This window comes from Lycium barbarum, chromosome 10 (genome assembly GCF_019175385.1).
Source record: "Lycium barbarum isolate Lr01 chromosome 10, ASM1917538v2, whole genome shotgun sequence".
In the NCBI taxonomy this organism is placed as follows: Eukaryota; Viridiplantae; Streptophyta; class Magnoliopsida; order Solanales; family Solanaceae; genus Lycium; species Lycium barbarum.
In genome coordinates this window covers 99,125,942-99,198,030 of record NC_083346.1, presented here as the reverse complement: position 1 = coordinate 99,198,030, position 72,089 = coordinate 99,125,942, and the positions used below count along the sequence as shown (strand labels likewise).

At 40.8% G+C, this 72,089-nt stretch overlaps 1 protein-coding gene across 1 annotated transcript; it reads right to left on the bottom strand.

Annotated features, from left to right (window-relative positions):
- Positions 1-37,977: 37,977 nt before the first annotated feature.
- Positions 37,978-39,539, bottom strand: LOC132613180 (uncharacterized). The gene is made up of 4 exons (XM_060327227.1): positions 39,292-39,539; positions 39,037-39,196; positions 38,509-38,995; positions 37,978-38,255 (listed from the first exon to the last, which is right to left on the bottom strand). The coding sequence occupies exons 1-4, from the start codon at positions 39,537-39,539 to the stop codon at positions 37,978-37,980; spliced, it is 1,173 nt and encodes a 390-aa protein (XP_060183210.1).
- Between the last annotated feature and the right edge of the window lie 32,550 nt (positions 39,540-72,089).

Here is a 72,089-nt window from a genome sequence, read left to right as displayed (position 1 = left end):
CTATCATTATGGTGCAACTTTCCTGATTGTCTTATTATGTGTTTATGTCGATTGCTTATCTGTCCTATCTATTAATTTTTGTCTATGTGTATGCGTGGACTAATTATTGTCGACCTATGATGCCTACGAGTATGTGTGGTTATACTCATACGACACTTGTTGCACTTTTGTTGAGTGTAGAATTTGCTATTGGCTCCAGTTTCTGTCCTCGTGAGTGATCCAGAGGCTTCTTGATCTAGACTCCTGGATGAGCCATGCTCCTGATCCTTAGGTTGTAGTATTTCCTTACTTCTATAGTTAAGTTATATATATATATATATATATATATATATATTGTGACTCAGTTATTTCAGATTTACTTTTGTATTTTTGATTTAATGATAGGTTATGTAGAAGGGTTTGCCCACAAAGGGGGTTAGTGTAGGTGGCTTCGTGATTCACGAGTTAGATTATGACAAATTTGTAGCAAAGCCCTAGGTTACTGATCTCACATGTACAAGAGCAATGTCTGGTAGAGTCTTGCAGATCGGTTCGATGGCCTCCGTAATTATCTGTGAGAGGCTATAAGACATTTAGGAAACTTTCCTTTTTTCATTCCATTCGTGCTACTTTATTCAAATTGGTATCTAGATGATTTAAATTGGTATCTAACTCTATTCCTATTCTCTCACAGATGGTGAGGACACACGCGATGGTTGTGAGAGATGAGTTACCAACAGTGGCCGCTAAAGGTCGAGGCTGTGGCTGACCTAGAGGCCACGGTAGAGGTAGAGGACACGGGACAGAGTGCCGTAGCTAGCCCGGCCCGAGCCAGATCTTTGTCGCCTGAGCTAGAGTTAGAGCATGAGCACGAGCACGAGCCCATGGACGAGGAGGAGCTGAGACTCACCCAGGCTCAACCCGAGGTTATTGTTACTCCCATACTATAGACTGTCATGGTTCGTATCTTGAGCCTTCTTGAAGAGTTGATCCAGAAGGATGGCTTTCCATCTAATCCAGATAGTTCTCAGACCAGAGCTAGGGGACAAATCCCAGAGCAGTATCAGACCCATAAAGCGCAGCCTGCCGCTGCTATAACACTCACATTAATAGATTCTGCCACCTATTTTTGCTCCTAGGCCTGTTGCTGGCGGCCATGGCGTATGAGGAGCAGGATCTATTAGTGATGCTTAACAAGATGAACCCCTAGGAGTTTTTAGTACCCCTTGAGAGGAAGCTTATGAGTTTCTTGTGGATATTTATGAGAGGTTGCATAAGTTAGGACGGTTGAGTCACACGGGGTTGATTATGTCTCCTTCTAGTTGCATGGGAATGCAAAGTTATGGTGGAGGTATTGTATTGAGTAACGACCAGCTGGGTCACCTTCGTTGACTTGGACTCAGTTTTATCAGGTCTTGCTAGAGAAGTACGACCTTCAGACTTTGAGGGACAGGAAGAGAGGTGAATTCAATGACTTGGAGCAGAGAGGGATATCTATAGTCGAGTATGAGTCCAGATTTCTCTCTTTGGCTTGTTATTCAGTTCAGTTACTTCCCATCGAGGCTGAAAGGGTGAGAAGATTCATCAAGAGGTTAGCGCTTCCGTTGAAGCTGGCCGCCTTACAGTTAGTGGCTTATCTATCTTTCTTCCAGTCTATGGTTGATCATGTTGTTGAGGTCGAGTCTGCGAGACTTAGGGCTCATGGTGGGAATGATGATAAGAGGATTCGGTAGTTCAAAAAATTCAGTGGTTCTACTTCTAGGGGTGGGGGCTATGTGACCAGGAGTCATCAGTACCCCTCTTGCTGCCCCATTCAATCAGGGCTTAAGATTTCAGCCAGTGGCTCTTCTAGGCCTAGTGGATTCAGTGTCGGATAGACTTCTCGAGGTCCTTGCACTCGACCTGCAGATCGCATCGGGTTTTTTGGGTCTTTTATATCAGTGACTCAGCCTCAGAAGCCAAAGGTTGTTATTCATGTGGTGACCTAGGGCATTTTGCGAGAGAGTGTCCCAAGTCTAGGTAGAGTAGAGCCCAGCAAAGATCTCGGTTCCAGACTGCCAAAACCCCCGCACCTTCGGTTAGTAAAGGTGGTTCTTCAGGTAGGGGTGGTACATAGCCTAGCAGAGGCGGTTATCAGCCCGGAAGAGGTGGTCACCAATCCAGTAGGGGCAGTTCTCAGGTAGCGATAGGCAGATCTCAATCGAGTTAGGGTAGCCGTGGAGGTGCACAGTCCGAGAGCGGACGAGTACATTGTTATGATTTCCCTAGCAGGACAGAGGTAGAGGCTTCAAATGCGATTATCACAGGTACTTTTCATAATGTCACCGGGCAGTGTCAGTGTTGTTTGATCTGGGTTCTACTTTCTCTTGTGTGTCCACATATTCTCTATGGGTTTGGATATGATTTGTGATCTACTTGACGTGCTTATTCATGTTTCTACTCCAGTCGAAAACTTTGTGGTGGTAGATTGAGTCTATCAGTCTTGTACAATTACCTTTATAAGTTATGGTACATGGTAGACTTGGTGATCCTTGATATGGTAGATTTTGATGTTATTTTGGATATGAGTTTGTTGTGTCCTTATCACGCGATTCTGGACTGTCACGCTAGCCATGCCCGACATTTCGAGATTGTAGTAGAAGGGTGCTGCTAGCCTTGCTCCTAAGATGATTATATCATGCCTTCGGAAGAAGAAGTTAGTGGATAAGAGGTGTCTGGTGAATTTAGCTCATATTCAAAATAAGAGTGCAAATACTTCTTCCCTATAGTTAGTTCCAGTAGTTAGCGAGTTTGCAGAGGTCTTTCCCATAGACTTGCTTGGTATGCCGTCTGATCGTGATATTGAGTTTTTTATCGACTTTGGGCGAGGCACTTGGTCTATTACTATTCCACCTTACCGTATGTGTTATATCCCGCATTTTTGCGCATTTGGAAAAATTTGGAATAATCTTGCTTGTGGGAAATAAGACCATGTTTTTATTTTATTTAACATATGTGTGGTATTCATGAAAAATATTGATGCGGAAATACAGAGGAAGGCCAAGGGCAAAATTGGAATTTTAGAAATTAGTTCCGCGAATTACAAAATGAGATTCATAATAAATTGGGCTAAAAAAAAATAAAAAAAATAAAAGAGAAATTAAGGCCCAAAGCATAGAGGTGACCGGCCATAGCCCATGAAAAATAACCCCAAGCCCATGGAAAAATTAATTCTTCCATGTGACAAATATTTAAGAGGGTTCATTATATAATTTTCTTACTAGAACATTCAAGACAAAAAATAAAACAAGTTGAGAGCAAAACAAGGGCCTTCGGCCGAAGCTAGAGAAAAAGAAAAAAAAAATTCTAGCCCTTCAATCTTGATCCAAAAAAATCTCTTTCTTTTCGAATTCTTATTAAGCTCAAGGCGCTCTTCGATGTGGTATAATTAGTTTAGCGAGGGCACTACGTTTGCGGCAAGTAGAAATTTGAAGAAAAAGGTAAGAATTCTATTCTTTTATGTTATGAAAGAATTGTATATGTTATAATGATTGGAATTAGATGAGAATTATGGAATTGTGGTGTGTGGGTGCATGGCGTGTGTGTGTGTGGAGTGTGTGCATGGCCGTGAGCCATGGTGGTGAAGGGGAGAGGTGAATTAAATTTCATTTAGTTTGTTAGTTATGTCGTTGTGACCTTTGTGACGTAAATAAAGGTTTAACGATTCGAGTCGGCATTGAAATTGGTTGTAGATTGTTATGGGAAATTATGTGTTTTTAATATAATTTTTAGGTAATTATGGAAGTAGAATTCTGAAGTGTGAATTATTGTTGTCATTAATGAACTCAGAAGAAAACAATGCGACTTTGTTGTTTCATTGCATTTGTAGAGGTTTCGGACGGAATATGGAATCGGCGGGATTGCTTGAATCCTTGAATATTGATTGAAATACTATTGAATCATGTTTGAATAATGTTGAATTAGTTGATGAATATGGAAATATTAATATTAGTTTGAAAGTGTGAAGTTGGAATGGAAGTTGTTGCATTATGTAGAAAAGAAGAATAATTATGCTAGAATGTGTTTTATTGTGATTGTTGATGTTGTTGGTATTGTTCTGGGTGTTGTTGTTGATATTATGACCAAGTTAACTCTCGGGAATGTTGAATTTATAGGGGAAATGCTGCCGAAATTTTGGTAGACAAATATGGATTAAATTAGAATTCTTAAAAGCTTGTGATTCACATTTGGTAATTATGACCAATCGTAGATTTTGGAGGAAACGGGAGTTGAGTTTGGACGGGCGTACGACGCGAATAAGGTATGTAAAACCCTACCTTTCCTTCTTTTGGCATGTCCTAGGCGTACTAGACTCGGATTAGAGCCTCGGAGGATATTCTGTTCATCGAAATCCGAGTTTACTTTTTGTACTATTTCATTCAGTAAAATTGAATTAGAACCTTTACATTTGTTGAAAGGAATGTCCAAACATTCGCAATTTGCACAAACGTAACCGAATCGCCTTAAGACTTTCATTGATTACTCCATAAGGTCTAATGTTGTAAATTACGTACGCCACCTCGACTTGACCCGAGGTGGGCCCACTAACTCCGAAACTCCTTCGTTTGCCGTAATTGACTTATCTTTGTATGATATCAGAAATAGGCTTTTGCTTATGATTTTAGCTACTAAAGAATAATGTCTTGATTGCTCCATTATGTTCGGATTTACATTTTGAACTATAAATACGATTTCAGAAGTATTTTTGTGAGATAGACTCCATATTGATTAGTTGTTCAAACTAGTTTACCTAACTTGTTGTCATATGATTATATCAAGTTTTCACAAATGTTTTGATATGTAAATTGCATTAGTTTCTCATTACTCCGCTCGTGCATATTATTATGATATCATTCGCCAGATCCTTGGCCGGTTTTGTGATCGTGCGTATTATGACATATTCGGCAGTATGATGTGTTACGGTTCCTGAGACCTCGCCATAGGGCCGGGTACCGTTTATGGAGTTATGCTGTGATATGGCTTATGATATGTTTTGATGATATGATATGTTGTGATGATATGTTATGTTCGGGGTTTGTATGGAGATTTGAAACCTTCTGGAGTATGCTGTGTTGTGGCACCAGCGTCGGAGTGGTGACTACGTTCCTGAGCCTTATGCATGATTTTTATTTGCATTATATATATATATGTTTTCAGCACGGACTTTGATGTACTGGTTCGGTATTTACTTCCTGTACCCTTTTATGTCAGCTATGGTTTGGATTTCTGTACTCTATGCTTTACATACTCAGTACATCTTTCGTACTGACCCCCTTTCTTCGGGGGCTGCGTTTCATGCCCGCAGGTATAGAGACTCGTGATCCGCCAGAGTAGGCCACACCTTCTACCAGTACAGAGTGCTCCTTTTGATTCGTAGCCCATATTTTGGTATATATCTTTGTCATGTATATGTTTCTGTATATTTGACTAATTGGGGTACGGCAGGGCCCTGTCCCGTCATATGTTTCCGTTTTGGTTTGTAGAGGCTTGTAGTCATATATGTGGGTAATGGGTCGTGTGTGTGTTCGTTCTGTTCATGATTTGCGTCTTAATGCGGTCCTGTCTGCTATAGCGGCCATGGTGGCCCACATGTCTGTATATGTGCATATATTCGGCGATGTGTATTCCGCCGCCTCTTCTGGCTTTGATATGATATTTTTGCACGTGCGACCGCTTAAGATAATATTTGCTTCCACTTCTGTCTAAAATGATTAATATGAAATCTGAGTTAAATCAAAATATGACGAGTTAGTATGTAAGTTTGTTCGGGGTGTCCAAATAGGGCACTAGTCGCGGCCCACGGAGCTGGGTCGTGACAAAAGTGGTATCAGAGCGGTTTTTTCTGAGAATGTCTACAGGCCGTGTCTCGTAGAGTCTTGTTTATCGGTGTGTTGTGCACCACATCTATAAACAGGAGGCTACAAGACATTTAGGGTGTTACCTTTCTTTGAATCTTAGATCGTGCGATAGAGCTGTGCTATTAGGATGATTCTTTTCTGATCGGTTGTTGTGTTTTTCAGTGATGCCTCCGAAAAAGGTGAAGGCTTCCCAGAAGGGCAAGGCAGGGGGAGGGGAGACCAGTCAGGTGCAGAGAGTTACCCGGGCTCGTGTTTAGATTATGCCCGATGTTGTGCCTCAGTCAGAGGGCTCAGCTACACCACCACCGGCGGAGCCTGGAGCAGGTCCATCATTAGCTCCAGAGGCTCCAGCGCCCGAGCCTCCAGCCCCTCAGTCTGGGGCGGAGGATAGGGCCATGAGGGAGGCCGTACATTTGCTGACGACGTTGGTGGCAGGCCAGGCTCGCAGACGCGGGCTGAGAGGTGATGATGATGACAGGCGTGATAGCCTGAGGGTCCGTGATTTTCTGACATGTAATCCCCCAGAGTTTTTCGGGTCTAAGCCCGAGGAGGACCCCCAGGACATTATTCGGCAGATGCAGCGTTCATTGAGATTGGTCAGGGCTTCAGAGACAAAGTCTGTCGAGTTGGCCTCACACAGGTTACGGGATGTCGCGATTAATTGGTACGAGTCTTGGGAGTTGTCCAGAGGTGAGGGTGCTCCTCCAGCTGTGTGGGACGAGTTCGTAGCCGCCTTTCTCAACCACTTTTTCCCCCAGAGTTGCGGCGGGCCAGAGTTGATAGATTTTTACAGCTGCGGCAGAGAGGTCGGAGTGTTCGCGAGTACAGCTTGGAGTTTGATTCATTGGCTAGATATGCACCTGCCATAGTAGCTGAGATGCCTGATCGGATGCACCGGTATGTGATAGGGCTGGATCGCTACTTGATTGACAGTTGTATGGCGGTGGCATCACAGACGGGTATGGATATCGCCCGATTACAGGCTTACGCGCAGGGTATGGAGGACCGGCATAGAGAGGATCGGTCGGGTAGAGATCGTGATAGGAGGCCACCCAAGCGGGCTAGATCAGCCGGGTATTCTGGAGATTTCCGAGGCGGACAGCCTCAGCAGCATCAGTTTAGCAGATATCCTCTTTTATCAGGTCGGGGTACACAGTCTGCAGGTAGACGATTTGATGGTGCAGGACCGTCTGGGGCCGGCCAGAGTTCCAGAGCATTAGGTTCGCAGATGACCAGGGGTTCCAGCCAGTCCAGACCACCCAGGCCCCGTTGTTCTTATTGTGGGAGGTCGCACCCAGTGGAGTGCTACCGAGCTATAGGAGCCTGTTTTTCTTGCGGCCGTCACGGTCATGTTATGCGTGATTGTCCGTTGGCGAGTGGTTCTAGTGGGACAGTTCAGCCGACGGGATCAGCCGCTGGTTCATCCTCTACTCCTTCAGCTATACGCCCTGTGGGGCGAGGTATGCCGGCACCGGCGGGCCGCGGTTGAGGCCGTGGTAGTGTTTCAGATTCTAGCGGTCCTTCGAACCGCATATATGCATTATCTAGCCGCCAGGACAAGGAGGCGTCGCCAAATGTTGTTACAGGTACATTACTGGTTTTCTCCCGATCTGTATATGCATTGATTGATCCTGGTTCTACTTTATCCTATATCTCCCCGCTCGTTGCTAGTAAAATTGGAATAACACCCGAACCTATAGAACCATTCGAAGTGGCTACACCGGTTGGGGATTTTATTATAGCGAGGCAGGTATATAAAGATTGTTCTGTGATTATATGTAATCGTTGCACTAAAGCTGATTTGGTAGAATTAGATATGATGGAATTTGATGTTATTATGGGCATGGACTGGTTATCTTCCTGTTATGCTAATGTTGATTGCCAGAAAAAGGTAGTTCGTTTCCAGTTTCCAGGGGAACAAGTCATAGAGTGGTCAGGGAGTACAACATCGCCGAGGGGTAAGTTTATTTCATACCTCAAGACTAAGAAGATGATTCAGAAAGGTTATATCTATCATTTGGTCTGTGTGCACGATACTAAGGCCGAGACACCTATGCTCCAGTCAGTTCCAGTTGTCAATGAATTTACAGATGTATTCCCAGATGAGCTTCCAGGTCTTCCCCCTGAACGGGAGATAGAATTTACGATAGATTTGTTGCCAGATACGAAGCCTATATCTATTCCTCCGTACAGAATGGCACCGGCAGAACTGAAAGAATTGAAGGAACAGCTGAAAGATCTATTGGATAAAGGCTTCATCAGACCCAGTACATCACCCTGGGGAGCGCCGGTATTATTTGTAAGAAAGAAAGACGGGTCACTGCGGATGTGTATTGACTACAGACAACTAAATAAGGTGACTATAAAGAATAAATATCCCCTCCCCCGGATTGACGATTTGTTTGATCAGTTGCAGGGTGCCAAATATTTTTCGAAGATAGATTTGCGTTCAAGTTACCATCAGGTACGGGTACGAGAGGTCGATATTCCAAAGACTGCTTTCAGGACTCGGTACGGGCATTATGAATTTAGAGTGATGTCTTTTGGGCTGACTAATGCCCCAGCGGTATTCATGGATTTGATGAATCGGGTATTCCGGTTGTTTCTTGATATGTTCGTAATTGTATTTATTGATGATATTTTGGTTTATTCACGATCAGCAGAGGAGCATTCAGATCATTTGAGAACAGTACTTGGCACACTTCGGCAACAAAAATTATATGCTAAATTCTCCAAATGTGAATTTTGGTTGACCTCAGTGGCATTCTTGGGGCATATTGTCGGAGCAGATGGCATTCGGGTCGATACACAGAAGATTGAAGCTGTACAGAATTGGCCTAGGCCTACCACACCGACAGAGGTACGTAGTTTTCTGGGGTTGGCCGGATATTATAGAAGATTTGTGTAGAATTTTGCTTCTATTGCGGCACCATTGACAAAGCTAACTCAGAAGGAAGCAAAATTTCAGTGGACTGATGCCTGTGAGCGCAGTTTCTAGACGCTGAAGGAAAAATTAATTACAGCTCCAGTCTTAGCTCTTCCAGAGGGGTCAGACGGGTACGTCATTTATTGTGATGCCTCCGGTATTGGAATTGGCTGTGTGTTAATGTAGCACGGTCGAGTCATAGCCTATGCTTCCCGGCAGCTCAGACCGCATGAAAGAAATTATCCCACTCATGATCTGGAATTGGCCGCGGTGATTCATGCTTTGAACATATGGCGGCATTATTTATATGGGGTCCACATTGATATTTATACGGACCATAAGAGCCTCCAGTATATTTTTAAACAGAAGGAGTTGAATTTGCGGCAGAGAAGATGGCTTGAATTATTGAAGGATTATGACGTCGATATTTTGTATCATCCTGGGAAAGCTAATGTGGTAGCTGATGCACTGAGCCGCAAGTCCATGGGCAGTTTGATGGATGCGCATCTTGATAAGAAAGAATTAATTCGCGAGATTCGTCAGTTAGCTAGCCTTGGAGTCCGTTTGGCAGATTCTGGAGATGCTGGGGTTTCTGTTCGAGAGGTTGCTGAATCATCCATTATAGAAGAGGTAAAGCAGTGTTAGTTCGAAGATCCTGTTTTGGCACAGTATAGAAATGTGGCCCTTAATAAAGAAAAGACTCAGTTCGAAATTTCGCCTGAAGGGGTATTATTATATGGAAGCAGGTTATGCGTACCTGATGTTGCAGGGTCGCGGCGGCAAATCATGGGTGAAGCACATAATGCTTGGTATTCTGTTCATCCTGGTTCCACTAAAATGTACCATGATCTTAAATGTTTATATTGGTGGGACGGTATGAAAAGGAACATTGCAGAGTTCGTTGGCCAATGCTCAAATTGTCAGCAAGTCAAGATCGAGCATCAAAAGCCCGGCGGATTACTACAGGAAATTGAAATTCCAGCCTGGAAATGGGAAATGACTAATATGGATTTCATTATAGGATTACCGCGCACTCCACGCAGGTATGATTCTATTTGGGTTATTGTTGACAGATTGACGAAATCAGCCCATTTTCTCCCGGTCAGGACTACTTATTCGGCTGAGGATTATACCAGATTATATATTAAAGAGATAGTAAGACTTCACGGGGTTCCTGTATCTATTATCACTGACAGAGGTGCCCAGTTCACAGCGAATTTTTGGAGATCATTCCAGGAAGGATTGGGAACTCAGGTGAGTCTTAGCACAGCGTTTCATCCTCAGTCCGACGGACGGGCCGAGCGCACTATTCAGACACTGGAAGATATGTTGCGGGCCTGTGTTATTGATTTCAGAGGTAGCTGGGATGACCATTTGCCGCTTATTGAATTTTCTTATAATAATAGTTATCATTCCAGCATTAAGATGGCACCGTACGAAGCCCTATATGGTAGAAAATGCAGATCTCCGATTGGTTGGTTCGACGTGGGCGAAACTAAATTAATTGGGTCAGATGTGATTCAGCAAGCAGTTGATAAAGTGAAACTTATTCGGGAGCGGTTATTGGCTGCCCAAAGTCGACAGAAATCATATGCGGATAAACGACGTCGACCATTAGAGTTCCAGATTGGCGACTGGGTATTTCTGAAGGTGTCACCTATGAAGGGTGTAATGAGATTCGGTAAAAAGGGTAAGCTTAGTCCGCGGTATATCGGGCCGTATCAGATTATTCGGAAGATAGGCGAAGTCGCCTATGAGCTAGACTTACCATCTGATCTGGAGGCAGTACACCCGGTATTTCATGTATCCATGCTCCATAAATGTGTTGGTGATCCTTCCAGAATATTCCCAGTAGATGATATTCAGGTGACGGAGGACCTATTTTATGAAGAGCAACCTGTAGCTATTCTGGATCGTCAGGTGAGGAGGCTACGTACTAAGGACATACCCTCTGTTAAGGTCTTATGGCGGAACAATAATAGAGAAGAAATGACCTGGGAAGCAGAGGATGAAATGAAGAAGAAGTATCCTCACTTGTTCTCTACACCTACAGGTAATCTAAATTTCTAAGTTTGTTACATTGATGGGTAAGTAATTTATACTTGTTACTCATAAAAAGAAACTCCCCCGAAATGCCTGTAGGGCCCTATAAGGCTAATCTAACATTCGAGGACGAATGTTCTAAAGGGGGGGAGAATGTTATATCCCGCATTTTTGCGCATTTGGAAAAATTTGGAATAATCTTGCTTGTGGGAAATAAGACCATGTTTTTATTTTATTTAACATATGTGTGGTATTCATGAAAAATATTGATGCGGAAATACAGAGGAAGGCCAAGGGCAAAATTGGAATTTTAGAAATTAGTTCCGCGAATTACAAAATGAGATTCATAATAAATTGGGCTAAAAAAAAAAAAAAAAAAAATAGAAATTAAGGCCCAAAGCATAGAGGTGACCGGCCATGGCCCATGAAAAATAACCCCAAGCCCATGGAAAAATTAATTCTTCCATGTGACAAATATTTAAGAGGGTTCATTATATAATTTTCTTACTAGAACATTCAAGACAAAAAATAAAACAAGTTGAGAGCAAAACAAGGGCCTTCGGCCGAAGCTAGAGAAAAAGAAAAAAAAAATTCTAGCCCTTCAATCTTGATCCAAAAAAATCTCTTTCTTTTCGAATTCGTATTAAGCTCAAGGCGCTCTTCGACGTGGTATAATTAGTTTAGCGAGGGGACTACGTTTGCGGCAAGTAGAAATTTGAAGAAAAAGGTAAGAATTCTATTCTTTTAAGTTATGAAAGAATTGTATATGTTATAATGATTGGAATTAGATGAGAATTATGGAATTGTGGTGTGTGGGTGCATGGCGTGTGTGTGTGTGGAGTGTGTGCATGGCCGTGAGCCATGGTGGTGAATGGGAGAGGTGAATTAAATTTCATTTAGTTTGTTAGTTATGTCGTTGTGACCTTTGTGACGTAAATAAAGGTTTAACGATTCGAGTCGGCATTGAAATTGGTTGTAGATTGTTATGGGAAATTATGTGTTTTTAATATAATTTTTAGGTAATTATGGAAGTAGAATTCTAAAGTGTGAATTATTGTTGTCATTAATGAACTCGGAAGAAAACAATGCGACTTTGTTGTTTCGTTGCATTTGTAGAGGTTTCAGACGGAATATGGAATCGGCGGGATTGCTTGAATCCTTGAATATTGATTGAAATAATATTTAATCATGTTTGAATAATCTTGAATTAGTTGATGAATATGGAAATATTGATATTAGTTTGAAAGTGTGAAGTTGGAATGGAAGTTGTTGCATTATGTAGAAGAGAAGAATAATTATGCTAGAATGTGTTTTATTGTGATTGTTGATGTTGTTGGTATTGTTCTGGGTGTTGTTGTTGATATTATGGCCGAGTTAACTCTCGGGGATGTTGAATTTATAGGGGAAATGCTGTCGAAATTTCGGTAGACAAATATGGATTAAATTAGAATTCTTAAAAGCTTGTGATTCACATTTGATAATTATGACCAATTGTAGATTTTGGAGGAAACGGGAGTTGAGTTTGGATGGGCGGAAGACGCGAATAAGGTATGTAAAGCCCTACCTTTCCTTCTTTTGGCATGTCCTAGGCGTACTAGACTCGGATTAGAGCCTCGGAGGATATTCTGTTCATCGAAATCTGAGTTTACTTTTAGTACTATCTCATTCAGTAAAATTGAATTAGAACCTTTACATTTGTTGAAAGGAACGTCCAAACATTCGCAATTTGCACAAACGTAACCGAATCGCCTTAAGACTTTCATTGATGACTCCATAAGGTCTAATGTTGTAAATTACGTACGCCACCTCGACCTGACCTGAGGTGGGCCCACTAACTCCGAAACTCCTTCGTTTGCCCTAATTGGCTTATCTTTGTATGATATCAGAAAAAGGCTTTTGCTTATGATTTTAGCTACTAAAGAATAATGTCTTGATTGCTCCATTATGTTCGGATTTATATTTTGAACTATAAATACGATTTCAGAAGTATTTTTGTGAGATAGACTCCATATTGATCAGTTGTATAAACTAGGTTACCTAACTTGTTGTCATATGATTATATCAAGTTTTCACAAATGTTTTGATATGTAAATTGCATTAGTTTTTCACTACTCCGCTCGTGCATATTATTATGATATCATTCGCCTGGCCGGTTTTGTGATCGTGCGTATTATGACATATTCGGCAGTATGATCCTGTAGTCATATATGTGGGTAATGGGTCGTGTGTGTGTTCGTTCTGTTCATAATTTGCATCTTAATGCGGTCCTGTCTGCTATAGCGGCCATGGTGGCCCACATGTCTGTATATGTGCATATATTCGGCGATGTGTATTCCGCCGCCTCTTCTGGCTTTGATATGACATTTTTGCACGTGCGACCGCTTAAGATAATATTTGCTTCCACTTCTGTCTAAAATGATTAATATGAAATCTGAGTTAAATCAAAATATGACGAGTTAGTATGTATGTTTGTTTGAGGTGTCCAAATAGGGCACCAGTCGCGGCCCTCGGAGCTGGGTCGTGACAGTATGGCTCCTGCAGAGTTGAGGGAGTTGAAGGAGCAATTGCAAGATTTGTTGAGTATGGGGTTCATCTGACCTAGTGTTTCCCCTTAGGGTGCTCCTGTGTTGTTCGTGAAAAAAAAATGGTTCTATGCGGATGTGTATCGACTACGGTAGTTCAACAAAGTTACCATTCAAAACAAGTATCTGATACCCTGCATTGATGACTTGTTCGACCAACTTCAGGATGTGTCATTCTTTTCTAAGATCGGGCTACCACTAGTTAGAGATTAGAGTCGATGATATTCCAAAGACAGCTTTTAGGACCCACTATAGTCATTATGAGTTCTTGATGATGTCTTTTAGGCTTACCAATGGCCCTGCATCATTCATGGATTTGATGAATGTGAATTTCAAGCCCTACTCGAATTCATTCGTGATTGTGTTCATTTATGACATTCTAGTGTACTCTACTAGTAAGGAAGATCATGGGAAGCATTTTAGGATAGTTGTTGGGTTGTTGAAAGAGAAGAAGTTGTTTACTAAATTTTCTAAGTGTGAGTTTTAGCTCAGTTTCGTGGCATTTTTGGGACATGTTGTGTCTATGGATGGAATTATGCTTGACGCTAAGAAGATCGACGCAGTTACGGATTGGACTAGGCCTACTTTAGTGATCGAGATTTGAAGTTTTATGGGCTTAGCGAGTTACTATCGTCGATTCGTGAAGGGGTCTCAGCTACTGCTTCTCATTTGACTCGGTTGACTTTGAAGAATGTGCTTTTTCAGTGGTCCGATAAGCGCGAGAAAGCTTTCGAAAGCTCAAGACCTTATTTACTTCAGCTCCGATTTTGGCTTTACATGTGGAGAGAAAGGATTTTACCATTTATTGTGATGCTTCTCGGATTGGTTTGGGTTGTGTGTTGATGAAAAAGGATAAGATGATTACGTATGCTTCAAGACAGTTGAAGGTTCACGAGAAGAACTACCCCACTCATGACTTAAGTTGGCAGCGATAGTATTTGCCTTGAAGGTTTGGAGACATTACTTGTATGGGATTCATTGTGAGGTCTTCACGGATCATCTCAATCTTAAGCACATGTTCAATCAACACGATCTAAATTCGAGGTAGCATAGTTAGATGAAGTTTCTTAAGGATTATGATATCACCATTCTTTATCATCCGGGAAAGGAAAATATGGTGGCTGATGCATTAAGTCAAAAGGCAGTGAGTATGGGTAGCTTGGCACATTTGATTGTTGGAGAGTATCCCTCAGCTATGGAAGTCCAGTCGTTTGGTATTAATATGGTGAGACTCGATATTTTAAAACCTGGCAAGGTTCTAGCTTGTGTTGAGGTGAGGTCGTCTCTTTTAGAGCAGATTAAGACCCAACAGTTTAAGGATGTTAAATTGTGCATGATTCGGGATAAAGTACTAAGTGGAGAAGCCAAGGAGGCTATTCTTGATAATGAGGGTTTTATGAGGACTAAGGGGCGCATTTGTGTTTCTAGGGTTGGTGGTTTGATTAAGTTAATCATGGAGGAGGCTCACAGTTCTAGATACTCTAATGGTGCTATGAACATTAATCGTGACTTAAGACAGCATTAATGGTGGGGTAGTATAAAGAGGGACATAGTGGACTTCATTTCCTAATGTTTGAATTGCCAGCATGTTAAGTATGAGCACCAGAGACCGGGTGGTATGACATAGAAGATGCCCATTCCTGAGTGGAAGTGGGAGAGGATAGCGATGGATTTATTTTTTGGTCTACCGAAGACTTTAGGCATGTTTAATGCCATTTGGGGTTATTTTTGATAGGTTGACTAAGTCTGTGCACTTCATTCCAGTTCAGACTACCTACAACGCGGAGAAATTGGCTAGGATCTACGTCAGAAAGATTGTCAGATTGCATGAGGTGCCTATTTCCATCATTTCAGACCAAGGCACTCAGTTCACTTCCCATTTATGGAGGACATTGCAGAAGGAATTGGGGACTCAGTTGGACCTTAGTACCACTTTGCACCCACAAAACTAGGGTCAGTCTGAGAGGACTATTCAGGTGTTAGAGGACATGTTGCGGGCTTGTGTGATTGACTTGTTGGTGATTGGGACCAGTTCTTACCTTTTGCAGAGTTCACGTACAACAATTATCACTTGAGTATCAATATGGCTCTATTAGAGGCTTTGTATATAGGAGATGTTCTTCTTCGATTGGTTGGTTCGATGCATTTGAGGTGAGACAGTGGGATACAAACTTATTGAGGGAGTCATTGGATAAGGTGAAACTGATTCAGGAGAAGCTTCTTGCGGCTTAGAGTAGGAAAAAAGAGTATGCGGACCAGGAGGTCTAAGATTTGGAGTTCATGGTGAGTGATCAAGCTCTATTTAAGGTCTTACCTATGAAGGGTGTGATGAGATTTGGGAAGAACGTCAAGTTAAGCCAAGGTTCATTGGCCCTTTTGAGATTCTTTGAGGTGTTGGTGGGGTGGCTTATGAGTTGGCGCCACAACCAGGCCTGGTGGGTGTTCACCCGATGTTTCATGTTGAAGAAGTATCATTTTGATGTGTCTTATATCATCTAGTGGGAGTCGGTGTTGTTTGATCAGAATTTGCCCTTCGAAGAGGAGCTTGTAGCAATTTTGAATATGCAAGTGCGAAAGTTGAGGTCAAAAGAGATAGCTTCAGTCAAGGTACAATGGAAGCACCGTCCAGTTGAGAAGGCTACATGGGAGACCGAGGCTGACATACGTAGTAGATATCATCAACTTTTTGCTGATTCAGGTACTTCCCCCTCCGTTTCCTTTTTCCATTCGAGGACGAATGGTTGTTTAATTAATATCTGATATAACGACTTGTTTGGTCGTTCAGTCATTTTTACCCTGTTTTCCCTTGTTGAACTTTCCCTAAGCTTCGTTAGAGTGCTTTTGACTCGTGAGGATGGTAGCATGGTTTTCGAGGTGATCGCGATGGGTTTTGAGGAATTTAGAAGCTTTTAAGTTAATAGTGAAAAAGGGTTGACCAATAGTTGAGTTTTAGGTAATTGTCTCTTTTTAAGATTTCCGTCAGTTTCATTAGGTCCGGATGATCGATTATGACTTAGTAGAATGTTTGGTTCGGTTCTCGAGGCACTCGGGGGCATTTTGGTCATTGAGTTGGAAACTTTGGTTTTGAGGTTTCAGGGGTTGATGGGGGTCAAGATTACCTCATTTGGGAAATTCGATGGCGCGGAAGCGTTCGTATAGTGTTTTTATAATGGGTTGTATGTTTGGTTTGTAGCCGGGAGGTCTCAGATGAGAGTCGGCTTTCGGGATGAACTTGGTGAAAACCAGAATTTTCTGATTTGCTGTTGTACCGCCCATGCGGATAGGGGTCCGCAGATGTGAAGTGTTACGGTGTTTAATAAGTCTGCATCTGTGGACATTTCTCCGTAGATGTGAAGCCGCATCTGGGGGAAATGGTTCTGTAGATGCGAGATCGTTGTTTCAGAAACATAAATTTCCCAAATTAGACCATTTCTTCCCATTCACAAAATTGGAGATTAAAGTGGTTCTAAAGGACGATTTCCCTAATCTTGTTGAAGATTCTTCTATTGGATAAGTATCCTACCTTCTTTAATTGGTTATGTTACCATTAAAGTGGGGAACTCATGTTAGAAAACCATGTTAAAGTTGGGGGTTTTGGGAGGATAAACCCTACGTTAATTTTGGACTATCTTTTACTCTAAATCTTGTTTTATTAGGAGATTTTCTTGATCCTAGTTATTCAACCACTAGGTAACTAATTGCTAGGCTTGAATTTCTCTTTTACTTAGGTTTGTGATTATGGGGCAATAAGTGTTTCCTTATAAATTGAGGGTTTGATGAAATAATGAAATTGATGCATATTTGAGACTAGATTATGATAATTATGGGTTATCTGATTTTCTAAACCTTGGGTAGCCTGAATTTCTTATAAAATTCCTCTTTTACCCTTATGGGCTCGGGCTTCCCTTTTCCTAAAGGTATTTTTGATTTCGAATGGTTTGTGGAAATATAGGTGTCATTGTCTCTTAATCTAATGCAGAATTATAATTTTCTAGACTTTGATCATTCAAAAGCTCTTCAAAAGGGAAAGGTTCTAGCGGACTAGTTTGTAGCACCTGCTCGGCTTTGAGGTAGGTTATGGTTTACTCATGTCTAGACTTCAATTAGCAAATCATATATGTATAGTAGTGATTGACCAATAAAGCATGATAGGCCTTCGAGCATGGTGCGGAGTTGTATTCCAACTAGGTTGGTCTTGTCAACTGTTTATGTGGGCTTGTCGCCATACTTGCGTTTTCCCTTGAATTGAAGTGGGCTTGTCGCCATATTTGTGATTTCCATGTATTTGTGTGACTCTCTTTAGTTCTTGATATCTCACTTATCTCATTGGTATTATGAAATGTGAAGGGTGATACTATTAACTTAGATTATGATATGCATTCATGGCATTTATTATGGCTTCTATACTTGTGTTATTGATCAGGTTGAATTATGCATGGCATACATTTCATATTTCATGTGTTATTGACCTACCATGATTGCATTTGAAATGATGATAATTGAGAGAGTCGATCCGCCGAGGTCTTTTCCGTAAATCATAAAAGAGAGAGAGAGTTCCCGTGATCCGATATAACATACCGGAGCGGAAGAGAATGCCCGTGGTCCGAGGTGCCATACCTGAGTGGAAGAGAGTGCTCGTGATTCGAGGTACATACTGGAGCGAGTGTGGTACATGGACTTCACTGTCCCCCATAGGTCATGGCTATTGTGACATTAGCCTTAGCAAGTGTGCACGATACGGAGAGGAGGCCTGCGGGGAATTGCATTGCATGTTATTGCATGCATTCCATGTCGTCACATGGTTCATTATTCATTGATTTGAGGTTGTTAGCATACTGAGCTATTGTTGTTGATGAGGGCTTATTAATGATGTGATGAACTGTGGATTAGAGGCTTCACCTAGGCTTATGTCATGTCCTAAATCGGGCAACGTATGGGCACTTACCATTTCCCATCTCGGTAGGGAAACCCTTTCCCAAATTATTTATTCAACCACAATAAAATAATAAAGCCAACCAAATTATAAGTCTCAAACGTAAATAAGGATAAGTGGATAAGTGCAGAAAATAATACAACAATCCCAAGCAATCTGGTTTAAGGCCGTACAAGAGCCACTACTACAGATACTATAAGTCTGAAGATGAATACAAGTCTAAAAATGGAATACCATCTCAGAATATCAAAATAAGACAAGTAACAAAGAAGAGGCATCCGTGCTGCGGATCAATCCATGTTCTCACCCTGGATGCTCGATCAATAATTCCTTGGGAAATCAGCCGTGAGGAGAGGAAGTCGACCCTGTTACGTACTCTGTACTCATAAAAGAATGCAGCAAGGTAGTATCAGTAGAAACATTATGTACTGGTAGGTATCATAGGCCGACAACAATTAGCTAACATATATAAAGAAAGAAATTAAAAGATAATCATGCTCACCACCAAGTATCAATCAACACAGTCTAAAATAGTATCACAAGTCCAGAAATATCAACAACCGGATCATAGCCTATGGTGAAGCCTCTAAACACAAGTCTGCCAAGTTTCCCACAAATTCCTCGAGTAATCACAACCACAAGTAGAATCCACGAATCCGATCAATAAGTGCAAATTAGATGATAATGATGAATGCATATACAATGCAATGATACACACATGCTCCGGGCTGAATACCTCCACACCTCGATAGTTATATCCATAGGGGACCCGCGAAGTTCATGTACCTGCTGCGGCACACAACCCAATCCTATATGTGTGTGTGTGTTGCAGCGCGTAACCCGATCCAAAATAGGTTTAATATATGTTGCGGCACGCAACTCGATCCAGTATATGTATAAAATATGTTGTAGCGCGCAACTCGATCCAAATGTTAGTATAATATATATGTTGCGGCGCGCAACCTGATCCAAATGTATGAGTATGAATGCATGAATGATATTAACGCCAAGAGAATCTATCAATATCAACGGTTGCCACACATGGACACATATCACGAGAAACTATCAATATCAATGGTGCCACATATGGACACTTATCACAAGAATCTATCAATATCAACGGTGCCACATATAGAATCTTATCACAAGAATCGATCAATATCAACGGTGCCACCCATGGACACATATCACAAGAATATATCAATAACAAGGGTGTCACACATGGACACTTATCACAAGAATCTATCTATATCAACGGTGCCACACATGGACACATATCACAAGAATTTATCAATATTAATTTTACTATCACAAACGTGGCAACAAGCCAATAGATCACAACAAGGAAACAATCCAATAGATCACAACAAGGCAACAAGCCATAGTCAAACAATAGTACCAACCTAAGTAATTCATCCTAACTTCATACACGAAGGCGTAACATGCTTTCTCCAATAATCCCTAGCTCTACATATGCTTTGCTAACCGAAGCCTAACCATAAGGTAAGCCGTAACCTAACTGGTAGCTGAGCAAGAGACACGAATAATCAGACCTTTGCTTTGCCCTTTCGTAGCGCCTCCAAGTACCCAAAGTCTAATCATAATCGAGTTCTACCTAAAAAATGCTTTGCAAGTAATAAATAAGTGATAGAGAGTGAAGGGTTTTATCCTAGCATTTAATAGATTCTGGAACCCATCGCCTCACTGCAACAGTCATGAGTCCGCTACAGTGGGCTCGCTATCGCGCATCCGCCACTGCGGATTCCCGTTTGCTATGGCGTCCCTCTCGAAAGTCATTATCCCACTATAGCGATCAAGACCATACTATAGCGGGATCGCTATGGCGGATCTGGTGCCACTACATCGGACATCAGACACCAGAAATTTTTGGTTTTTCACCAGCACAATCCTGAAATTCGATAATCACTCGAAACTTCCCAGATACAAACCAGACAAGCATTCACATATAAAAACACGCTATGCTCACTCACGGTCTCGAAATTCCCAACGGAGGTCTGTTTAACCGGGTCAACACCCAATGGCCATATACTATCTTTCCAACCCAATAACCCAAAACGCTCACAAGTGCCTTGGGAACCAAACCGAACAACCCACCATGTCACAAACGACCCTTCAAACCTCTCGGAGTCGATGAATTTTCGAACCAAGCCTGTTTATTCGAAAGTCAACTATTGGTCAAATATTTTTCACTTTATGGCTCAATTACACAATAGTCATCATACAGCTCCCTTGATCACCTCGGGAACCGTACCGCACATTCCCATGGGCCAAAACTGTACTAATAGGGCTCAGAAAAAGGTCACCGAGGGTAAATGGGTCAAAAGTGCTATAACGACCAAATGGGTTGTTACAGCTTATGACTTGAGTTGTTGTGCGACTTTCCTGATTGTCTTGTTATGTGTTTATGTCAATTGCTTATCTATCCTATTTATTAATTACTGTCTATGTGCATGTGTGAACTAATCGTTGTCGGCCTATGATACCTACAAGTACGTGTGGTAGTACTCATACTACACTTGTTTCACTTCTTCTTGAGTGAAGAGTTTGTTGTTGGCTCCAGTTCTCGTCCTCATGAGTGATCCTGACGATTCTTCATCGAGACTCTAGGGTGAGCCATGTTCCTGATACGCAGCCCAGAGACTCCTGTTGATTATTAGTCTTTTTTCGACTCCTCTTGATTATTTGTCTTTTTTCCTTACTCTTGGGTCGTGACAACACTCCAATCGAAGTCTAAAGGAGTAGACCGTAACCTATCTCGAAAGTCGAGTCGGTCCCACAAACACTCAAACCTGACCTTTCCTCTTCAGAAGTGACTCCGAATGAGCAAAGTCTATCAAACACATGATTCTAAGGGTACCCATATTGCCATAAAAAGGATCCTAGTTCAAAAAGCCCTGTCCCAAACTCCGAAGGTCAAATTAGTTACTTTAACATGAAATCGAGTTTAACACGGTGAAAATTACTCTATGAGGTCACACAGATACAACAATACTGATATTGCTATACTTTAGTCCGGAACATAAAAGTAAACCCAAAAAGTTAACCCCGAGCTCCCAAAGGAAAAACTAAAATTCAAGCACAAATTTGTCTTATCCATGGTCTAGATGTCCATAACCTAAAAATCATGAAGTTCTAACCACAAATGGATCCTTAATTTCATAAATCTGAACAAAAACTCATTTCTATGGAAACCGTTTATTTTACTATTTAAATCATGAATATAATCATAAATTAATAGAAGAAATCATAATAATTACTTAGATTTGGATTAGGAACTTACCCCAAAGAAGATACTTGAAATTAACACTTGAATTCACCCAAAACCGAGCTCTAGAACTTGAATTATGTGAATATGGGCTTAATCTCAATGTTGGGAAATAAACCACTGCTACTGCATGTTCCTTTTTTGCGAACGTGATACAAGGCTTGCAATGGCGACCCTGACCTGGCCCAACCATTGCAAACGCGGCCTGAGCTTGACCTTACCTCAACCCCTTTCCCCTTCACGAGCACGACAGTAGGCCTGGGATTGCGTTGACCACCCTGGTGAACTCTTGCAATTGAGGCTCCTTCTTCATGTCCCCTCCTTCGCGGACGCGAAGAAGGAAACAAGCAACTGAACACTAAAAAATCTGGTGTTTTCCAGATTTGGTTTTGACACCAGAAATTCACCCGGAAGCCCCAGACAAAAACCAAATGTACAATTCAATAACAAATACGCTATGAACTAGATCGCACACTCAGAATTTCCAAAAGAGGTCGTCTTTACCTGGGGTTGATCAAGGTCAGATCCCAAACTAGAAATTCTCATAATCCCAACCAACGTCCAAAACACCCTGAACGCCTCAAGATCCAAACCAACTACTTTAATAAGTCTAAAATCACGTTCCAGACTTAAAAGAACTATCAAAATTCGATTCTGGACCCATTTATCCAAAATTCAAATATTGGTCAAAGCTTTTCCCAAAACTAAACTTGAAACTCAAAACTGGTATTTCCTTCTCCGACACTAATCTGATTGCTTCGATAATCGCGCCACCTATCTTCACTGGCCAAATAAGCCAAACTAAGTCTAAGGAAAGGGTCATTGTGGCAAAAATTATATTATACTAAAACTGGGAAGCCTCGTAGTTGAAAGTTAGTTTACGAAAATACCCTTTAGAAATTTAGTGACTTTTACCCTTGATTAAAAAAATAAACCTCATAATAAATGAGTAACAATCATACAGAAAAAGAAAAAAACAGCTTGAATGGTTAATACGCTTAATTATAAGGAGGCTCATCTACCCAACTTAATTAACTATTACACATTATCTAATACTTATTGTCTTGTCTTCTCAGCTCCCATCGGTTAGTTAACTTTTCAATGGATTGCCAGATCTATAAATTAAATATCATCTTTTTTCTATCTCATTTTTTGTTGTAACATTCAAAAGAAATCATACTCTCTCCTTCCATGTATCACAAGAGACAGAACAACGATGACATCTGCTCAAATCATACTTCTAATGCATATTGTTGAAGAGAAAAAATCAAGAACCCGTGCCAAGGACTGCTCCCATATTTTTTACTTCAAATTATTTAACAAGTAAGTATTTGGAATCTTTTTCCCTATGGTACATGCACACAATATTTGTTAGCAAGATCAATTTAAATGTTATGCTTTATTATTTTGTAAGGTGTCGGATTGATCTTTATTAAGGCTTGATCTGGTGTTACGCTCTTTATAATTGGTTGCTTGGGTTATGTATCACGAAATTAGTGAGAATTATGCATTTTGTAGTAAGATTATTTATTAAACTAATATTCTTTTACCAAATCACAAATGAAAATTATCAAGAATATGCAAATTTTGTAGATAAACAACAAGCATCATCACTAATTCTATTTAGCGATGGATTTTCACCAAATTCTATTAGCTATAAACAATTTAGCGACAGATTAATTAACGAGGAAATTCGTAGCTAACGTTTTTCTTAATAGTGAATTCACATACATCAATTAAATTTTTTAATAGCATTAACTGTTATGTATCTCTTTCTCAAGAGATCACTATTACTTCCTTGCAGGTGTATACAATGAAATTCACAAAAATTCACTAGACATCCTAAGGAAGATCTATATCGATCGAATTTCTAGGCACGAGCTTCTACAAAATGATATTTTCATTCGACAACAACTTCTTGATATCTATGCCGCTATAAAAGCAAAGAAGCTATAGTTTCTTAAAGAAAAAAGGCAAAAGCTTCTACACGTGACATATTTACAAAGATAACTGACGTTGGTCATATTTAAATTTAAATCATGTCTTGTGAAATATTTAAGAAAAATAAGAAAATTGGCAAACTAAACATCTGATATATTGGAAATACAAAATTAAAGTTGTTCGAACATTATTTTGTTGCAACACATTTTATCATCAAATAAAGGATATTATCTCACATTTATCAAAAGCAATTGCGATGACAATAAATATAACTCGAATTCATTCATCAATTTAAATTTGCATTTTCCCTTCAAATATTATTTTAACTCATCGCTTACACGTTCTACTATTATTTTTGCTACTTTAAAATATTTGTACTAATTAGTATGGAACACACACGTGCAACACACGTCTTTGATGACTAGTAGGTAAAATAATAATCAAAAGGACCTAACTGGTTGTTACAACTAATGCCTATATCCATTGGGATAAGTACCGCGTTTTTCTCTTTGTTCTATCTGCAACATCTACCAAAATTTAATTAGCCAGATCTTTTTTGATTGTCCATGTGCCCATAAATTTTGGGACAAGACCACCCAAACACACACTAATGACACTTGTAAGCAGGAACTCTTATTTAATTATACTAACTGGGCTAACATATGGACTAACATTAGTCAACAACAGTATAATGAGTTCCTAAATGGGGAAGTTATCCTTCCCTTATGTTTTTGGCACATATGGCTTAACATAAATTATAATGTGTGCAATTATAAGAAAGACAATGTTAATACCAGTAATGTTATTACCAAAGCCTTTGAATCTATCATGTTCTAGGTATGAACACCATTTACAAACCTACCGTCACTTTCAATGTCAAATGGGAGCCCTCAACATGGAACTCCTGTAAACTTCATATGGTTGATCAGTTTTAGTAAATACAGGTATTGGAGGAGCCTTTTTTTTCTTTTTTTTTGTTTTAAGAAATTGCAGAAGAGACTAGGTTATAGGCTTCATGGGTGGCACACCTCATGCCACCAATACTTTAACTAAACTAACAGCTTTAATGTAGGGTTTAAACATGGCAGCTGACATAAACCTCACTCCCCTAGAAATTGTCACTGACTCAACATAGGTAATCAACATGATTAACAACGGTAATGATCTTTATGACTCTTATCATCTTCGAATGCTGACAATTGATGTAAAGACTCAACACTTCGAGGGTTCAACACTACTTTAGAGAGCAGAACAAAGTTGGAGACTTGCTTACCAAGGAGGGGCCAAAGGAAGATTTTTGGAAGAATTCACATGTTGATAGTTCCTCCGGTGTTTCTGAATGAAGCTTTTTGGGCTGAAATCCTAGGAACTATATATACTAGACAATCTTTAGTCTGTTATATTAATAATGAAGTAGCTCGATCTCCTATTTTTGTTGGGAGGAACATGGCCTCCCAAACCCTTTTCTCAAGCAAGGTAAATAATATATATATATATATATATATATATATATATATATATATATTATTACTACTAATATAGAAGCGACTAAGTTAAGGAGCTTAGGGTCAACATGTCAGCTTGAGCTGTATGCTTAAGCTAGTGTTCTTTATTCTACTTTAGAGTTGGGGCGCAAACCCCTGAGCAGAGACCTACTCGGGTAGCACACCCCACTGCTGCTATGGCTCCCCTTATTGATGCAGTGCCAGCCTCGGGTGATAATCTTAGGCCTGTGGAAGGCGCTGTTTTGACCGTGTTTGATCATGATCTTGTTGGGAGGTTTAGGAAGTTGGAGCCGTCGAGTTTTTGGGTACTTCTACAGAGGATGCTTATGAGTTCATCTTAGATATGCATGAGTTGCTACATAGGATGGGGATCATAGAGACCCATGGAGTTGACTATGTGTCCTACCAGTTTCGCAGAGACGTCAAGAGTTGGTGGAGGTATTTTGTTGCTTGCAGACCTAAGGGTTCTCCTGCCTTGACTTGGACTCAGTTTTATCGGGCTTTCCTTGAGAAGTATGTGCCCCGGTCTTTGAGAGAGACGCGTAAGGACTATTTTCTACATCTTCAGCAGAGGGGTATATCTGTGGAGGCCTATGTGACCCACTATCTATATCTGGCCCGTTATACCACTCTCCTGATCTCTACTGAGCCTGACAAGATTAGGCATTTTATTGGTGGGCTAGACGATTCTCTTAAGATTCCTTGCCTTCAGATGGAGGCTATGGGGGCTTCCTTCCAGTCCATCGTTGAGCATGCTTCTTTGGTTGAGGCCGCTAAGTCTCGTGCATTTGGAAGTAGTAGCGATAAGAGGCAGCGTCAGATTGGGAGTTATGTTGGTTCTAGTTTGAGGGACGCCGGTAAGTCTTCTAGGCCGTATCAGCCATATTTCGGCTGCCCTGTGCATTCGGCTTTGCAGGCTTCCTCCAGTGAGCCACCCAAGCAGAGAGCTCCTGAGAGTTCATTTTCTCGACTGGTAGACAGGGTTGTTTCATCCGGGTACTCAGCTTCAATTTATCAGTTTTCGCCCTCTCCAACCTGTGTTGCATATGGAGAGATTGGGCATATTTCTAGGAGATGTCCTTGACCCAGCTGGGATTATCAGCCACCGAGGTTGTGCTTCTCAAAGGGGCGGTGCTCAGTCAGGCTGCGGTAGTTCTCAAGGTTCTAGAGGTGGATCCAAAGCAATTAGAAGTGGGTCCCAGAGTACGAAAGGGGGATCTCAGACTGGACGTAGTGGGGCCCATTGTTACTTATTTTTGAGTAGGCCTGATGCAGAGGCCTCAGATGCTGTTATTTCAGGTACCATTTCTGCCCTTCATAAAGTAGCATCTGTGTTATTTGATCCTGGATCCACTTATTCGTATGTGTATGCATATCATGCCGTTATTGGGATTTGGCTTGTGATAGCATAGCTATACCTGTTCATGTGTCTACTCCGATTGGATATTCTGTGGTCGTTGATCGAGTTTATCGGTCCTCTTTGGTTACTTTTATGGGGTATGACACTTGGGTAGATTTGATGATTGTTGAAATGGTGGACTTTGATATTATCTTGGGTATGTCCTGGATTTCTCCTTATCATGTGATCTTGGACTGCCACACCAAGACAGTCACTTTAGCCATGCCGGGCATCCCCCGCTCTGAAGAAGATCATTTCCTTCCTTCAGGTGAAGAAGTTAGTCAACAAGGAGTGTTTAGCTTATCTAGCTCACGTACCCCTTTGAGTCCATTCCTATTGTGAGCGAGTTTGCAGAGGTATTCCAGTCTGATATACCGGGTATGCCACCTATCACGACATTAACTTCTGTATTGACCTAGATCCGGGCACTCACTAATTTCTATTCCGCCATATCGAATGGTACTTGCTGAATTGAGAGAGCTTATAGAGCAGTTATAGGATTTATTGAGCAAGGGGTTCATTAGACTGAGCGTCTCCCCTTGGGGTGCTCCTGTGTTGTTTATGAAGAAGAAAAAGAAGGATGGATCCATGAGGATGTGCATTGACTATCGCCAGATGAACATGGTTACTATTTACAACAAGTGTCCTATGCCTCGTATTTGTCACGACCCAACCCCGTAGGCCGTGACTAGTGCCCGAGCTGGTCACCCATACACACTTACTTACCAAATCGACATATCTGTAACTTATCCATATCCAACATATATTAATTATTACAGATATTAAGGGCAGATGTTATCTTAAGCGGTCGCACATATCAAACACATCATATAAGAGCCGCCCAGGGCTGTCCTAGAACATATCGTCCAAAGCATATACATAAGTATATATAAATACAAGCCGTTAAGGCTGTTATAGCAAATAGGACCGCTTAGACGCAAATCACAGGCTTTACCGAACAATAGCGACCCATGACCCACATATATGTCTACAGGCCTCTAACAAACATAACAAAACCATATGACGGGACAGGGCCTCGCCGTACCCCTGAATATACATATACATATATATAACGGAAGAGGCTGTACCAAAATATGGGCTCCAGAACAAGGGAGCACTCCAAGGTAGCAGAACAGATGGCCTAAGCTGTCGGGTCACTCACACGAACGTCTGTACCTGCGGGCATGAAACGCAGCCCCCGAAGAAGAGGGGGGGGGTCAGTATGGAATATGTACTGAGTATGTAAGGCATGAAATACAACTGAAAAGATCATAATTGAAATAGAGATTCCAGGAGTCAGGTATCATAATCAAGAAACCACTGTACCTGTGTAGTACGGAACAGAATCAAACATTTTCATACCACATGCCATACCCGGCCCATTTTGGGACTCGGTGAATGAAATCATATCATTATGTCATCATGAATACATGTATACATATACCGTACCTGGCCCTCTAGTGAGGGACTCGGTAAATAGAGTCATGCATATCAACATCATATATCACATATATACCGTACCCGACCCTCTAATGAGGGGCTCGGTGAGTGAAGTCATATCATCATATCAATATGCCATCATGTCATCATGCATATACATATATACATACCGTACCCGGCCCTCTAGTGAGGGACTCGGTGAACAATGCAGAGGAGTGCGCATGATAACATACCCGGCCCGGGACTCGGTGAATAGACATATTGAGGCATGCACGAGCAGAGTAGTGAGAAACTATATGCATATAAATCAATAATCGATAGATAAGTATACTTACCGACACTTGAAGGCTCAGAAACAAGTTTCGGGTCAATCCGATTTAGTATAAGAAAGTTATGAGCATTTGAAGTACAGAACCTTCTACGAACGTTTCAGAAGCCGTTTTTGGAAAATCAAAGCAACAATCATATCAAGTACCTTTCGGATATCGTTATGGACCAAATCAAATATAGCTTTTGGAACCATATGTACATATCAAAATATATCAAAGACTCAATGGAATAATCGAACGTGCTAGCATTTGAAGATCAAAACTTTAGTCATATTAATCATCTTTCGGATGCCATTCGGAAACATATCAAACAGAACTTCGGACATCATAGATATGCATCAAAACCATATGAAACAACTTATGGAATTCAAGAATATTAGCCATCCTAGTGGCTCTAAGAATAGGAATTTCTTTGAAATCATACATATACGTCTTTTGCTCGTTTCATAAAGATCATGCCAAAAGAAAGAAAGGTGAGCCTTACATACCTTGCCCGCTTCCTACGCTAATCCGAACTTAAGTCTTTGGCTTCGCAAGATCTACAACAATATTAACATGTACCAACATTAGCCATAACACTTAGGAGTCCAATTCTAAGCTGACACTTAGTCTACCGAAATTTCGACAGCATTTCCCCTGTAAATGCAACATCCCTGAGAATTCAACTCGGCCAAACATACAACAACAAATCCGAGAATTTAACTCGGCCAAAATATCGACAACAATACCAACAATTATTCTCACAATACCCACAATCAATTCAAAACGCATTCTAACATTAACAACTTCTTTCTACAAACTTTGACGACTTTCCATTTACGTTCAATTCATAGTGGCTTGCATATTCAAGTTCAAATCCGCAACCATTCAAACAATATTCAAGAATACTTCAAACAATCCGTACAATATTCAAATAATCCTACCCATATGCTATGCCACCCGAAATCTTCCAAATGGAATAAGAACAATAACAACACATTTTCTTCCTTCAATTTCATAAACTTCACCAACAATTCACACACTAACAACATTGATTTCCATAATTACAAGAAGACTATATACAATTCACATTAACTTCTAAAACAACTTTCCAACCCTCACAACTTCACTAGAATCATTAGGCATCCATTTTCATCATAGATTCCATTACAACAACAACCAAAATGCAAAGTAAAATTTGTCCCTTATTCCTACACACATCCACGGCCACACACATACATATACACGGCTACACATAACATCCATATTAAATCTTACCTTTTTCCTTCAACTTCTCACTTGGCTAGGGTGGTGAACTTGCAACAATAAGAGGGATTCTTGCTTCCACAATTATACCACGTTAAAGAGGACCCTTGAATCAGTAAGAATACTAGAAGAAAATATTTTTTTGGATCAAATTCTTGGTCTCTTGGCCGAATAGGCTATCCCTTTGTTTTCTCTCAAAGTTTCTTGAACTTTCTCTATGTTGAAGATAAATTTGTCATCTTTCTTTACTTATTTTAAACTCCAACATGGGCCTTGGCCCATCAAGGTGGACGGCCAAATGGCCCCTTAATTTTCCAAGCCCCCTCTTTTTTTTTTTTGGTCTTGCAATTCATGAAAAATAATTTTTCAAATTCCAAATTTGCCCTTAGCCTTCCTCCGTATTTCTATGAGTCGTCTTGCGAATTTCCCTTTTTACCCCTAACCTTTCTTAACATTTCCACATCCATAACTCCCATAAACAACTTGTGTGCTAAACAAATTTAAAAATATAGCTTGGCTCTTAACTTCCCGCAATTATCTTGAATTATCCGAACGTACAAAATGCGGGATATAACAGTATTGATGACTTATTTAACCAGCTTTAGAGTGCTTTAGTGTTTTCGAAGATTGACTTGCATTCAGGCTACCACCAGTTGAGGATCAAGGCTGAGAATATTTGGAAGACAGCTTTTCGGACGAGATATGGACACTATGAGTTTCTGTTGATGTCATTTGGGTTTACCAATGCCCTAACTACATTTATGAGTTTGATGAATGGCATCTTTAGGGAATTTATGGACTCCTTGGTGATTGCGTTTATTGATGATATCTTGGTATATTGTAAGAGTAGAGAGGAGCATGAAAACCATCTTCGTACTGTTCTTGGGCTGTTAAAGAAGCATAACTTATTTGCTAAGTTTTCAAAATATGAGTTTTTGTTGGAATATGTGGCATTCTTGGGCCATGTTGTGTCTAAGGATGGGATTATGGTTGACCCATAGAAGATTGAGGCTGTGAGGGGTTGGGCGAGGCCCATTACTGTTACCGAGGTTCTTAGTTTTCTGGGGTTGGCTAGCTTTTACCGTCGCTTTGTGAAGGGTTTTGTTGCTATTGCTTTGTCCTTGACCAGATTGACTCAGAAGGATATTCCCTTCCAGTGGTCCGATGATTGTGAGGAGAGCTTCTAAAGGCTCAAGACCCTTCTGACTTCAGCCCCGATTTTAGCATTACTCATGAAGGGTAAGGATTTCATTGTCTATTATGATACATCCCGTATAGGTTTGGGTGCTGTGTTGATGCAGGAAGGTAGAGTGATAGCTTATGCTTCCCGTCAGTTGAAGATCCATGAGAAGAATTACCCTACCCATTATTTGGAGTTGTTGTCCGTGGTCTTTGCTTTGATGATTTGGAGGCATTATTTGTACGGTGTCCATTTTCAGGTTTTCACCGATCATCGAAGCCTTCAACATTTGTTTACTCAGAAATATTTTAATTCCAGGCAGCGCCAATGGATAGAGCTCCTGAAGGACTATGACATCTCTATAATTTATCATCATGGAAAAGCTTATGTTATCGTTGATGCCTTGATTAGCAAGGCAGTGAGTATGGGGAGTTTAGCTCGCTTGATTGTTTTTTAGCGTTCATTGGACATGGAGGTTCAGACTCTAGCCAACAATATCGTTCGCCTTGATATTTCAGCCCTAGGCAGAGGGGTTTGGCTTGTGTGGAGGCGAGGCCATCTTATTAGATCAGATCAGGACTAATCAGTTTGAGGATGCTCAGTTGAATAAGATTCGAGATAGAGTTTTGAGAGGTGAGGCCAAAGAGGTCGTGATTGATTTAGAGGGCATTTTAAGATTAAGGGATGTGTGTACGTTCCTCGTGTTGGTGATTTCATTCAGTTGATCTTGACTGAGGCTCATATCTCTCGATATATATTGCTCACAGCATTGCTCACTATGCAATGATCACTAAACGTCTCCCAAAACATGCATTTATATACATAGGCCCATAAGGCTACAAAAAATGATGTACAAGGTATAAACTGGAGAAGTCACATAATATCTATTACCCACACAAAAGTATCTACGAGCCCCTAACTGGAACATTGTTATCATATGGACGGGACAGGACCCCGCCATGCCCAATATGTACACAAAAGAATGTACCAAGAAGTGGCAACTCCGGAGTAGTGGAGTGCTCCTATATATCTGCTGATAAGCTCCTAGGAATCCGGACCATCTCCCTGTCTACCTGTGGGCATGAACACAACGTCTATAAAGAAAAAAATGTCAGTACGAACAATGTAATGAGTATGTAAGGCATATATAATAGCATAATAAAGAAATAAGAGAACATGAGATAAAGAGATAACCTGTAACTGATTGCCTCTTAAGGCGGAATCGTGCATGCTACCTTTTACAATAACAACATCATATCATATATACATATATATAAGCTGCCCGACCACATAGGTATGGTGTGATCATCATTAGTCCGCATCCGGGCCTCCCGCGTCCGGGGTAACCATCCCATGCCGCCCGCTAGTGGTGTTTTCCCGGCCAACTAGGCACGGTGTAATCATCATAGCCACCCACTACACCCGGTGTAGTGGTGTCTGCCCGGCCAACTAGGCCTGGTGTAATCATACATATACATAATATAAAGCATGCATGAGAGCCTAAATGAAAGCTACAACTCTATCGGAGTGACGTAAAGTCGGTAGCCTCTGTTTACACTATGGAATCAGCATCGTCACTATGTCTCACCTTGGAGGAACTAATGTCACGAGGCGAGACAACAACAAGAAATGACATCAATGAAATCATGAAAATGGGGTTATCAAGCTCGAAATAGCATCATCTCATAGTCTTCGAAATCTCTAACATAGCATTATTATCATCATCATATCATAAAACATATCTCATCTCTAGCTCATAAGAAGCTCTTAAGAATCATGAACTTTCAACCTTTGGTATGTAAGAAGGTCATGGAAGATAGAATATAAGAGTCATTCCTTATGAAAGAAAGGGACTAGCCTTACATACCTTGCGTAAAAGGGACTAGCCTTACATACCTTGCGTCTCTTTAACGACTAAGCGCTCTCCTTCAAAGCTCACAACTCTACATTCCGGAGAATTCGTACTAAATTAGATCATTAAAGACATGCTTAATGCTAAACTAAAGTGACTAAAAAGCTAACTAAAATTGGGCAGCATTTTCTATGTTTCGACAACTTTCTCCACATAATAAAACAACTCCCAAATAGCAATAGCAACATCCACAATATCATAATCAATATATTCCTCAAGTTAAACATTGTTCACTTCTCAAATTCACTTTCAAAGTCATCCGTAACCATGACTACAATACAACACCATATTCATTCTTCACATAATACTTCCTCCATGTCATTAGCGTTATTTATAACAAGATTATACTCATATCATACTAAGAATCATGACTCAAATCAACTTACTACTCAAAATACCATTATTTCCATATTTGAGCTTATATTCTACATTCTTCTTTAATCCAAGTCTTTCAACCACTCAATACTTTTTATAACATGAAATGGATGTAAAACTTACCTTTTATTATGTAGGAATGGTCTTTTGTTGAAGACACTCCACTTAAGAAAACCTCAAATTCAATACAAAAGGAATTCTTGATTTCTACAAACCCTAGTGATCATCCACACACTTGATTCCACCAATTCTTGGTGTTTAATCTTTGATTTCTCTTTGGATTGGTGTTGATATGGTATGGAGAAGGTTCTAGAGCTCTCTTGAGGTGTGGAGAACGAGGGAAAAGAAAAATTAGAACTTGGGTCCTCTTCTTATAAAAATTTAAAAGCTGCCTGTCGGGATTTATACCGACACTTATACGGTCCGTATGACTTATACAGTCCATATAAGTGACCGTATAATACTTCCAGTGAGTGACCCTTCTCTGGACAAGTTATACGGACCGTATAAGTTATACGGACTATATAAGTGGTCATATAACTCACCTTTTCCGAAATTATGCTTGTTGATTCGTTTGTCTTCCAATCCTTGTGGAACCTTCTTGGTACTTATATAATACTTCATTAACCATCTAGGAAGACTTATAGCTCCTTCTCAAGATGTTACTAAATCAACATTAGCTCAGTTGTTAAGAAATCTTCCGAAACAGAACTTATACTTCACTTCCTTTGACGAACTTAGTTTCCCTGAGTCATATGACTTCAAAATCTTGTCGTATACACTTTGAAGCTATCAAGTAATCTCCTTAAGGCCATATGGACTCCATGTTCCCCTTAAGCTTGCATTAGTCTATTCAAAGTTCAACGTACGAAATGTCCGAGGTGTAACATTCTCCCCCTCTTAAGAACATTCGTCCTCGAATGTTAAGTTCTCGGGGATTCTGTAGAAATTTTGCCAAAGTTTCCCCCGTAATATGGCCTTCTGGAAGCGTCCTGTATGGCCTTATGGAAGCGTCAGGACTGGGGCTGAAGTTAAGCTATCCTTTAATTCTTAGAAACTATGCTCGCAAGCATCAGTCCGCTGAAATTTTGCTGATTTCTGAGTTAGCTTCGCCAATGGTGCTGAAATAGAGGGAAATCCTTCCACAAATCTTCTGTAATAGCCTGCTAATCCCAAGAAGCTACGGACCTCTATAGGCGTTGTAGGCCTTGGCCAAGTCTTCACAACCTCAATCTTCTGAGTATCTACTCGAATACCGTTTGCTGAGATAATATAGCCCAGAAAAGTCATAGAATTTAACCAGAACTCATATTTTGAAAACTTGGCATACAATTCACGAGTCTGAAGAATTCCAAGGATAATACGCAAATGATCTGTATGCTCTGTTTCTGACCGAGAACTTACCAGAATTTCATCAATGAACACAATTACAAATAGGTCTAGGAAAGGCCTGAACACATTATTCATCAAATTCATGAACACTGCCGGGGCGTTAGTCAAGCCGAACGACATAACCCTAAATTAGTAGTGACCATATCTGGTTCTGAAGGCCTTCTTCGGAATATCTCTTTTTCTAACTCTCACTTGATGATATCCCGACCTCAGATCAATCTTTGAAAACCACTTAGTGCCCTGCAATTGATCAAACAAATCATCAATTCTCGGAAGTGGATATTTATTCTTTATTGTCACCTTGTTCAACTGTCTATAGTCAATGCACATTCGTAGGGAACCATCTTTCTTTCTCACGAACAAGATAAACACTCCCTATGGCGATGAACTGGGCCTAATGAGCCCTTTCTCGAGCAAATCCTTCAGTTATGCCTTTTGCTCTTTCAATTATGCAAGAGCCATTCTATAAGAAGGAATAGATATAGGTTCAGTGTCTGGAAGCACATCAATAGTGAAGTCAATCTCCCATTTTAGCAGAAGACCTGAAAGCTCATCTGGAAATACATCTGGGAACCCAGTTACCACCGAAACAGATTGAAGAGTCAGCAATTTTGCTTTGGTGTCATGAACTTAAACTAAATCGTAAATATAGACTTTAGCGATCATCTTCTTTGCCTTGAGATAGGAAATAAACCTACCTCTTGGAGATGCTGCGCTACCCTTCCATTCAAGCACTGGTTCTCCTAGAAATTGGAATCAAACCACTTTTGTTCTACAATCCACATTAGCATAACAAGAAGCCAACAAATCCATGCTTATAATGACATTAAAGTCCAACATTTCTAGCTTAATCAAATCAGCTATAGTACGATGATCACATACCATAATCATACAATTTCTATACACTCGTCTTGCTATTACCGGGTCGCCAACAGGAGTAGATACTTCGAAAGGTTTGATTGGCTCGGGTTTCACCCCAATACGACTAGCAATACAAAGAGTGATATACGATAAGGTAGATCCCGGATCAATCAATGCATAAACATCATAAGAGAATATGGATAGTATACCTGTGAACATGTCAGGGGAGGACTCAAGATCCTGTCGTCCGGCTAAAACATAAATACAGGGATGAGAGCCACCTGAACTAGATGCTCCCCTTCTGCCCCTGCCACGGCCTACTGATGTCTGGGGAGTCTGCCCTACAGGGCGTAGGGACGAAGAAGAAATGGCTGCTGATCCTGTGGGCTGGACCCCAACTCTACAACCCATTGATAGACAATCGCATACCATATGCCCAACCTGACTACAGGCATAGCAAGCATCTGAGCCTCGACGACACAGACTTGAATGTAATCTACCATACTGGATGCATCGTGGTAACGGTGGTCTCCTCTGACTGATGTCACTTCCAAACTAGGAACCCGAAACTCTCAAGCTCTGACCCGGACCAGAATAGACGGGGTGATCAAATCTTCTACCCGCAAATCGAGAAGGTACACTAGCTGCAGACTGGCCTGAATATCTAGAATATTGTTACCTCTGACCCTCTCTATACTCACTACTAGTACCGGTAGATCTGGCCCTTTTACTATGCCCTCTATCAATATCTCGCTCACCACTGTGCTGCTGCTGCTGCTCTTCTAGATTCTGGACATGGGCTTGAATACGTGAGATGTCCATCCCTTCCTGAAGTGAAGCTATCAAGCAATCTTTGATCAAATGTGGCCCTAAGCCAATCACAAACAAATGCACCCGATCTCCCATATCGGCTACCATGGTCGGAGCATACCTAGCCAATGAGTTAAAGCGGAGACTATATTCCCGAGCACTCATATTTCCTTACTTGAGATTCAAAAACCTGTTAGCTCAGGCCTGATGGACCTCGGGTGGCAAATAATGGCGGATAAAAGCATCTACAAACTCCTGCCAAATCAGGGGAGGTGCATTTTCCCCTCTCGAAAGTATCCAATTATTATACCAAAGAACCGCTACATCTCGCAACCAATAGGACGCCAACTCCACTGACTCCGTATCAGAAGCATGAATTATCCTCAACGTCCTCAACATTTCATCTATAAAACCCTACGGATCTTCATCCGGCTTTGACCTGAAAAATTTCGGAGGATTTAAACTCATAAAATCACGGGCTCTAGCACTAGTCACTCTATCAACGGGACTCGCACTCTGCCGCCAAGCCTGAGCGGCAACTAACTGGGTCAGTAAGTAAATAGCCTCGGTCATCTGTTGACCCAAAGCACCCGGTGGAGGAACTGGAGGCATTGGAGCTAGAGCTGAGGTTCCTTCATGCTCCTCCAAAATAGGTGGGGTGTGGGAAGTACGAGATGGAGCCTCATTGTGTGACTCACCCTCCTCTTTATGTTCAGGAGACTCCCGTTTAGTCCGCCTTCCTACCGCTGTCTTGCCCTTTAGGGTATCTATCGCTTTCTTCTTCACCGGCATAGTTGAAATCATAGCGCATAATTAGAGAGAAAGAGGAATCTTACATTATAGCTCTATCGCACGATCTATGAAGAAGAAGGACGATCATTATTCCTAAAAGTCCTGCAGCCTCTTGTTTATAAGTGTGGTGCGCTTCACACCCACAAACAAGACTCTAATAGACGCCGCCATGCCCCAATATGTACACAAAAGAATATACCAAGAAGTGGAAACTCTGGAGTAGTGGAGTGCTCCTGTATATCTGCTGATAAGCTCCTAGAATCCGGACCGTCTCCCTGTCTACCTGTGGGCATGAACAGAGGGTCCATAAAGAAAAGGATGTCAGTACGAACAATATACTGAGTATGTAGGACATATATAACAGCATAATAAAGAAATAAGAGAACATGAGATGAAGAAATAACCTGTAACTAATTGCCTCTTAAGGCGGAATCGTGCATGCTGCCTTTTATAATAACAACATCATATATATATATATATATAAGCTGCCCGACCATATAGGTACGGTGTGATCATCATTAGCTCGCGTTCGGGCCTCGCACGTCCGGGGTTACCATCTCATGCTGCCCACTGGTTGTGTCTGCTCGGCCAACTACGCACGGTGTAATCATCATAGCCGCCCACTACACCCAGTGTAGTAGTGTCTGCCCGACCAACTAGGCCCAGTGTAATCATACATATACATAATATAAAGCATGCATGAGAGCCCAAATGAAAGCTACAACTCTATCGGAGTGACGTACAGTCGGTAGCCTCTGGTTACACTGTGGAATCATCATCATCGCTATGTCGCACCGTGGAGGAACTAATGTCATGAGGCGAGACAAAAATAAGAAATGACATCAATGAAATCATGAAAATAGGGTTATCAAGCTCATAATAGCATCACTTCATAGTCGTCTTTGGAATCTCTGACATAGCATCATTTTTTTTTTGGTCAAATGAAAATATTTTATTCAACCAGTAGCAAATATTTACAACTAGCTTTGGACTCAGTTAGGATTCTCCACACTAACCAATAAGAACAATATCAAAACTCTATAATGACCAACCTACTATATGTTCAGGTGTGGTCTTACACTCTTGGAAATCTATTTAATCCATGCAAACAAGGTGCCCATCTAACATGTTTTTGCCTCACAATGTGTAGTTAAAGAGCAATATCTCTGATGAGAGACTCGGATTTCTTCTTCTGCTTGTTAAACCTGCGATTGTTTCTCTCCATCCAAATTTGATAAATCGTTGCTGCAAAGAGGAAACCAAGTATAGCATTCCATGGTCTTTTGCTCCTTACCTTCTTGCCCAACCATTCTACTTCACTGTGCCAATGGCCAATGTGTTTGTTCATTCCCACCCACTGTAAGATAGCTGCCCATATATGTTGAGAATATCCACAATCAAAGAATAGGTGTTCATGAGATTCAATAACTGCAGTTCCACATAAAACACAGTCTGTTTGCACTTATATGCCCCATTTGCTCAATCTATCAGCTGTTGAGAGTCTTTGGTGCAATGCTAACCATATAATAAATTGGTGCCTAGGTATAGGGCCTTGAACTAGCACCAAGGATTTCTAGTTCACCTTTGGGTATTGAGGAAGCATCATCCCGTAAGCAATTTTAATATTGTACCTTCCCCTCTTTTATGTGCTATTGTAGTGCAGGTATAACAAAGACTGCACCTGTAGAGAACCATTCTCTAGCAGCAATTATCTTCCTGACTATCCAACTGGATTGTTTTGGAATAACCATGTCCTCCAATCTTCTACCCTTAATGTAGTAACTATGTATGCAACGAACCCAAAGCTGATTTTTGTTCATGGATACTGCCCAAAGTAACTTACTAATAACAGCTTTGTTCCAGGTGTAAAAGTCAAGTATGTTTAACCCTCCAGCTGATTTGGGCTTACACAATGTTTCCCAAGAAACTAAAGCTTTCCTGGAGTTTTCTTTAGAACCAGACCGTAGATAATTTCTACATATGCTAGTGACCAGTGTATGAACCTTCTTAGGTATGAGGAACACTTGTGCCCAATATGTTTGCATTTCAAAGAGGACACTCTTTATGAGCTGCAATCTGCCCCTATATGAGAGAAATCTGGATGTCCAACACTTGACTCTAGCAGCAATCTTTTCTACTAATGGCATACATTGACTAATAGTCAAATTCTAGAAGATAATGGTACACCCAAGTATTTGAAAGGTATCACCCCCACAGTGAAGTGAAACTCAACTGTCAAATCAGAAATAAAGTCAGGTGTAACTCCAGCAATATACAGACAACTTTTTTCCATATTTGCTTTGAGTCCTGAGACATCTGAAAAATGCTCAAAGCAGTGTAACATCATTTGTATATAATGTCTATCAGCTCTACAACATAACAATAAATCATCAGCAAAGCATATATGTATTTGGTCTAGTTTTTCACATCTGGATAGAAGTTGAAGTCAGGCTGCATCTTCAACCTCTTAAGTGACCTATTCAAGTATTCCATAGCCAAGAAAAAAAGGTAAAAGGACATAGGATCCCCTTGCCTCAGCCCCTTCTTAGCTTGGAAACTAGGTGTAAGTCCTTCATTCAGTAGCAGTGAGTAATTGACAGTGCTCACACAACCCATTATCAGCTCAACCAACTTATATGGAATCCCAAACTCCAACAAAACCATTTTTAAGAAAGGCCACTCAACAGAATCGTATTCTTTTCTGATATCCATCTTAATTATGCACCTAACAGACACTTCCTTTTATGATATCTGATAACGTCCAAATCCACCCTATTAATTAGAATGGGCACGGTCGTATGCAAATATAATTTACCCAACTATGAGTCGGGGTCGAATCCCACAGAGAACAATATGTAGGTGATTTAAGCAGATTAGGAATTATCACTAACAATAGCTATGCCCGAACGCATCAATGGTGGTTTTTTATAAGGTTTTTATAAAATATGGAAATATAAATTCTAATCTACAAAGCAAGTAAATTGATCAATGGCAACAAGAATGGAAGAAGGGAAACTACTTCTCAAGTAACGATCCAATCTATTTCACGAATTGTAAATAATAGCAAGTTTATGTTATTTAGCCTCGGATAATGACTCTAAATTAACTTCTTCCGAAGATTAACTAGACTACCCAATTGAAGATCCCTCAAGCAATTAGGAGCATTAAGAACACCCGAATATGGCTACAAGTGGTATTGCCTATTCCTAGGTCAACTTCCATTAGATGAGGGTTAACGCCCCAAATTCATGTTAATTATTCTATCCCAACTCCGTTCTTCCTCTTCCGAGTTTCAAACAAAGTAAATCGGCGAGTTCAAAGGTTAGCTAATCCAATGAAAACATTCAAGAACAAGAATAATTAAAATAGTAAACACTTACTTGATTAAGAACAATGCAAATGAATAAATAAGCACAACAAGAGTATCAATCTTAATTATCACCAAGAGATTTCCATCAACAAGGATTAAAAAGAAGAGAGAACATTTTTGTAGGAACCCTAGCCTCCAACTTGTGGGAGCTGCCAAAGATAATCTGATATTTTGCCCTAGTTTTCTATTTATATGAACTGGGATGGAAGGCATCGTCAAAATCCGAGTTCTGGTTGAAAATTGCCGAAAATCCTTCATCGCGATCGCGCCATATGTATGCGCGATCGCGTGGATGACGTCAGCTTCCCCTGCTCCCTTAATCGCGATCGCGTGTAGATCCTGCGCGACCGCGTGGAATTAACAACGCGCGTAGGCGCGATCGCGTTACATTCCAGCGCGATCGCGTGGAGTACAATTCCCGTGTGGGCGCGATCGCGTGGGTACTCTGCGCGATCGCGTAGAGTATTTTTCCACGGCTCTTTTCCAGAACTTCCAGTTGATTCCAGTTTTGCAACTTTTTTGCTTGTTTTCCACACTTAGGCTCTAGGGACCTCGTATTACCTGAAACATGACAAAAACTACGTAAAATGACATAGACTTGCTTAAAAACAAGTAAAACTTATAGTTAAAAAGCATCGATTGTGGTGTAAAATCACGCCACATCAACACCCCCAACTTAAAGTATTTGCTTGTCCTCAAGCAAGCCATACAAAACCATGACTCAATCTAACACCTAGATATTATAGAATAACAATGTCTACATTGGTTTTGACTCTGAACTACCGGCATACATGTTTTCCTTTAAACGACCACCCCCAACTCTCTACTTTAAAACAATATGCATAACTCAAGAACACTACGACTAACAATGAAGCTTCAATGAATGACATTATATTATCGAACATATTATGGTGCACACAAACGCTACTTTAGGTGGTCACTTTATTTTGTTCAATTCTCATCCTTATGCCCTCACATAGACCAAAGAATGTCCCAACACACATATATACGACAAGAATGGGACGAAGACGAAAGAGAAGAGAAAGACACTCACACTCACAACGACAATTCATATTTACACATGCAAATACCATAGGCTTGCCCTTATTTTCTATGTTTTCATCCTAGGCTCGTTCGGTTGTGATCACATTAGGACTTGTTTCGGCTTGTAATGTAGGTTTAGGGACGGGTCGGATACTTTTTGGAAATTAGTGACTCACCCTCCTCGGCTTTTCTTTGCCAGAGTTCTTTTCCTGAGGAGAGTTTTATTTTGTTGAAACTGGCATGTTTAGGATGTTTACTTAGGTTGAATAGAGTAATTTTGTTTTATTTGGTACTACTTGGCAACTAATGGCATGTATTGTGTTTTGTTGAAATTTTTGGACCCCTCGAAATTTTCAAAAATGCATACTTAGAACAGTTATTGTCTGACATGATTGATTCTTTATATGACATTGTGAGTATTGGGGTGTTGTGTGTGATGAATTACTACTTAGGAAGTCACAAGTGTAAAAATTATTGTCCTTATGCCGATGTGTGTGTGAAGTATTAGTTTGATTCTGTTTATGCATGTATAATCTAGAACCTGCCCGGTTGGTCTTGTTTGAAATGCGAAAGTTAGTTTGGTTGTGAAATGATCTTAGGCTTTCTTTGTTGAAATAGTCACTTTGCCTAAATAAGCCTTACCAAAAGTGTTAAATACCCTTAGTTTCCCTTTTGAGCCTTTTTGACCTTTTTCTTGGCTAGCAAATTATGAAACCTTACCCTTTGTGGAATTAATCCATCTTCGCACCCATTCCCTCCTTGATGCTACTAGTTAGAGGAGGCAAAATGCCTAAGTTGGGGGTGAATTAAATGTGGAGTACATGTTAAAAACATAAGTTGGGGGGTGGTGGAGTTTGCTAGTGGCGATTCGATGTGGTAGTTGCGTATAAATATATATATATATATATATAATAAGAAAAAAAAAAAAAAAAGAGAAATTACTCTACGCGATCGCGCCACATCACCACGCGATCGCGCAGAGGCGCGTTTTCAGTTTTCAAAACAGAGTAAAGAAAGGCAAAACGGTAGAAACCCATCATTTCCTTCACTTTTTCTCAAATATTCTCTCAATTTTCTCTCAAATTCAACTTCAATTTTTAAGAAGAATTCTTCAACTTGCAACCACAAGGTATGTGATTCTTTCATTGTCTTGATCCTAGGGTTGTTTTTATCATCTTTCCATGTTAGAAATTGTGAAAGAAAAATTTTCTTCCACTTGTTTAAGCATGAAAATGTGATGAAATTGCTGAATTTCTTGTCATGTGAAGTGTTGTTTGTTGTGAGTAATGTGAGTTGAGAGATGGGTGTTGACATGAAGAAAAAAATGGAGCAAAATACAAGCTTAAAATCGTTGAATTGAAGGCACAAAATTGATGCCCATAACCTGTTTGTGAAAATGCTTCGCTGAATCTGAAACGATTCAGCGCGATCGCGGCCTGTACTGGCGCGATCGCGCTGAGTAAATGACCAAAACTGACGTGAACGCGTAATGTTGAACTGCGATCGCGGTTAATGAGACAATAAAAATGTCGCGATCGCGCCAGTTCATCACGCGATTGCGCTGGAGGAATACCGCAAAATACCGCGATCGCGCTGCCTTGTCACGCGATCGCGTTGAAGGAAAAGTCCCAGTTCACAGACAGAATGCTCGCACAGAGCTGTTCCAAACTTGGGTGCCCAAATGTCCTTAACCCAACTCCTCATTATACATCATTATAGGTGTTCATATGCATTGTGTTTGCTTTGTAGGTACTTAAACTCAAAAAATGGCTTCATCATCCAGTGCTGCCCAAGTACCATTGATTGAATATTATGACACCACCACCTTCCAGTCAGCAAAATGTTCAAAGCTATATGATAGACTGCTGGGAAAGAGCTTCATTGAAGAGAGGGGCTTTGTAACAGAAAGTTTGGAAGAAAAGATGCCCGAGTTCTATGGAAGGTTGGTGACAAGCGGCTGGATACGCTTTGCAGATGAACCAATCAGGGCAAATCATACCCTGGTGCGGGAATTCTACTCAAATGCTGCAGAGGCAGACATTACACATAGGGCAATTGTCAAAGTCAGAGGTGTGGATGTCCTGTGCAATGCCTCAAGAATCAATGCCTATTATAATCTGCAGGATGGTGACAACAGCGAGATGGCACAGATGTACGAAAACCTGCGGCAACAATGGTTTGTGACCCACCTTCACGGTGGGGAACAACCAAAGTGGCTAAACAAAATGCAGAAAAGGATTGACTCTGCAGAGTTCACCGCTGAAGCCAAAACTTGGCTTGATATTGTCACATCCAGGGTGCTGCCTTCAAAACATGATTCAGAGGTGCCGCTTGAGAGGGCTAAAGTAATTTGTGCTGTGATGGAAGGATTGCCTGTTGACGTGGGGAGACTCATTATGCAGGAAATCCGGGAGGTGGTGCTTGAACGGACCAAGAGCTTATTCTTCCCATCATTGATCACTTACTTGTGCTCCACTGATGGAGTACCCACGAGACCAGGCGACAGAGAAAAAGGGCCTGCTGGACCGATTTATCCGTTGAAAAAGAGAGGGCCTGGTAATGTACAGAAGAAGAGGAAGATTGATATAGCAACATCATCATTTGAGCAGTTCACATCTACTGCATCAGATTCTATTGGTGGGGCATCAGCCCCTCCCATGGCTATACCAATCTTGCCACCACTGCAAGAAGCCGCCAGGCCTTTCCAATATATCTCCACCCAGGTCCATGGGGTGGACAATCGGATCCAGCAGCTAGTAGCTAGTCTCCCTGCGGGCCCACATGGCGAAGGCACATCTATAGCTCCCTCTGTTCCTATTGGTCCGACATTAGCAGGTGTGGTGGAGGACATGAAGCATATCAAAGAAAAGCAAGGAAAAATAGAGAGGAGGCAGAAAAAGGCAAGGGAGCATGCCAAGAAGCAAAGCAAATTCCTGAACAAAATGATGAGCATTCTGAGGAGTGTATGCGGAGCACAGCACGACGAGGAGGAAAATGAGGACGATTTTGTCCTGCCAGAGCCCAGCAGCTCCAGTTCAGAGAGTGAGCAGAGATGACCATAGCACGCAGTGCTAGGAGGTATGAAAAAAAAAAAGTTTTTTCTGTGTTGATGTACTGCAGTGAGGACACTGCAAGTTTTTTGGTTAGGGGTAGGAACCTCCTCGGCTTTTCTTTGCCAGAGTTCTTTTCCTGAGGAGAGTTTTATTTTGTTGAAACTGGCATGTTTAGGATGTTTACTTAGGTTGAATAGAGTAATTTTGTTTTATTTGGTACTACTTGGCAACTAATGGCATGTATTGTGTTTTGTTGAAATTTTTGGACCCCTCGAAATTTTCAAAAATGCATACTTAGAACAGTTATTGTCTGACATGATTGATTCTTTATATGACATTGTGATTATTGGGGTGTTGTGTGTGATGAATTACTACTTAGGAAGTCACAAGTGTAAAAATTATTGTCCTTATGCCGATGTGTGTGTGAAGTATTAGTTTGATTCTGTTTATGCATGTATAATCTAGAACCTGCCCGGTTGGTCTTGTTTGAAATGCGAAAGTTAGTTTGGTTGTGAAATGATCTTAGGCTTTCTTTGTTGAAATAGTCACTTTGCCTAAATAAGCCTTACCAAAAGTGTTAAATACCCTTAGTTTCCCTTTTGAGCCTTTTTGACCTTTTTCTTGGCTAGCAAATTATGAAACCTTACCCTTTGTGGAATTAATCCATCTTCGCACCCGTTCCCTCCTTGATGCTACTAGTTAGAGGAGGCAAAATGCCTAAGTTGGGGGTGAATTAAATGTGGAGTACATGTTAAAAACATAAGTTGGGGGGTGGTGGAGTTTGCTAGTGGAGATTCGATGTGGTAGTTGCGTATAAATATATATATATATATATATATATAATAAGAAAAAAAAAATCAAAAAATTGTAACGCAAAAAGAATTGTAAGTTGGTTAGAAGTAAAACCACATCGAGGTCGAAAACTGAAAGAAAATAAAGGGGTGGAAAGAAAAGAGGCGAATTAAGGTGACAAGATGTTGTAGTGTTCAAGGAGGGTGAACACCTATAATGATGTATAATGAGGAGTTGGGTTAAGGACATTTGGGCACCCAAGTTTGGAACAGCTCTGTGCGAGCATTCTGTCTGTGAACTGGGACTTTTCCTTCAACGCGATCGCGTGACAAGGCAGCGCGATCGCGGCATTTTGCGGTATTCCTCCAGCGCGATCGCGTGATGAACTGGCGCGATCGCGACATTTTTATTGTCTCATTAACCGCGATCGCAGTTCAACATTACACGTTCGCGTCAGTTTTGGTCATTTACTCAGCTCGATCACGCCAGTACAGGCCGCGATCGCGCTGAATCGTTTCAGATTCAGCGAAGCATTTTCACAAACAGGTTATGGGCATCAATTTTGTGCCTTCAATTCAACGATTTTAAGCTTGTATTTTGCTCCATTTTTTTCTTCATGTCAACACCCATCTCTCAACTCACATTACTCACAACAAACAACACTTCACATGACAAGAAATTCAGCAATTTCATCACATTTTCATGCTTAAACAAGTGGAAGAAAATTTTTCTTTCACAATTTCTAACATGGAAAGATGATAAAAACAACCCTAGGATCAAGACAATGAAAGAATCACATACCTTGTGGTTGCAAGTTGAAGAATTCTTCTTAAAAATTGAAGTTGAATTTGAGAGAAAATTGAGAGAATATTTGAGAAAAAGTGAAGGAAATGATGGGTTTCTACCGTTTTGCCTTTCTTTACTCTGTTTTGAAAACTGAAAACGCGCCTCTGCGCGATCGCGTGGTGATGTGGCGCGATCGCGTAGAGTAATTTCTCTTCTTTTTTTTTTTTTTTTTTTTTTACCGCGATCGCGTGGGTTCTTTGCGCGATCGCGAAGAGTAAAATTCGCCCAAATGTTTCCAGATTCAGAAAATAAGTACAGAAACCAGTCTAACAAATTACAGAAACCAGCAGCTACTGATTTGTGGCTGTTCTGAAAACTCCACCTATTCAAAACAACTCCAAAAATTGTGAAATTTTGCAATCATAAACTAAACAATTCTAAAAAATCAAATTTCAAAAATGATTAAAAAATTTAAAAACGATGGGTTGCCTCCCACCAAGCGCTTAAGTTAACGTCGCGGCACGACGGATACCAACTTTACCGCTTTTCTCGCCATTTGGAGGTTATGAATTGGGCACCTAACTTGGAATCAAGTTTGTGACCACGAGCAGTGGGGGGTGGTAAATATCTGATCACGCCAAGTAAAATATTGTTCATTCTACGCTTCTTGGCTTTCAAGTGAGGAATGTCATTTTGCCTTGTTGAATTTTCAAATTGCAGAATATAAGGCTCTTGAACTTTTTGAACTATGACATCCTCTTTTTCCCCCGGATTGGGGTCAACACCAACCATATTGTTCAGAACAATGGTTGACTCCCATTCATTTTTTTCTTTGGCATTCCCAATAAACTCATCTTCATGATTTACCCTTTTATCTTGAGCATTGGGTAGTTCATAATGATTTGCCCATGGAGGATTTTCTTCTTCTTTCATCAAACCAAGTTGGAGACTAGTTTCCAAGTACTCTTCAAAAGCTTTTTGGTTTTCATTACCCTCACCTAGTAGACACTCCATCATGAATTTGAACTCACCAATTTGGCCATGCTCACAATAAAAGTCATTACTAAACAAGTTTTCATGGAAAGATGCCATTTTTTTTTTATATAAAATAAAACACAGAAAACAACAACACAAATATTTACGGGTTCGGATCAAAGCAAGTTAGCTTATTTCCTAGATTAGCCAAAAGACACCAATTGTTCCCCGGCAACGGCGCCATTTTTGATAACGTCCAAATCCACCCTATTAATTAGAATGGGCACGGTCGTATGCAAATATAATTTACCCAACTATGAGTCGGGGTCGAATCCCACAGAGAACAATATGTAGGTGATTTAAGCAGATTAGGAATTATCACTAACAATAGCTATGCCCGAACGCATCAATGGTGGTTTTTTATAAGGTTTTTATAAAATATGGAAATATAAATTCTAATCTACAAAGCAAGTAAATTGATCAATGGCAACAAGAATGGAAGAAGGGAAACTACTTCTCAAGTAACGATCCAATCTATTTCACGAATTGTAAATAATAGCAAGTTTATGTTATTTAGCCTCGGATAATGACTCTAAATTAACTTCTTCCGAAGATTAACTAGACTACCCAATTGAAGATCCCTCAAGCAATTAGGAGCATTAAGAACACCCGAATATGGCTACAAGTGGTATTGCCTATTCCTAGGTCAACTTCCATTAGATGAGGGTTAACGCCCCAAATTCATGTTAATTATTCTATCCCAACTCCGTTCTTCCTCTTCCGAGTTTCAAACAAAGTAAATGGGCGAGTTCAAAGGTTAGCTAATCCAATGAAAACATTCAAGAACAAGAATAATTAAAATAGCAAACACTTACTTGATTAAGAACAATGCAAATGAATAAATAAGCACAACAAGAGTATCAATCTTAATTATCACCAAGAGATTTCCATCAACAAGGATTAAAAAGAAGAGAGAACATTTTTGTAGGAACCCTAGCCTCCAACTTGTTGGAGCTGCCAAAGATAATCTGATATTTTGCCCTAGTTTTCTATTTATATGAACTGGGATGGAAGGCATCGTCAAAATCCGAGTTCTGGTTGAAAATTGCCGAAAATCCTTCATCGCGATCGCGCCATGTGTATGCGCGATCGCGTGGATGACGTCAGCTTCCCCTGCTCCCTTAATCGCGATCGCGTGTAGATCCTGCGCGACCGCGTGGAATTAACAACGCGCGTAGGCCCGATCGCGTTACATTCCAGCGCGATCGCGTGGAGTACAATTCCCGTGTGGGCGCGATCGCGTGGGTACTCTGCGCGATCGCGTAGAGTATTTTTCCACGACTCTTTTCCAGAACTTCCAGTTGATTCCAGTTTTGCAACTTTTTTGCTTGTTTTCCACACTTAGGCTCTAGGGACCTCGTATTACCTGAAACATGACAAAAACTACGTAAAATGACATAGACTTGCTTAAAAACAAGTAAAACTTATAGTTAAAAAGCATCGATTGTGGTGTAAAATCACGCCACATCAATATCCCTTGATCAGTTCATGAGCTACAATGACATTATCTAAAATATTTCTCCCTTCAATAAATGCAGACTCTGAAGGACCCACAATGAAGTCCACTACTGTCTTTAGCTTGGCAGTTAGAATCTTGGCAATTAATTTGTAGAGTGTGGTGCAACATGCAATTGGCCTAAAATCTTTGACATAGGCAGGGACATTTACCTTAGGCAGCAGGGTCACAGTAGTATAGTTCACAGCTTTCAAGAGTTTACCATTGTTGAAAAATTGTAATATTGCAGCAGTAACGTCAGCACCAATAGTAGCCCAGTACTCCTTGAAAAATTCTGTAGGGAAACCATCACATCCAGGAGCTTTATCATTTGGAAAATCTCTCAAAGTTTGTTTCACATCATCCTCTGTTACCTCCTTAATAAGGTCTTGTTATTGTTGCAAATTGAGGCATGGTCCATTTCTGGCAATCTCAATGTCAACACAAGGCAAAGTAGTTGTTGCTTCACCCTGCAGTTTCCATGCACATTTGAAGCTCATTATCATCATCATATCATAAAACATATCTCATCTCTAGCTCAAAAGAAGCTCTTAATAATCATGAACTTTCAACCTTTGAGATATAAGAAGGTCATGGAAAATATGAAAGATATAATATAAGAGTCACGCCTTATGAAAGAAAGGGACTAGCCTTACATACCTAGCGCCTCTTTAACGACTAAGCGCTCTCCTTCCAAGCTCACAACTCTACATTCCAGAGAATTCGTACTAAATTAGATCATTAAAGACATGCTTAAGGCTAAACTAATGCGACTAAAAATCTAACGAAAATTGGGCAGCATTTCCTTTGTTTTGACAACGTTCTCCATATAATAAAACAACTCCCAAATAGCAGTAGGAACACATACAATATCACAATCAATATATTCCTCAAGTTAAACATTGTTCACTTCTCAAATTCACTTCCAAAGTCATCCGTAACCATGACTACAATACAACACCATATTCATTCTTCACATAATACTTCCTCCAGGTCATTAGCATTATTTATAACAAGATTATACTCATATCATACTAAGAATCATGACTCAAATCAACTTACTACTCAAAATACCATTATTTCCATATTTGAGCTCATATTCTACATTCTTCTTTAATCCAAGTCTTTTAACCACTCAATACTTTTAATAACATGAAATGGATGTAAAATGCACCTTTGATTATGTATGAATGATCTTTGGATGAAGATACTTCACTTGAGAAAACCCCAACTTCAATACAAAAGGAATTCTTGATTTCTACAAACCCTAGTGAGCATCCACACACTTGATTCCACCAATTCTTGGTGTTTAATCTTTGATTTCTCTATGGATTCGTGTTGCTATGGTATGGAGAAGGTTCTAGAGCTCTCTTGAGGTGTGGAGAATAAGGGAAATAAAAAATAAGAACTAGGGTCCTCTTCTTATAAAAATTTAAAAGCTGCCCGTCAGGATTTATACGGACACTTATATGGTCTGTATAAGTGACTGTATAATACTTCCAGTGAGTGACCCTTCTCTGGACAAGTTATACAGACCCTTATACGGACTGTATAGGTTATACGGACCCTTATACGGACTGTATAAGTAGCCGTATAACTCACCTTTTCCGAAATTATGCTTGTTGATTTGTTTGCCTTACAATCCTTGTGGAACCTTCTTGGCACTTATATAATACTTTATTAACCATCTAGGGAGACTTATAGCTCCTCCTCAAGACATTACTAAATCAACATTAGCTCAGTTGTTACGAAATCTTCCCGAACACAACTTATACTTCACTTTCTTTGATGAACTTAGTTTTCCCGAGTCATATGACTTCAAAATCTTATCGTATACACTTTGAAGCTATCAAGTACTCTCCTTAAGGCCATATGGACTCCATGTTCAACTTAAGCTTGCGTTAGTCTATTCACAGCTCAAAGTACAAAATGTCTGAGGTGTAACAACTAAGATGTATCGTGATTTGAGGAAGCACTATTGGTGGCGTCAGATGAAGAGAGACATTGTTGATTTTATGGCTAAATGTGGGAATTATCAGGAACTAAAGTATGAGCATCGGCGACCTAGTGGTGTACTTCAGAGGATGCTCATTCCTGAGTGGAAGTGGGAGAGGATTACCATGAATTGTATTGTGGGTCTTCCGAAAACCCTAGGTAAGTTTGATTCTATTTGGGTGATAGTTGATCGGTTGACTAAGCCCGCTCATTTTGTTCCTGTTCAGATTTCTTATACTGCGGGAAAGGTAGCCAAGTTATACATTCGAGATATTATGAGGTTGCATGAGATTCGTATTTCTATCGTATCTGATCGGGATACTATCTTCACTTCTCGTTTATAGAGGGATTTTCATAAGGAGTTGGGTACCCAATTAGATCTCAGTATAACTTTTCATCCCCAGACCTATGGGCAGTTCGAGCGGACCATTCAAGTGCTTGAGGACATGTTGAGAACTTATGTTATTGATTTTGGCGGTCATTGGGATTAACACTGAACCTTGGCAGAGTTTGTGCACAACAATAGTTACCATTTGAGTATTGGCATGGTGCCTTTTGAGGCTTTATATGGTAGGAGATTTAGATCTCCAATTGGATGGTTTGATGGGTTGGAGGTTCGACCTTCGGGTACGGTTTTGTTGAGAGAGTCCCTTGTTAAAGTGAGAGCTATTTAGGCCAAGCTTTTGGCAACTTAGAGTCGGCAGAAGATGTATACAAGCCAGAAGGTCCGAGATCTAAAGTTTGTTGTTGGTACCCAGGTTCTATTGAATATTCCATCCATGAAGGGTGTTATGAGGTTTGTAAAGAGAGGAAAGTTGCATCCAAGGTATATTGTCCCATTTGAGATTATTGATCGTGTGGACGATGTTACTTATGAGTTAGCCTTACCGCCAGGCTTGGTGGGAGTTCATCAGTTTTTCATGTTTTTATGCTGAAGAAGTAGCATGACGACGGTACTTACATTTTTCATTTGGATTCGATATTGCTTGATGAGAATTTGACCTATGAGAAGGAACCTATCGCTATCTTGGATAGGCAGGTTCGAAAGTTGAGGTCCAAGGAGATTGCTTCTGTGAATGTGCAATGGAAGCATCGTCCTGTTGAGGAGACTACGTGGAAGACTGTGTCCGACATGCATAGCCGATATCCCTAGTTGTTTCCTGATTCAGGTACTTCCCCGCTCTTTTCCCTTCTTTGCTCGAGGACGACCGATGGTTTAATTGGTATCTGATGTAACGACCCACTTAGTTGTTATAGTCTTTTTGGCACTTTTGACCCTTTCCTGAGCTTGGTTAGCTCACTTTTGACTCAAAGGGACCGTTGATATGCTTCCCGAGGTGTTTAGTTTTGATTCAAGTGACTTTTTGTGAAATTTGGGCTTTAAGAGAAAAAAAGTTGACTCAAAGTTGACTTTTGGGTAAATGGATATTTTTTGGAAATTCATCGATTCCCAGAGGTCCCGATGGTCTTTTAGAACTTGTATGTATATCTGGTTTGGTTCCCAATGCACTCGGATACATTTTGGAACTTAGGTTGGGAATTTGGAAATGGGATATCGATGGTTTACTCGGTATGAGACCTCCATTGGGAACTCCGATGCCACAAGTGCTTTCGCAGCGTGTTTTTATGTGTATCTATGGATGTGTTTCGTGAGCAGATGAGCTCGGGTATTAGTCGGGATTTCGATTGAGATTGAGATTATTTTAAAGGAATTCTGGTACTAGGCGACACCATTACTATCCCAGCGGCACCACCATAGTGGTGGGATGAGCTGCTAGGGTGGCTACATTCTTTTGTGGCCTGAACGTCTCGACGGCCTGAGTGGACATCGGGGCGGTACCGTCGTAGAAGTCCCAATGCCGCTATATCTATATCGGGCCTATTATATTCATTAAGTGTGTATTAAAAATGCTTAGTCTATCATTTATTACTATTCCAAAATGGAGCTTTTGGGAGAAATTCTAGAGGACTCTTGGAGAAGATTCTTGGTGGTAAGTCCTTCTATTCTCCTTGCTATTTCGCTATTCCTAATCATCTTAGAATCCCTTTCATCTTGATAGTTCATTAAGTAATGGAAGCTTAAAAATGGGTTTAATGAATATTCTACCTAGCTTCTAAATCATGATTTTTTGTTGGATTAGCTTCATTAAGCATCGAATTGATGATTAGAACCCTTATTTCATAACTTCTTCCACTTTAGAGGCTAATTTGTGGATTTAGGAGTTAAGGTTTTTATTCAAACTTGAGGGTTTTGCCTAGAATCCGAATTAGAGTAAATTGTTAACTATTCTAGCTTGTTAATGATAGGAATTGATCATCTAGATTTTTAATTTCATGTTGGGACCTTTAGACCCCTAATTTCACCATTCTAGTTCATAAACCCTATTCCATAGGTTGGAGATTTGGGTTTTAATAGAGGTAGGGTTGGTTTTGATGTTCTTCTTGATTCTAATTCCATTGTTCGAATGTGCTTAGACTTTCTTGATATTGAGGCTCAGCGGAAAGGGAAGGTTAAGGAGTGATTGTTGGTGTTATTGTTTTTCAGCCTTCCAGGTAGGTTATGGCTTACCCTATGGTGAGACATAGTTTAGTGAAGCATATCTTTTAGATAATATTGTCAGAGAAAACATGTAAACCTTTAGGGATGAAGTTAGGTTGGATATTGTCTTATGTTGGACCCTATTGTGTGATTGGGGCTAGCCATCCCGTTGTGTTGTGACTTGATTTGTTCTATTGTTGTTGGCTTGATGCCACATAGTGATAGCAATTTTGGAAACTATTGATATATCTTGATCATGATATCAAAGTATCTTGCTTGTTGAAATTTGATATAAAGACAGTGTTCTATATGACTCGTGTAGTCTTTCCTAATATCGTTGGTGTACCCATGCTTGGTACTTGTGATTTTGACCTGATTATTGATGTCGACTCATACATTGCACGCATTCTCATCCTTCATGATATATTGTTGATACATTGCAGATACTTGAGGAAACACTGTGATGAGATAGGCTCAATTTAGACAAGAGTGACGTGAGGTCTGATATCCGATGGTTGTCCCGGAATCGTGGTTGTGTGATAGAGCTTGCCAAGTTTTTGGCCGGAGTCGTGAGGTATATGGACTACGCGGGTGTTTCGGAAATTTTTCGTGAGCCAACAATGAATAGACCAACGAAGGGCATTAGTGTACGATGTTTTACTAAGTAGGGAATGACTATTTATGAACTTTGGAAATAAGAAAGTTGCAGAATTTCATTTCAGCTAGTGGTCGTAAAATGGAATACGGCCCCGTAAAGTGATTTGCGGACCGTAAAGTGCCATCGTCCTTCAACATTCCAAAATTTCAACTTTCTGTCAAATGCTTCAAATGGTTAAAACGACTTGGAATACGGACCGTAAATTGAAATACGGCTCGTAAACTGAGTCGTAAACTGCCATGATCTTTAGCATGCCTTTCTGGGTGTGATATTCTTAAATACGACTCATAATATGGACCGTAAACTGAAATACGGCCCGTAAACCTCGATCGTAAACCACCATGACCTACAGCAACCCTTTCTGTTTCAGATAATCTTAAATACGGTCGTGAAGGACGGACCGTAAACCAGTATACGGCCCGTAAACTGGGTTTACGGCCAATTTGCATTTCGACCACTGTTCATAAAAATCAGATTTTTAGCTATTAAAAAGGGGGGACCCAAGTTCATTTTCTCATTTCATCTTCACGAAATTTCTCCCTAGAAATGTCTAGAACACTTCAAACACTTCAACCAAGAGAAGACCAAGGAGATTAAGGAGCAACTACATGAAACCCACGAAATCAAGTGTAAGGATCACACTAAAGTTCATCCTTCTCAAGAAAACCCCAAAAGAGGCAAAGTAGGGTTTGGGTGCTAAGGGAGTAATTTCATTCAAGGCTTGTTCAACCATCATCTAAGGTAAGTTTCATGACTTTATCATGTTGTTTAAGGTATTGGAAAGCTAAGATTTTTGAATTGTAGAACGACATGGAAAATGGGTCTTAAATGGGAGAATAGTGTCGTAATTGAATGGTAGTTGAATGGAACCATAAACGTTGATGTGCCATGATTATGAATATGTTGTAAATGATGTCTAGACCAGGAAATAAGCATTATATATGAGAAAACGCGATAACGAACTATAATCATAAATGTGGAGAAAATGGAGAGTAATGGTGGATTCTGCTCAACGTATATGAATGACAATAGTTGATACGATATTGTGAAGTGTTGTTGTAAATGTTTAGGAGTTGAAATATAACATGGGAAAAGTAGTAGAAACAAAGGAAATGCTGCCCAATTTTTCCTAAAAATAACGATACGTTCTCATAATCGATTAACTAACGTTAATGCGAACTCTCTCGTGAAGGTAGCGACGTGATATTGGAGGAGAACACGTGAACGATAGCTTAGCTAAACGACAAAGGTATGTGAGGCTAGTCCTTTCTTTCTATGGCATGAGTCCTATGACATGATTCTTCTTTCTTTTTCACGACTCTCCTATGCTCCTAAAAGCTAAGAGTGTAAGATTATGAATAATGATGCGAGTTAAGAGCAGTGTCATGAGTTCAGTAGTGATATGATGGAATTCCTTGCCTAAACTCACCTTACATACTAATTCCTTCAAGGTGAGGCAGAATGTTTATAAATGTTAATAATGAAATTGAGGGTTCACGACCTTACGTCACTCCGATAAAGTATGGTTGTCTTAGAGTCTTTATGCATATGTTATGATGAGAATATTATAATGAGAATATTATAATGAGCATATTATGATGATATTACACCGCGCCTAGTTGGCCAGGTAGTCACCGCTAAGGCGGGCAGCTTATACACTATGGCTAGTTGGCATGGGCAGACACCACTAGTGGGCGGCATGAGATGGTACCCCAGACGAGGGAGGCCTGGAAGCGGGCTAATGTTATTGATTATCACACCGCACCTATATGGTCGGGCAGTTTATATATATACATGTTATGCATACATGAGACGATGATGAGTATATAAGTAAGTCAGCATGCATTACTTCTTATATGATTCACAGTCAGTTACAGTTGCTTCATGTTTGATGCCTCCCTTATTTTCCTTGATGTACTATTATTGTTTATGCCTCTCATACTCAATACAACGTTCGTACTGACGTCCGTTTTCTTTGGACGCTATGTTCATGCCCACAGATAGATAGGGAGGTGAGCTCGATCCAGATTCTTAGTAGCTGCCAGCTGATTGCGAGCACTCCATTGTCTAGAGGTGCTCATGATTATTCTCTTGGTATATGTATATTTTGGGCATGGTGGAGTCTTGTTCCACCTATATGTATAGTATGTCAGTAGAGGCTCGTAGATGCGTAGTGTGGGTTAGATGGTCTCACGAGATGCTTTCATGTACATGTATATATTATTTTGATGGTCGAGAGGCTTATGCATACAAAGGTATTTTTGTGTTCTCAAATGTAAATCGATAAAAGAGCATTAAATGAGTAAGGTGAGTAGCAGAATGAGTGGTGCTCGGTGGCTAGCCCCGGGTACCCATCACGGCCCCTAGATGGGTTGTGACAGCGAGTTCCCCAGGGGTTATGCTAATGAAAATCCTCCATGGGAAAAGATTTGGAGTCTCATTCGTCCGTTGGGCAAAGATCCGAAACGAGTGGTACATGAGACTTTGCGAGTCCCTATGGGTTATGCTACCAAGATGTCGATACTTCCGTCTCGAGTACATGTGTACACATCATTGCATTGCATTGCATTTGCATTCATACATTGTTGCATTGCATTGCATTATGGTTTATATTGTGATGATCTAGCTGTTTACTTGTGTTATTTGAATTTGGTTATATCGAGACTTGGCACACTCTGTTTAGATGCCACCACTTAGGTGATGATGTATATTTGGTTCTTACTTGTGCTTAACTTGTACTTGATGATTTATATGTTTATCTTACCTTATTATCTGAATTATGTTTGCTATACTTAGTCAGCCTATGATACCTACCAGTACTGTGGTTTCGTACTTGTTACACCCCGTATCTTCGAAGAGCACTTATCAAATTTGAAACATAAGTACGTTGAGTTAGGGTTAAGTAAAACCACTTTGGAATATAAGAGCAAGCATTATTAAACATATTTATTAAGTGGAGGATGTACATAAGGTATACCGGAATTCTTTATAAGGAAATGAGTGGAAGAAATGAAGTAGTTCGACTTCGGAGAAAGGATGGGTAATGTTTTGTGTGAAAATTTAGGTCCAACTTGGGGGACGCATATCTCTTAGCATATAAAGTGTTTTAAGGTGAAACAAAAGCCTAAAATGAAGTTCGTCGAGTCTAGGTCCCAACACAATAAACTGCTCATCGATAGGACATTAGAGTAGAGAATTATGGACGTTAAAAGTTCAGCTGACAGAGCAGAAACACGTGCTACAGTACTGCTACAGTAACCGACTGCTACAGTGCTGCTACAGTAAATTGCTAGAGGGCCCGACCCGGATTTGACCCAAATAAAAAGGGTCATAACCCTCTTTTTTTCACCAGATTTAGCCCAGAAATTTTTAGATTTTTGGAGAGAGAGAGAGAGAGAGAGAGAGAGAGAGAGAGGGAAACAAAGTAAGCAATTTTCAAGTGACGGAGTATTAATCGAAGCTCGGATAAACGCATGGATGTGATTCTAGTATGGTTTTGCGGTGGATTCAAGGTGGATATTGAAGATATCACTGTTTTAACAAGAATAAGGTATGAATCTCCTATTATTACTGTTAATTTTTGTTTATTTACGGAGATAAAGTCGTTAAATAATTGTATAGCGAGTTGGTTGGTTGTGGAAATTGGAAAACATCGTGTGGGATGTTTTATGGTACATATTGGTGTTGGAAATGATGTGATTGTCGTTGTTGTTGTTGGTTGTTGAATTATAATTTCGGGCTAGGCATATAAACAGGAGAGGTGCTGCCCGAATTTCGGCAAATTATAAATGGATTTATTTGAAGGACTAAGACAAGCGTATAACGATGAGTCTAACGATTGTGTAAATCCTCTTAAATGTAGACTTGCGATCTTGGACAAATAAGCGTAACTAATAGGAGGTAGAACAGGTATGTTAAGGCTCGTCCCTTTCTTTCAAAGGCATGATTCCTATGTTACGATTTCATAAATGCTTCCATAACTTCTTTGTTTTCAAAAGTTAGAAGTCTATGATTCCAAGGCATGATTCCTTTCGCGATAACCCGTAAATGTTTTTCCAAAATGTCTGTATTTTTCCAAAACAGAGGTTTATGATTCTGTAAGCTCTTATGACAACAAGGATGGACATGTTTTTGTCATGATGACAATGATGCCAAAAATGAGAATATTTTTCTATGGTGACTATGATGAGAACGATTTCATGTTTAAAGGTTCCAAGCTATGATTTCAATGACGATATAAATATGAGAATATTGAGCTATTTCTGAATCCTCAATTTTATTCTTTGGTAATGACTCTGTTTTCAAAAGACTTCAAAGTAGTATATGAATTGACGTCTTATGAGATTTATGACCTTATTCTATGTTTTCTCTTGATGTTATTCTTCATTGATATTCTCACCTTATAATAATTGTTCCTTCAAGGTGAGACAAAGCGATGATGATTATTCCATAATATAATCGGAGGTTACCGACATTACGTCACTCCGATAGAGTTATAGCTTTTCTTGGGCTCTCATGCATGCTGCTTATATGATATATGTATATGTATATGTATATGGGGAATATGAGAAAAAGGGCCAGAGCGCTATAGACGCTGATATATGTACATGATACATGTATATGTATATGTGAAAGAGGGCCAGAGCGTTATATACACGTAACCACCTGATCAGTTGGTATTATATGATATGATATCATCCCGGACGCGGGACATATGTGGCTAAATGGATCGGAGTCGACGCCTCGGCAATATGAAATGTTCTATTTTCTGTATACATGAACAAGAAATGTTTTTCAAAGAAAGTATTACTATGGATATATGTATATATGTGGATCAGGCTGCACGTTCCGCAGCACTAAGCATGCATGGTACCCGCCAAAAAGGCACTCATATGTACAGGTTACTCTTTTATCTTACGATATGCTCTATATTTCCTTTGTGTTATTATTTATGCTATGTATCCCTCATATATTATTATTCATGCCTTACATACTCGGTAAATTAGTCGTACTGACGTCCCTTCTTGTGGACGCTGCGTTCATGCCCGCAGGATTAGGTAGCCAGTCAGACGGTCCACAGCAGTAGGATCTCTCGTCAGCCGCAGTCAGTACGCTCCATTGTTCCGGAGCTACAGCCCTTTGGGTATGCTATTCCGTTACGTACATATATGGGTACGGCAGGGCCTTGTCCTGTCATTTCTACAGTTTGTACTCCATAGAGGTCTGTAGACAGTGATATGTAGTCGTGATATTATGCAGCCTCGTCGGAGTGTATTTTGTTGTTCAGTATATATGTGTGGTGGCCAAATCGGCTCACGTTGTTATTCTCAGTGTATATACTTATATGCATACGTTGGCCGTGAGTTCCCAGCACGGTGTTTCTTATGTTGATTGTTCGGGGGACAGTATAGCACAGTTACAGATTGTGTATGGTCCCAGGACAGTTAGTGAGAAGTAAATGCAAGCACAAGAGTGTTTGGCCAGTACTGGTCGGCACTTGTTACGGCCCATCGGTTTGGGTCGTGAAAAAAGTGGTATCAGAGCAGTTCGTCCTAGGGATTGTCTACAGACCGTGTCCGGTAGAGTCCTGTTTATGGGTGTGAAGCCGGCCACACTTATAAATAGGAGGCTGCAGGTCATTTAGGAATCATTGACCTTCCTTCTATCTTAGATCGTGCGATAGAGCCAGAGTCTAGGAAAGATTGCTTCTGACCTCTTTTCCTATAGAAAAGTGTAGACTGGCAAAAGATGATGAGATCAGCCTCAGACAGTGGGAGTGCTAAGAAGGCCCCCAGTGTTGATCTAGGACCATACGCTCCAGGACCGAGCAGGAGGAGCCTCAGTTATTCTATTAAGACTGATCCCTCGGAGGACCCAGCGACGATTCCTCCAGAATTACTGACTTCCAGGGAGGAGGACCCTGTAGGGGACAGTTATGACACAGATCTGTCCGAGTATTCGTCTGGGACACCGGAGGAGGAGATTCTCGAGGCCGTACCAGCTTCTCCTACGACAGAGTACTATGTCAGACCAGCCTCCCCGGTGTTTGTTACAGATTACTCTAGCCCTCAATCCTGGCCTTCGGTAAACCAGGATGTTATGTCCCGTATTTTTGTACATTGGGATATTTTAAGATAATCGCGACAAGTTACGAACAAGACTATTTTGGGATACGAGGTAGAGACTTTTAACCTCCGATTTTGTTTTGATGCACAAGTTGTTTATAAATTTTATTTGGTTTATAAATATTAAGGAAGATTAGGGATTAATTATCCATGATTAGATTATTGAGTGGGGTTAAAAGTTTAATTATTTGCTAATTAAGCCATAAGTGGCCGTGTGGGCCCCACCCATGGCTTGGCCAAATTTGATTGGCTCAAGCCATGAGTGGGACATGTGTCCACCTCTTAGGCATTACATATATATCAAATTGATGACTAAGGAAGTCATTCTTCATCTACAAACTTAAAAAAAAAAAAAACATAGAGATAGAGAGAATATGGCTCTCGGCCATGGCTGATTTTCTTGCAAGCTTATGATCTTGATTCTAATTGACTTTCAAGGTGTTCTAGCTGAATTGGAAGGACAATTGTGATGTGAAAGTGTTCCTTAAGGCAACAAGAACAAGGGTTAATTTCAAATTGCAATCCTAGCCGTTGAAGGGTCAAGTGGTAAGGTAAGAATTGATCACTTCCTATATGTTTTAGGGTGAGTTTGGATGCGTTGTGAACATATATAAACGTGAATTGGATGTGTAAAAATTGTGTATGTTGATGTTGGAATACTGTCCAAGCCGTGGGCTGTTTTAGGAGAAAATGATGGATTGATTTTACTTAGAATTTTGATTGTTATTGTCATGGGTTCTATAGTAAGAATGAGGGTATTTGATGGTTAAATATTGGAGTTGAAGTCGTTGTGGGGTGTTGTAGAAGTTAGTATGTCGTTAATATAGTTTCTTGCATTTTTGTGGATAATATTGTAACGTGTGGATTGTTGGTATAGTTCATAAATTTGGAAGAAAAGAATGTGTTGTTGTTATTCTTGTTGAGTTTGGAAGATTATATGTTGTATTATGTGTTGGTTGGGCTGTTTTGGAGTGTTGTACGGGCAGCCCGGGAGTGTCCTCGAGTCATGTTTGAATAGGCTCGGGTCGATACTTGAATGCATGATTAGTGATGTTGGCTTGATTGTATGTAGTTGGTTTGGATATAAGCGAAACGTCATCTAATTATCTAGAAAGGAATTATTAACGTTAGAATACGTTTTGAATCTCCCCGTAGCTTAACCGTTGTTCTTGACGTCTTAATATTGGTTGAAATACTATTGGGCAGCGTATACGTGCTGTGTTGCGAGTAAACTCTAAAGGTATGTAAAGTTGTCCCTTCTTTCTTTTGGCATGTCCTAGATGTAAGTAATGTACGATATGAGCTTTGGGGTAATTCTACTCACAAGTTCCGAGCATGATTTATGATTCTTATTCACTTCTTGATGTTAGAACTCTTAGGATAGTCGAGCTATTGCCCTCAAGACTTTTATATGATTGGCTAGTAAATGATGTATAAAAGTTCCTATTCTTAAAGGATTCTATTATGAATAATGTCCTTAACTTTTATAAGCTGTCTCGTATTGATTTGATACATGTCTATGATCCCTGAGAATTTCCTTAATATAGTTCTTAATGACATTTAGAGAACTTAATGTGGCTATTATCTTGATACTCGAGAGCTGATTAGTCTACTTATCTATTGAGTCTCAAAAGATGATTTATGTGCATATGGTTACTTACTACTCTGCTCGTGCATACTGTTGTTACATCTTTCACCGAGTCTCGGGCCGGGTATGGTATCGTGCACAGTGTCACTGCATTATTCACCGAGTCCCTTACTAAAGGGACGGGTACGATATATGATGATATGATATATGATTACGGCACCGAGTCCCATGATGGGCCGGGTACGGTATACGTGTACACGACTTTATTCACCGAGTCCCTTACTAGGGGGTCGGGTACGGTATATGTATATGATGATATGACTATAACACCGAGTCCCATAATGGGCCGGGTACGGTATATGATAATGATATGCATGATTTTGTTTCATAAGGCACAGGTACAGTGACTTCTTGATTATTATACTTATCTCCTGGAATCTCTACTTCAGTTATGATCTTTCTTATGGTATTTCATGCTTTATATACTCAGTACATATCTCGTACTGACCCCCTTTCTTCGGGGGGCTGCGTTTCATGCCCGCAGGTACATACGCTCGTTTTGGTGATCCGCCAGCTTAGGATATCTATTCAGCTATCTTGGAGTGCTCCCTTGTCCCGAAGCCTAGCTTTTGGTACAGATCCTTTTGTTGGATATATGCGTTTATCCAGGGGTACGGCGGGGCCCTGTCCCGTCATATGATACTGTTGTTACTCTTAGAGGTCTGTAGACATATGTGTGGGTTATATATCGATGTTGTTTAGTTGGGTCTGTATGACTTATGCTTTGGAACGTTCCCATTCGTAGTGACAGCCTTGTCGGCTTGTGTATGGCTGGGACGTTCCCCTATATTATGATGGCCTTGCCGGCTTATGTACGATGTTATCTGTTGATAGTTGTAACTTCGCAAGAGACAGGTTGTGGTGATATATGTATGTATGTGACAGTCTTGAGACGACGTCTTGTTTTTTTTATATAAGTTCCTTATCATGCTTGTTATGAGTTGATTATAGCTAACAGGTGTGTATACGAGTGTCCAGCTCGTGCAATAGTCACGGCCTACGGGGTTGGGTCGTGACAAAAGTGGTATCAGAGCAGTTCATCCTCGGAGTGTCTACAGACCGTGTCTAGTAGAGTCTTGTTTATCAGTGTGTTGTGCACCACATCTATAAGCAGTAAGCTACGGGACATTTAGGATATTATCTTTTCTTCTCACTCTAGATCGTGCAATAGAGCTGTATTATCAGGATAATTCCTCCCTAACGGATTGTTATGTTTACAGTGATGCCTCCAAAGAAAGTGACAACTGCCTAGAAGGGCAGGTCAGTGGCTGGAGAGACCAGCCAGATCCGGAGAGTTACTAGGGCCCATGCCTAGCCTATGCCTGAGGTTGTGCTCCAGTCAGCGAGCTCTGCTACACCACCACTATCAGAGGAGCCTAGAGCAGCAGCAGCTGCAGAACAGGGGGCGGCTCCATCGCCAGTTCCTGAGGTTCCAGTACCCGAGCCTCCAGCTCCTCAGCCAGGGGCGGAGGATAGGGCCATGAGAGATGCAGTTCAGTTATTGACCAGACTAGCGGCAAGGCAGGCTCGCAGGCATGGATTAGGGGTTGACTATGCGGATAGACATGATAGTTTGAGGGCTCGTGATTTCTTGACTTGTAATCCCCCAGAGTTCTACGGGTTAAAGCCCGCGGAGGATCCACAGGATTTTATTCGGCAGATGAAGCGTACGTTGAGGATAATTAGAGCTTCTGAGACTGAGTCTGTTAAGTTAGATTCATATCGGTTGCGTGATGTAGTTGTTAATTGGTATGAGTCCTGGGAGTTGTCTAGGGGCGAGGATGCTCCTCCAGCGCTAGGGGATGAGTTTGTGGAGGCCTTCCTTAGCCACTTTCTACCTCCGGAGATGAGGCGAGCCAGAGTCGATAGATTTTTACATTTGAGGCAGAATGGTAGAAGTGTTCAAGATTATAGTCTTGAATTTGATTCGCTGGCAAGATATGCGCCTACTATTGTAGCCGATATGGCTGATAGGGTGTATCGTTATGTGATGGGACTGGATCGTTACTTGATTGATAGTTGTATGGAAATGGCTTCTCAGCCAGGTATGGATATTGCTCGGGTACAGGATTATGCACAGGGGGTAGAGGATAGGCACAGGGGACGCCAGCCGGATAGAGACTATGACAGAGGCTAGCATAAGAGGGCTAGATCAGTTGGCTATCCGGGTGAGTTTCAAGGCAGGCAGCCTCAGCAGCAGTATAGCAGACATCCTTCCCAGCCAGCACGGAGTGCACCCCCGCAGTTCTCGGGTAGGAGATTTGATAGCACTGGGTATTCAGGAGCCAGTCAGAGCTCCAGGGTTTCAGGCTAACAGATGCACGGGAGTTCAGGTCGGTCGAGGCCACCTTTGCCTCGGTGTTCTCGTTGTGGTAGGCCTCATTTTGGGGAATGCCGTTTTTTTACAGGTGCTTGCTTTACTTGTGGCCGTCAAGGCCATATTATGAGGGAGTGTCCATTTTGGGGTAGTCCAGGTGGTGCAGCTCAGCCTACTGGGTCGGTTGCTGGTTCATCTTATTTTGTGGCTATGCGCCCTACTGGGCAGGGTATTCAGACACCAGCAGGCCGTGGTAGAGGCCGTGGCGGAGCTTCCAGTTCTAGCGGTCCTTCAAACCGCATATATGCTTTGGTTAGTAGATAGGATCAGGAAGCGTCACCAAATGTGGTTACAGGTATATTATCGATCTTCTCTCGGGACGCATATGCATTGATAGATCCAGGCTCCACCTTATCATATATATCTCCCTTTGTTGCTAGTAGAATTGGAATAAAACCTGAGTTGATTGAACCATTTGAGGTAGCTAGACCGGTAGGAGATTCTGTTATAGCAAGGCAGGTATACAAAAAGTGTTTGGTGAATATATATAGTCGTCATACCTTAGCAGATTTGATAGAGTTAGATATGACTGATTTTGATGTTATTATGGGTATGGATTGGTTAGCTTCTTGTTATGCTAACGTTGATTGTAGAAACAAGATAGTTCGGTTTCAGTCCCCAGGGGAGCCAACCATAGAATGGCTTGGGAATACGGCATCGCCGAGGGTTAAGTTTATTTCATACCTCAAGGAAAGGAAGATGGTTAGAAAGGGTTATATTTATCATCTGATTCGTGTGCATGACTTGAAAGCAGAGGCACCGACTCTTCAGTCAGTCCCGGTAGTCAATGATTTTCCAGATGTATTTCCAGATGAACTTCCAGGTCTTCCTCCTGAGCGGGAGATAGAGTTCACTATTGATGTGTTGCCAGATACTCATCCCATATCTATTCCTCCTTACGGAATGGCACCTGCAGAACTGAAAGAATTGAAGGAGCAGCTGAGAGATTTGTTAGATAAGGGCTTCATTAGGCCCAGCACATCACCTTGGGGAGCGCCAGTATTGTTTGTAAGAAAGAAAGATGGGTCGCTGCGGATGTGTATTGATTATAGGCAGCTGAATAAAGTAACAATAAAGAACAGATATCCCCTCCCAGGATCGAAGATTTATTTGACCAGTTGTAGGGTGCTAAGTGTTTCTCGAAGATAGACTTGCGGCCAGGTTATCATCAGGTGCGGGTAAAGAAGGCAGACATTCTGAAGACTGCATTCAGGACCCGATACGGGCATTACGAGTTTAGAGTGATGTCTTTTGGGTTGACCAATGCTCCAGCAGTATTTATGGATTTGATAAATCGAGTGTTCAAGTCATTCCTTGACCTGTTCGTGATTGTATTTATTGATGATATTATGGTCTATTCACGATCAGAAGAGGAGCATGCAGACCATTTAAGGACGGTACTTAGGGTGCTCCAGCACCAGAAATTGTATGCCAAGTTCTCTAAATGTGAATTCTGGTTAACTGCAGTAGCATTCTTGGGGCATATTGTCGGAGCTGATGGCATTCAGGTAGACTCACAGAAGATTGAGGCGGTGAAGACTTGGCCGAGGCCTACGACGCCTACCGAGGTACGTAGTTTTCTGGGGCTAGCAGGGTATTACAGGAGGTTTGTGGAGAAGTTTGCCTCAATTTCAGCGCCTTTAACAAGGCTAACACAGAAGGCAGCCAAGTTTCAGTGGACCGATGCTTGTGAGCGAAACTTTCAGTTATTGAAGGAGAAGTTGACTACGGCTCCGGTTCTGACGCTTCCTGAGGGGCCAGATGGCTATGTTATTTATTGTGATGCCTCAGGTGTTGGGTTAGGTTGTGTGTTGATGCAGCATGACAGAGTTATAGCCTATGCCTCCCGACAGCTCAGAAAGCACGAAAGCAATTATCCCACCCATGATCTGGAGTTAGCAGCGGTGATTCATGCTCTGAAAATATGGAGACATTATTTATATGGTGTGCATGTTGATGTTTATACAGATCATAAGAGTCTCCAATACATCTTTAAACAGAAGGAGCTGAATTTGCGGTAGAGGCGGTGGCTAGAGTTGTTAAAAGACTATGATGTTGACATTCTATATCACCAGGAAAGGCCAATGTTGTAGCAGATGCACTCAGCCGTAAATCTATGGGTAGTTTGGCGGATGTACAACCAGAGCAGAAAGAGATGGTCCGTGAGATTTGCCAGTTAGCTAACCTTGGAGTCCGTTTGGCTGATCTTGATAATGGCTGGGTTTCTGTTCCAGGAGTTGCTGAGTCCTCTATCATAGAAGAGATAAAAAGACACCAGTACGAGGGCCCTATTCTTGCACATCATAGAGATGCAGCTCTTCAAAAGGAAGAGACCCCATTCGAGATTACATCTGACGGAGTGCTGCGATATAGGGGCAGATTATGTGTACTTGAGGTTGCAGGGTTGCGGCAAAAGGTTATGAGAGAGGCACACTGTGCCCGTTATTCCGTGCATCCGGGGTCAACAAAGATGTATCATGACCTCAGGTGTTTATACTGGTGGGATGGCATGAAAAGGGACATAGCAGAGTTTGTTGCTCAGTGCCCAAATTGCCAACAGGTTAAGATCGAGCATCAGAAGCCTAGTGGATTATTACAGGAGATGGAGATTTCGACCTGGAAATAGGAGGTGATCAATATGGACTTCGTCACAGGTTTACCTAGTACTCCGCGGAAATATGTCTCTATTTGGGTCATCGTTGATAGGTTGACAAAATCAGCCCACTTTCTTCCAGTCAGGACTACATATTCAGCTGAGGACTATGCCAGATTGTACCTCAAAGAGATAGTGAGACTTCACGGGGTTCCCACAGCTATTATCTCCGATAGAGGGGCCCAATTTACAGCTAACTTCTGGAGATCCTTCCAAGAGGGATTAGGGACGCAAGTGAGTCTCAGCATAGCATTTCACCCTCAGACTGACGGACAGGCCGAGCGTACCATTCAGACACTACAAGATATGTTACGGGCCTGCGTTATTGACTTCAGGGGTAGCTGGGATGATCATTTGCCACTTATTGAATTCGCCTATAATAACAGCTATCATTCGAGCATTCAGATGGAACAGTATGACGCCTTATATGAGAGAAAGTGAAGATCGCCTATTGGTTGGTTTGATATTGGCGAAACTAAGTTGATAGGCCCAGATATGGTTCAGCAGGCTGTCGATAAAGTGAATCTTATTCAGGAGAGATTACTGGCAGCCCAGAGTCGGCAGAAATCATATGCAGATAATCGACGTCGACACTTAGAATTTCAGGTTGGTTACTGGGTGTTCTTGAAGGTGTCACCCATGAAGGGTGTTATGAGATTCGGCAAGAAAGGGAAGCTAAGCCCGAGATACATTGGGCCTTATCAGATTATTCGTAAGGTAGGCCGAGTTGCCTACGAGTTAGACCTACCAGCTGATTTGGAAGCAGTGCATCCAGTCTTCCACGTGTCGATGCTTCGCAAATATATAGGCGATCCTTCCAGGGTGTTTCCTGTAGATGATATCCAGGTGACAGAGAAGTTATCCTACGAGGAGCAGCCTATAGCCATACTTGATCAACAGATCAAGAGGTTGCGAACCAAGGACGTGGCTTCCGTCAAAGTGTTATGGCGAAACAACAACAGGGAAGAGAGGACCAGGGAGGCCGAGGAGGAGATGAAGAAGAAATACCCTTACTTATTCCCTACGCCTACAGGTAACCTAAACTCCTCGCTTAGTTATATTGATTGTCTAATAAATCTATATGTTATGACGATAAAGGGAACCCTTCCCAAGACTCTTATAGGACCCGACGGGATAAATTTAACATTCGAGGACGAATGTTCTAAAGGGGGGAAGGATGTTATGTCCCGTATTTTTGTACATTGGGATATTTTAAGCTAATCGCGACAAGTTACAAACAAGACTATTTTGGGATACGAGGTAGAGACTTTTAACCTCCGATTTTGTTTTGATGCACAAGTTGTTTATAAATTTTATTTGGTATAGAAATATTAAGGAAGATTAGGGATTAATTAAACATGATTAGATTATTGAGTGGGGTTAAAAGTTTAATTATTTGCTAATTAAGCCATAAGTGGCCGTGTGGGCCCCACCCATGGCTTGGCCAAATTTGATTGGCTCAAGCCATGAGTGGGACATGTGTCCACCTCTTAAGCATTACATATATATCAAATTGATGACTAAGGAAGTCATTCTTCATCTACAAACTTAAAAAAAAAAAAACTTAGAGATAGAGAGAACATGGCTCTCGGCCATGGCTGATTTTTTTGCAAGCTTATGATCTTGATTCTAATAGACTTTCAAGGTGTTCTAGCTGAATTGGAAGGACAATTGTGATGTGAAAGTGTTCCTTAAGGCAACAAGAACAAGTGTTAATTTCAAATTGCAATCCTAGCCGTTGAAGGGTCAAGTGGTAAGGTAAGAATTGATCACTTCCTATATGTTTTAGGGTGAGTTTGGATGCGTTGTGAACATAAATAAACGTGAATTGGATGTGTAAAAATTGTGTATGTTGATGTTGGAAAACTGTCCAAGCCGTGGGCTGTTTTAGGAGAAAATGATGGATTGATTTTACTTAGAATTTTGATTGTCATTGTCATGGGTTCTATAGTAAGAATGAGGATATTTGATGGTTAAGAATTGGAGTTGAAGTCGTTGTGGGCTGTTGTAGAAGTTAGTATGTCGTTAATATAGTTTCTTGCATTTATGTGGATAATATTGTAACGTGTGGATTGTTGATATAGTTCATAAATTTGGAAGAAAAGAATGTGTTGTTGTTATTCTTGTTGAGTTTGGAAGATTATATGTTGTATTATGTGTTGGTTGGGCTGTTTTAGAGTGTTGTACGGGCTGTCCGGGAGTGTCCTCGAGTCATGTTTGAATAGGCTCGGGTCGATACTTGAATGCATGATTAGTGATGTTGGCTTGATTGTATGTAGCTTGTTTGGATATAAGCGAAACGTCATCTAATTATCTAGAAAGGAATTATTAACGTTAGAATACGTTTTGAATCTCCCCGTAGCTTAACCATAGTTCTTGACGTCTTAATATAGGTTGAAATACTATTGGGCAGCGTATACGTGCTGTGTTGCGAGTAAACGCTAAAGGTATGTAAAGTTGTCCTTTCTTTTTTTGGCATGTCCTAGATGTAAGTAATGTACGATATGAGCTTTGGGGTAATTCTACTCACAAGTTCCGAGCATGATTTATGATTCTTATTCACTTCTTGATGTTAGAACTCTCAGGATAGTCGAGCTATTGCCCTCGAGTCTTTTATATGATTGGCTAGTAAATGATGTATAAAAGTTCCTATTCTTAAAGGATTCTATAATGAATAATGTCCTTAACTTTTATAAGTTGTCTCGTATTGATTTGATACATGTGTATGATCCCTGAGACTTTCCTTAATATAGTTCTTAATGACATTTAGAGAGAACTTAATGTGGCTATTATCCTGATACTCGAGAGCTGATTAGTCTACTTATCTATTGAGTCTCAAAAGATGATTTATGTGCATATGGTTACTTACTACTCTGCTCGTGCATACTGTTTTTACATCTTTCACCGAGTCCCGGGCCGGGTATGTTATCGTGCACAGTGTCACTGCATTATTCACCGAGTCCCTTACTAAAGGGACGGGTACGATATATGATGATATGATATATGATTACGGCACCGAGTCCCATGATGGGCCGGTTACGGTATACGTGTACACGACTTTATTCACCGAGTCCCTTACTAGGGGGCCGGGTACGGTATATGTATATGATGATATGACTATGACACCGAGTCCCATAATGGGCCGGGTACGGTATATGATAATGATATGCATGATTTTGTTTCATAAGGCACAGGTATAGTGACTTCTTGATTATTATACTTATCTCCTGGAATCTTTACTTCAGTTATGATCTTTCTTATGGTATTTCATGCTTTATATACTCAGTACATATCTCGTACTGACCCCCTTTCTTCGGGGGGCTGCGTTTCATGCCCGCAGGTACAGACGCTCGTTTTGGTGATCCGCCAGCTTAGGATATCTATTCAGCTATCTTGGAGTGCTCCCTTGTCCCGGAGCCTAGCTTTTGGTATAGATCCTTTTGTTGCATATATGCGTTTATCCAGGGGTACGGTGGGGTCCTGTCCCGTCATATGATACTATTGTTACTTTTAGAGGTCTGTAGATATATGTGTGGGTTTTATATCGATGTTGTTCAGTTGGGTCTGTATGACTTATGCTTTGGAACGTTCCCATTCGTAGTGGCAGCCTTGTCGGCTTGCGTATATATATATATATATATATATATATATATATATATATATATATATATATATATATATATGTAGATATATGTGTGGGTTTTATATCGATGTTGTTCAGTTGGGTCTGTATGACTTATGCTTTGGAACGTTCCCATTCGTAGTGGCAGCCTTGTCGGCTTGCGTATATATATATATATATATATATATATATATATATATATATATATATATATATATATATATATGTTTTGGGAAGTTATGTGTTATGACAGCCTTGTCGGCTTGTGTATAGCTGGGACGTTCCCCTATATTATGATGGCCTTGCCGGCTTATGTACGATGTTATCTGTTGATAGTTGTAACTCCTTAGGAGACAGGTTGTGGTGATATATGTATATATGTGACAGTCTTGAGACGACGTCTTGTTTTTTTATATAAGTTCCTTATCATGCTATTTATGAGCTGATTATAGCTAACAGGTGTGTATACGAGTGTCCAGCTCGGGCACTAGTCACGGCCTACGGGGTTAGGTCGTGACAAAAGGAGTTTCCCGGTTATTTATATCCCTCGGACTCAGATGAGAGAGGTGATGAAGGCCAGAGAGTGGATGGTGGGTAGACGATGACGAGGACTAAACTTCATCTTATAGTCCACCAGATCAGACTAGAGACCGATCGGCTACAGTTATATGAGTCCTTATCTGAATTTTCTATGCACGTGCATTTGCTGTAGATTATTATTCAATAGCGGCGAGCGAAAATCCAAGGGCCGATAACCAAGTATTTACAAGTAACGGCGATCAAGGTGTTTTCGCCACCAGTGGAAATCTGGAAGTCTAGGACGAAAGGTAGTTATACACATAGGTGAAAGGTGAATATTGAGGATTGAAAAGGCTAAAATAGTAATTGTATAGTCAGAAGAGTAAAAGACCCTTTCTGATTCGGAGGGAGATGTGTTACGAGAATGTTTTGGAATCTATTAAGACTTCAACTTGCTCTAGATTATGTGATTAAGGTCATGCGGTGAGGTGGATGTGATCATAGCAGCATTAACGCACCAGATTTCATCAGAGTTTCAAGGTTAAGCGTGCTAGGGTGAGAGAAATGTTAGGATGGGTGACCCCCTGGGAAGTGTACAAAAAGTCCTATAAACTTAGATATGAAAGGCAAATGAGAAGCTAGAGTAGCCTAAGGGAGATTGAAGTATGCGGAGTGGTAATGAGAAGCTAGAGCAGCCTAAGGGAGATTGGAGTATGCGGAGTGGTTGGACACCTTAAGAGGTCGCGTAGGACGAGGCGGACTAGATCCGTGAAGAGAAAGAAGGTGCATCACAACTCTAGAATTAGGGTGAGCTTGGATAGCGTTTGGAAATATTTTGTAAGCGAGATGGTAGTAATTATATATATACGTATGCATATGATATCCCATACGTGGATATATTAGTGGGTATGTGTATCCCAGCAACCGGCGTTGAGGTATCTTGAAGGCACTAATCGAACAGGGTAACGAAGTTCAAGTGACCAAAAAATAAGTGGCACAAATGTTACAAGGTAGGCTGATGTTATCTTCACCACAGGCGGGAACTGGAATGTCCTAAGGTAATGACATCTGGAAAAAGGGGAAAGTGAGTATAAGGAAGGTAAGGAGATCAAAATGTCGAGAAAAAGTAAAAGAGTAAGAAACATAAGAGAGTGAAGCCTCCAAAAGAGACGATGGGCAAAGCACGAGACTATTTGGGTAAAAATTCGAGGGTAGGCATGCGAATTGGATAAAGTGTGGTAGTATGGAACAAAGGAGGAATGTGTGGGGTTCGAGAATAGAATTCGGTAAGTGGGGATAAGAGGATAGTGACCACGACGGGGAATATGAAGTAAGAGAAAGAATGGTTAGGCCTTCCGACGATGTTAAGAGATTTCCAGCCCTTGAAAGGTATGTAAAGGGATAAGTGTGTGGTCAAATTAACACGGTTGCCTCGGACATGGAGAAGCTTTCCAAAAAGATGACTTAAGAATAGAACGGATATGCGCGTTTAAAGGAATATTTCACGAACTTCAGAGTCGATACTACAAATTACAAGAGAAGAAAGGTGCT

Coding starts and splice junctions, on each gene's coding strand:
- LOC132613180 (XM_060327227.1), bottom strand. CDS start 39,539: ATGGATATCAGAAAAGAATACGATTCTGTTGAGTGGCCTTTCTTAAAA. Junction 39,197..39,291: donor TTGAATAGGTCACTTAAGAG/GTTGAAGATGCA, acceptor GTTATGTTGTAG/AGCTGATAGACATTATATAC. Junction 38,996..39,036: donor AGTTTCACTTCACTGTGGGG/GTGATACCTTTC, acceptor ATTATCTTCTAG/AATTTGACTATTAGTCAATG.